We start from the raw sequence: 71,509 nt of genomic DNA, 5'->3' as shown, positions 1-71,509 counted from the left end.
TTATTGATGTTGAGATTAAAACTTTTGTTCCCCAAATTGTATAATTCCATTAATAAAATAAATTAATAAATTTACCTTGCTAAAAAAACACTTCTCAACAATTGGGTTCTAAGCACTTAGATATGTAGTTGATTCTAAACCCCCCCGGCACTGTTCCCGTTCTTATAGTTTAACCCAAAATCAACTTTGGGCTAACTTCTGATTACCCAATCCACCAAATGGGCTCACTGTATTATTCATGATCTTACCAACAAAATTTGTTTTATCAGCCGAATAACAGATAAGGTCATAAGAAACCAAGATTTATGTTTACTTTTCTATGTTCCTATGCGGGTCGACCCTTCGTTCTCAAAGTAAAAAAAAAGAAAGGGAAAACTGCCTTCTAGTCCTCCAATTGTTGATAAATTATTATTATTATTATCTAATTATAAAAAAATACAAAATGGTCACCTTATTATTTGAATTTCTTTTTTGTTGGTAACTATCTGTCAAATGATTATGTAAATATGACGTAATAGCTTTTAAAATTGATAAAATAATAATTTTAACCTTTAATATTTATTTATCGTATCAATTTAGTCTTAATTCTAAAAGTTTAACTCTCAATATTTACTCGTGTAATTTGATATGTATTTTTTTCAACTTTACTTTTCTTTGACATCCTTTCATCTGAAAAACTAAAAATAAAATAAAAATCTATCAACTTAATTTCGATTGAAAATATATTAAAAATGAAAACGCATAAAAATTCAATATAATAATTTTATCTTTTCTACTTTTTTTAAATTAAGCCTCAATGTTACAAATAAATAAAACTGAAAAAATAGATTAATTTAAACAATATGTAAATGTTGAGGGTTAATACAACTTTAAAAGTTATCAAGTTATCTTTTCGTTAGTAATTTAACGGCACATGATAAAAAAATTCAAATAATTGGGTGAAAAAACGAATAATTAATAATTATTTTGTAATTTTTCAGTGATAAAAAATTATTAATAATTTTGTGACCACTCTCTTCGTACCATTTCAACAAAAATATATTAGAATTCTTGTGCTGTAGTTTCTTCTTCAAGCTGAAGTAACGTTGGATACAAGTCACCTCCTCCTGCCATTATTATCCCAACATTTATTTAGGACTAAATATAATCTTTGTTGTCTCAATTTTTTTTCTAAAAACCTTTGAAATATATAATATTTTTAAAAAATTAACATAATCATAATATATATATATATATATATATATATATATGCTTAACAACTATTTAATTCAATATGGTAGGGAAAAGGAGAAGACTATGATAACCCATAATCAAAAAGTAAGGTGCAAATGCCAAGTTCCCCTCCCATGATCTAATTACTGCATATAAAACGACAACGTAAGGAGATGTTGACTAGATACATCTTGCTTCTAAGCTCAATTTCCATAAAGTGTGAGATTGGATGGGCGGTGCATTTACCTGCGGTTAGTGTAAAAATAGTGGTGGCGGCGAGATTAGATATTATAGCGTGAGACAAAAAATAAGCTAAACGCACCACACCGCACTGTCACCCCAAACAAAGCCAAAAGATGAATGCAGGATTCTGCTATAAAATGAAGCTTAGTTTTCCAATACTAAACAAACAGTTCTAGATGATGACTTTTACCATACGAGCCACTCCTTTTCTTTTAAAGACAAAATTAAAATATTTGAATTTTTTAACTTCAAGAGCTTAGCTCATTTATTCTTTTGATTTAATAATTGAAATTTAATTGATAACATTGTCAAAAGATTTCTATCAAATTGAGTAATGTAGCATAAAAAAATTGCTCATATAGCCAATATTATACACTTGATAGGCAAGAGCAAAGCTAGTACAATTTTTTAGGGGGGCCAAATGAAATTTTAATTTTTATAGTCTATATATTTATAATTTTTAAAGGATTAAATTAAATTTTTATAATTTTAAGGTGGCCAAAGTGTAATTTTACTTTTACTAATTTTAAAATTTAAAAAATTAAAAGAATTAAATAGTAATTTTCTATTTTTGGAGGGGACGGGGCCTATGCTAGCCCCTTTAAATTTGCCTTTATTAGTAGGCTAAATACGCAAACAAAATTATTAAACATAGAATTGTAATGTTGTTAAACATCATTTCAAAGTTGATTTATTTTTTTCTCAAATAACTTAAAGTTGGTTAAGTGAGCAATTTTTAACAATAAAAGGCCCCATGATTCAATGAAAGTGCTGCAATGATACTAGTAATTGGACTTTAATTATTAAATAAATAATAATTAGGAGATTAAATTTTAAATATACAAAAAGATAGAGACTAAAAGTGAAATTAGACCTTTAAAGATTATCCGTAGTAATATGACTCGTACATATCCCACCTGTTGTCCAAAGTTCAAACAAGGAGGGTTGCTTCCAGCCGAGTGATTTAGAGTTTATGTTTTTGCAAGTTTTATCGTATAATATTGAATGAAAAATTAAAAAAAAAAATCTCAAAAAATATCCTATTATCCAGTTATGGCGGTTGGCCCGACAAGTAGCTCATACAATACAATTATGTGCACGTTATCCGGTAGAAAGTAGAAAGGTCATCTCTTACAGCATACGAGGCCCTGGCCCTACATTGCCTCCATAATAAATTCTCATCCAATGAAGAAGCGACGAGAGGCAGCAACCAACTTCCATCGTTAAAACTTAAAAAGGGTTTTCTTTTCCTCTCAATGATTCCATCTAATCCCCTAAATCTTTATCGACTTTCATTTTCTTTTTAACCGTGCTTTCTCTTTAACCTGGAACCGTTTGATGCAGTTCATTTTCTGATCCGGTTTTTAATCTAGTTTTCATTCTTTTTCTTTTTTCGCATCAATTAAAGTGCACCCAAAGTTCTCGTCTTTCCAGAAAGGAATAATACCCATCGGAAAATAACCGGTCCATTTTGATAAGGTTTTTTTTTTTGGATCTCCTTTTGTATGGAATTTGATAGCATTGATTGTATGACATCTTCAGATGTGATTGATGATGATGATGAGATCCATCATCATAATCAGTTGTCTTCATTGTTGAAGTCCCATAGCAACAATGGGAGCAGCAACAGTATTGTGTCACCTGCGGTTCACTCAAGCACCACCAGTGTCCATGAACTTCTGGAATGTCCTGTTTGTACCAATTCTATGTACCCTCCCATCCATCAGGTCGGTCTTTAATTCCAATTTCTTTGATTCTTTTTTCCTTCTGGGGTCTTGAATGGTTTAATTTTGGTTTCTTTGTCTTTGTTTTTAAGATTAATTTATTGGCTTTGACTGTTTGTTTGAGGTTTACTCTCCTGTGTTGAATCTGTGCTCTTTTAGTGTTAGAATTAGGACTATAGATTGGAGAAAATTGGTTTGCAGGGATGCTATTTTGTGGTGACTTTTGTTGGATGTTGGGTTGTGTTGGGTTGTGTCGGAGATGCTGAAGTTGAAGGCCTTTTTGTGGGTTAGAGGAAGACGTGAGTCTAACGTTGCATCTTTTGGGATTTTGATTTTTGAAATTTCTGTAGTTTGGTTTTACTGTAGAATTACAGTACAGGACAAGAATCCTTTCCATATAATGATATAATCTATAGCAGCATTTCCATGAGTAGGACAGAGAAGCAAATATATATGTTCTTTTTTTTTGGGGGGTGGATTAGCAAATAGACGAAGATCATAGAGTAATCATACTGTAATGTTAGAAACCAACACTTCAATTTTTGTAGTTTATTCTTGTTGGTATTGTCTGTAGCCTTACCCTATACTCATGAGGATGTCTCTTATATTTGGGTCAGGCACAGTGAATTGTGGATTGTAAGGTGATATGTGCAGCTGTTTGTGCTATAAGAAGGATATTAGAAAAGTGTGTTTTAAACATTGGTTTTCATTTTATCTTAATCTGAAGTGGCTAAGAAGGGCAAAGTGCAAGGGAAACTAAAGAGCTTTTAAAACACTACCCGGTCATGCATATTTTGGGAACCAAGAAAATCAGAACCCGATATTTCTTTAAGTTGCATAAGTTCACAGAAAAAGCATTTGAATAGTGGCTTAAGCTACAGAATAAAAAATAATGCTGATAAGATTGTTTTCATAGCAATAGTAATTGAAGAGTGCCTTATGGTATATTATTTTTGTTCTCCTCACGAGAATGTATTCCCTACAGTGAAGACTTAAATTGAGATGGGTTGTCACTTGATATTAAGTAAATTTGTGTATTTTCCCCTTTTTCTTTCTTCATATGGGTTCATGCATGTATCTTTAGCCTCCACATGATCAGGTGGCTGGTTAAATGGTTGCTAACCAAAGCAAATTTGAATAGAGGATAGCTTTTTTTCTTCTTTTTCCTCCCTCTTTCTTTTGGGGTTTGGGGGATGAGGTTGCCATGTGTACGGTTTTGTCTAGACAAAATTTGATCTGCATGGTTTCTATGATTCTTTGTTGTGTGCTGATAAAACCATATATTTGTATGTTTTGCTCTGAAAGTGTTCCCAAAGTCATTTCTAGTTTCTGTAGTTCTACACGTCAAAGGCTAGATTCTATTTTCTGAGCCGTTGGTTTTAGTGGAATAGAAGTTTGCAATGCTTAGAATGCTAGTACAACTAGACTGGATTTCTCATACTGTTATGCTTAGTGAATCTTGCTGCTCCAAGTATTTTCTCACCTTATAATTGTTGTTTTAACGGTATGTTGTTTCGCAGTGTCACAATGGGCATACTCTCTGTTCGACCTGTAAAACAAGGGTACACAATCGGTGCCCCACTTGTAGACAGGAGCTTGGTGATATTAGGTGTCTAGCACTAGAGAAGGTAGCTGAATCACTTGAACTGCCTTGCAAATATACATCACTTGGATGCCCGGAGATCTTTCCTTACTACAGTAAACTCAAACATGAGGCCCTATGCAACTTCAGGCCATACAATTGCCCATATGCTGGATCAGAATGCACTGTTGTTGGTGGTATTCCATTCCTTGTTGCTCATCTAAGGGATGACCACAAGGTTGACATGCATTCTGGTTGCACATTTAACCATCGTTATGTGAAGTCCAATCCTCGGGAAGTAGAAAATGCCACATGGATGCTAACTGTAAGCACACTCTTCTTAAGCACCTTCATTCTGATTAGGAACTGAATTAATATATGATGGATAAGAATAAATGAGGTATGCTCCTTGACGGTAATTTATTTCATTCTTATATATGAAACACAGTCCTAACATAAGTTTAAGAAAATGAAAGACTGTCAAGTTCCTGTGACAATGCGTTGAGCTATCTATACGAACAAGGAGGTAGCCAAATCCTTTCATACAAGTGTGAGGAGTTGAATTAATATCCATGTTAAATAACCTATAGTGTTGATTTCTGTCATCTATGTTAGGTATTCCACTAAATGGTTTGTATCTTTTCATCTATAATAGGTATTCCACTGTTATGGCCAGTACTTCTGTCTCCATTTTGAAGCCTTCCAGCTTGGGATGGCCCCTGTTTATATGGCATTCCTTCGTTTCATGGGTGATGAGGTTGAATCCCGCAACTACAGTTATAGCCTAGAAGTTGGGGGCAATGGCAGGAAACTCATTTGGGAAGGCACTCCAAGAAGCATAAGAGATAGCCACCGAAAGGTCAGGGATAGCCATGACGGCCTTATTATACAGCGTAACATGGCACTTTTCTTCTCTGGAGGAGATAGGAAAGAGTTGAAGCTGCGAGTAACCGGACGGATATGGAAAGAACAACAGAACCCAGAAGGTGGTGCCTGCATACCCAACCTCTGCAGTTAAAAAGAAAAGGCCTGTCGGATCCCTGATGGCACACCCCACAATACCATTTGCTGCATATTCTTGTAATATTCATAGTAGCCTGCTGTTAGTGTTGTGAGAATTCTTGAAATTCTGTATGAATATTGGAGGCCTAAGCCTTTTCTCAATTGTAAAAACAAAGTTATAAACAGTCTGCACTCTTGCATACTATGCTGTAAAATAGTGAGAAATACAATCGAAATGTGTTTGTCAATTTCCTTTCCCACCCCAAGAAATTTGTGTGGTAATCAACTACAACAATGGATTTTGTCAACTTGAAGCATTAGTTATGCCTTCCTACCTTACTGATTAAAGGTGAGGCGACTGTCAAACGTAGGCAGCATTTTTCAAAAGAAACGGCGTCGTTTACAACTCCAAAGGGGTTTTAGCATTTTCTCAGAGGTTCCAGTGTTTCACACAAAACCTCTCATCACTCTTGAAAGCACTGTTCGTCCTCTCATGTTATCAGCAGAAATCAGAAAATTCTCAACCTATTTTCTTTTAGTTCTTCAAGGTCGAAACATTTGCTTAATGTTTTGATGGAGCTTCTCAATCCTCCAATCTCTAAAACCCCACAGCTTTTCTCAAGCTTCTCATCTTTCACTCCCCGACTTTCCATCAAAACTTCCAACAAAAAGCCCCTTCATAGATTACACATAATACCCTCATTTCCTCTCGGTTTACCGTCACGAGGGACCAACGTTTTTCGTGTTTCAGCTCATTTTAGTCGGAAAACGAGCCGCCGCAACTCTCTGAGGAAAAAACTCCTCGATCATCAAAAGGTGCGTGAAAATCCCATTCCTTTAAATCCAAGTCCTGATTTTCAGAACCCAAATGACAGTTCGGAAAATTTTGAGCAATTTAATTCTGGTGGCACCAAACATACTGAAATAGATAACGATACATTAAAATCAAAGCGTTTAGGTGAATCTGTTTTGTTGAGTAAATTAGAGAATTGGGTTGACCAGTACAAAAAAGATGCTGAGTTTTGGGGTATTGGGTCGAGTCCTGTTTTCACGGTTTTGCAAGATTTGGAAGGGAACGTAAAAGGGGTTACAGTTCATGAGGATGAGATTTTGAAAAGGCTTGAATTTGAAGACATGGAGAGAGTAAATTCTAAAGTTTTGTATGCAAGAAATTTAGCTAGAGAGATGGAAAGAGGTGAAAATGTGATTCCGAGGACTAGTTCGGTAGCCAAGTTTGTGGTTTCCGGTGAGGAGTCTGGTTTCATAAGTGGAATTCGCGGGGTTATTCTTCGTCCTGGGTTTATCCCAAAACTCTCAAGCTTTGGAACTTTGGTGCTTGGCGGTTTGATTTTACTTTGGGCGGTGAAGTTGTTTGCTCTCGGAAAAAAGGTGGTGGAATACACAGCATTGGAGAAAGAAATGATGAGGAGAAAGATAAGGTCTAGGAAAGGAAAAGACATATTGGAGAAGGGTAGTGTTGAAGTTGTTCAAGCATTTGAAGAACCGCTGAGTTCGTCTTTTCAAAGGCCACAGCTGGATAAGCAAGAACTTATGAATAATATACTAAAAGCAAAGGCTGCAAAGGATAAATTGGCATTGCCAGATTCTTCAGGCTCTCAAAGTAGCAAATCTGGGGATTTTGAGGGTGAAATCCAGGAGGTCAAATTGATGGCCAATGAAGCCCGGGGGATTGAGGGTAGAGAGCAATTTATTGTTGCTAAGGATGAAAGAGAAGTCCAGGCTGCAAACAAGGAATTTTCTGATGAGATGCAGCCAACCAAAGAGGGTAGGAAAGATGGGGCGAGTTTCTTGAGTAACCTTTCTACTGAAGATGATTCAGAACAAGGTGAAGCTAGCTACAAAGCAGTGGAGCCAATTTCTTCAAATGAACCAAAAGATGATGGTGTTAAATTTCTCAATGGAGTAGCTTCTTTAGATAGTAGAGTTAGGCTAGTCACTGATGCTTCAAGTGTACAGTTACCAAAAGACGAGCAAAACACTAATGAGAATTTAAAAAATACGGGGAGTACTTTACCTTTATTAGTCAAAGAATGTAACCAATCCCCTGTTATTACTGATAATGAATCATATTCTGCAAAGAGCAATTCTTTTGGAAAGAAACCTCGGGTCATACTGTCAGTGAAGGAAGCTAGAGAGTTCCTTTCCACAAAATCCAACAAAGAAAAACTTAACCAAGAACCTGTAATGGAAGCTGTGCAAAAGAGTACTCCTGATTTAATCCTACTGAGTGATAAAAGATCAGGTACAAGTACAAAGCAGATAATAGATGCAAAGGACAAAATGTTCCCGTATGGCATGTCCCGTGGAGATTCAGAGTCTACAGCTTCTGAAAATGCTTGTCAAAGTGCTGTTCAGGGGGACAAGGAATCTATGCTTAAGAAGGAAAATGGTGAAGAAAATTCTGATGAGGAATGCAGAGAAGAGGCTCATCAACAACCTCTATCTTCTTCTCAAGAAAGCATAGGTATGAGTAGAGAACAAGGGCAGTCAGTAATGAGGGAAAATTGGATTGAGAATAATTTTCATGAGGTTGAGCCTGTACTTAAAAAGATTGGAGATGGATTTAGAGAAAATTACATGGTTGCTAGGGAGAAAGTTGGTGAACAATTAAATGTGCAAGCAGAGATTAAACAACTTGGCTCTATTGAAGATGAAAACGAACTCGAGTGGATGAAAGATGATAGACTTAGAAACATTGTTTTTCAGGTCCGAGAAAATGAATTGGCTGGCCGAGATCCCTTTTATTTGATGGATGCGGAAGAGAAACTTGCATTCTTCCAAGGTCTGGAGAAGAAAGTTGAGAATGAAAATGAAAAACTATCTCACCTCCATGAGTGGCTTCATTCAAATATTGAAAACCTTGATTACGGAGCAGGTACTTGTTCTAAACTCATAATTATTTCATTATTTCTACCCTCTGAAGCAGAAATATTGCACCATATAATTAAATCTTTGTTTATAGCAGCACTAGTTTATGACTTAAACACTTCATAAATCTAGAATCCTTCTTCAGGCATGTCCTTTCCGTACTTGTATCTTCTAAGTAGAACAGCTCCAAAATTGTTTTGATTTACTGATTCTTAGTTACTTGGTGTCTTTAGACTTAGAAGTTAATGACACAATGATGCTAATAAGATCTTTGGCTTTTGTTCTAGATGGTATCAGCCTGCATGATCCACCAGAAAAAATTATACCACGCTGGAAGGGGCCCCCATTAGAGAAAAGTCCTGAGTTCCTCAGCAACTTCCAAGAACAGCGTAAAGCACTTTTTACCGGAAAAGTTGGTATGACATATCCAGCAAAAAGAGATGGGCAAAGTTTCCTTCAGAAACCCACAGAATCCCCCATTAATGAAGATTTAGCTATTTCCTCATCAGAATCAGATTTGACTAGGAAAGTTCATGATACTGATACAAAGGATCCCAAGATAGTTATTGAAAGCAGTGATGGCTCTGTCAAACCTGGTAAAAAATCCGGAAAGGAGTATTGGCAGCACACAAAGAAATGGTCCCGTGGGTTCTTGGAATGTTATAATGCAGAAACTGACCCTGAAGTCAAATCCATTATGAAGGATATGGGGAAGGATTTGGACCGATGGATCACTGAAAAAGAGGTACAAGAAGCGGCAGATCTTATGAAGAAACTTCCTGAAAGAAACAAAAAGTTCATGGAAAAGAAACTCAACAAGCTTAAAAGAGAAATGGAATTATTTGGACCACAAGCTGTTGTTAGCAAGTATCAAGAGTATGCAGAGGAGAAGGAAGAAGATTATTTGTGGTGGTTAGATCTTCCACATGTACTGGTAAGTGTTTTGAGTATGTATATTTATTCTCTGCTATGGTTTTTGCTTTCATTCAGAATACTTTCAAGTTCTTTTTCCCTAAACCCTAATGCATGAGTTGTATGGTTCCCGAAGATTGTGATATGTTTCTAAAAATGCACTTTTGGCATGTACCATGCCTATTTGCCCATGGTACTGGTTATTGAACACACTGTAATCTTCTGTTTATATCGCAGTGTATTGAATTATACACATTTGAAAATGAGGGGCAGAGGATAGGATTTTATGCACTGGAGATGGCAGCAGATCTTGAACTTGAGCCAAAACCACACCATGTGATTGCTTTTGAAGATACTGGTGATTGCAAAAGCTTTTGTTACATCATGCAGGCTCACTTGGATATGCTAGGAAACGGCAGGGCCTTTATTGTTCCACAGCCACCTAAGGTAAAATTTTGATTGGTTCTACAATGAAATAGTGTCAATCATATTGTCTTATGCTTTTAGAAAAAATGAACTTCGAGTGTCAAAGGATTGCCTGAGAAAACCAATGACATGTTAAATTTATCCAACTATAAAGTGAACATACTTGTCGCATGCAGACGATCAACTAAATTTTGTTGTTCTGATGTTCCTAGCAGTTTAAGAATGTAATCAATCTCCTGAGCTGATACTGAAAATTGACCGAAAAGGACAGCTCTGGTCAAACCCTTTATCTCTTTAGTATTTACAAATAAAGAATGACTGGTCAGTCACCTCTTGATAATGTAGTCCTTAATCCCTTCTCAAAAAGCATGAAGAGTTGATGGTGATCATATTTTCTTTTCATTTTCCTTTGTTCCTCTTGAGGTTGGAATGCTGTCTAATTGTTCGTAACGTTCAACAATTCATACTAGGATGCTTTTCGGGAAGCCAAAGCAAACGGTTTTGGCGTAACTGTGATCAAGAAAGGGGAGCTACAGCTGAATGTGGATCAAACTTTAGAAGAGGTGGAAGAGCAAATATGTGAGATTGGGAGCAAGATGTACCATGATAAGATCATGCGTGAACGCTCTGTGGATATAAGCTCATTGATGAAGGGCATGCTTGGTGTTGGTGATAAACCCAGGAGGAGGTAATTTCTTATATTCCCAAGTGTTTTTACAAATTAATGCAGCGGGAGACGGTATTCACCATAGATGACTTGTTATTTGTCTGCAATATGATATGACTACTTTTTTTTTTTCCCTCCAGAAGGTCAAAGAAGAAGCTCAAAAAGCCTTCCAAGAAATGAATTGAGGACCAATTGACTACTTGAGAAGTGCCGGGTCACTGAGGTTCGAAATTAATTTCTTTTCCTTGGTCTCTACTTGTAATTCAAACATTACAGCTTTCATAAAAAAAATCATAAGTGCCTGCAATTTTGTACAAATATGTACGGCCGCCTAGCAGTTTTATATTCTCCAAGTATTGCCATTGAAGCTACGTCAGTGTCAATGAGCCAACCTAATCGAGACCTACAACATTCCATGAACTTAATTTATAGTACAATGAAAAACTTTATAATGAACCAAAAATAACAGTAAAAGAAACAATAATCTGTTGTCTTCAATTAATTGAGTTAAGCGCCACTTAAAATAGAGAAGAATAAACCATACAACCAATCTGCCTAGCAATTTAAGGTCCTACCATCTGGCAATGCCTGTACAGTATGAAGAGATATGTATGACTGCATAACTATCGACTATGAACCAGTATCCTTTACAGATGTTCAGCACTCAATCTCGTCAAGACGGCGATCCATGATATCAGATAGTGTTTCAAGAAATGCAGCTTCACTTGTGCCTGGCAGCACAGAATCCTCTGCCTCTTGGACAATTTCCTCAATCACAGATTTCACCTTAATGTTCTCTCTGCACAATATACTTCCAATAGCAAAGGGAGTGAGCCCTCTCTCTGCACCTTTTTTGAGGAGCATGGTGGAGACGCGGAAAGTACGTGCACATTTAGGCGACATATCCCATCCAAGAAATTTCAAAAGAGCAATATCTTCTTCAGCGTCAAGGGATTTTATATAATCAATTATCTCAGAAGAGTAAGACTGGCGAGATTGAGGCCAATACAGCCATTCAAATGTGCAATCTTCAAACTACAGAAATAGAAAATATAAAGAATGATTAGGCTTTAATATATAAAAAGCGATCAATCTTTAAATACGGAAAAAGACAATGAAAAATATAATAAATATAACTGAAAAGACCAAAAACAAATTCAATGTTGTGAAAGAAAAAAGGACAAGGGTAGTGACACTCTCATAAGCACTGCCTAAGACAACAACAACCCAGAAAAAACTCTAAGGCAGGCGGCACCACTCAGCTTGCTAGACAGTTTAAATTAACTGTATCAATTAATCATGAAAGTTTTAGCAGTGTATTAGAGTCTCTTGATTCAATAGGACCTAATACAAGTTCATTAACCTTCTAATCGTGATTGTATATGTTAAGTTCACAATTGGAATTCAAATCACCCTAAGCGTGATGTTTAGCATTTATAACCAAATGGACGAACCTAGATAAAAATAACAAGAGTTAGGTTAAGTAAAATATAACAGAACATAAAATGCTACAATGAAGTTGCAGTAAACTAAGAGATCAGTACTCACACTTTCAGGCAAACAATAGCCGTGATCAATCGGAATCAATAATATCTGCCCATCTTCATCCTTGTTCAATAAAATGTTCCCAGCATGCCGATCTACATTAGCCAATCTTATATCCAAAACAGAGATTTTGTGTACTTGGTCAACAGGGAAAGACCCAGGACCAATATCCTCACAACTTCCAGTATTCTCCACAAACAACTGCAATGAACCAATCTTAACTGTTGTTAAATCATCAGGATTGTTAAAGCAGCTATGCAAACATTTGATCATAGCAGTAGGAGGAACTCCAGAAAAACCCTTCTCATCACCATATATCTTGCCCTGTTCATTCTTATAAAGATCCAAAATATAAGCTGCAACTTCCCTGAATGCTCCTTCTCCAACTCTTGTACCTTTCTTCAACCCTACACCATCGGTTGAAACTGGTAAGTTTCGAGGATTGTTAACAGCTAAAGGCTCCTCATCAATTGGTTTAAAAACAGAAACAAATTTTTGACCCAAAGAATCTTGCATGAAATAAGCTCCTCCAGTACCCTCCACAGATCTAATTGGAATTTTACCATTATCCAATCCATCAAAGGTCAAATTAATCATATCCACTATGACTGAAGATAATTCAACCTTGGGATTAACAATAACTGGTTCGAGTAAAAAATCCCTATCAAGAGGCTTTTTTGGTACCTCCTCTCTACCAACATCATAGCCACTCCAACTCTCTTCGCCACCAAGATCATATTGTTTACTGTTTTCCTTCTTACCTGCATCAAAATCTTGTTTGTCTTTCAATTCTGGTGCCACAACAGACAACTCAAAATTCTTAGCAATGGGCTTAGCCCTAACTTTGGCAGACTTTCGAACTAATAAATGCAATACTGCATCATTGTGCTTACATATATCATCAATACGCCTCTGATCCTCCAAACACTCCCCATCACAAACAACTTCTTGCTCATCAAGATCAGTAAACCCTTTCTCTCTCCTAGCAATCTGCTGTTTCACGTAACTAACATCCCGTCCTCGTTCCACATGAAATGTAAATTCTTTGCCAGAAGTAGTCTTAACAGTAATGACCTGAAGATCAGAAAGCCTAAGAACCAAATGCAGAACATTCCCATCATTGACTCCATAGTCACGAATAAGGGAATTACTCCGAGCCAGCTCCCGGCCACTACAAACCAACTTCTGATTCTTTACAACAAACCCTTTACAGGTTTGAATTCGTAGCTTCAAGGACTCAATAGAATCTGATTCCAAAACCCGCATTGGAATCATCGATCCACAAAGGGCCAAATATATCCAAATTGATTCGTTTTCACAAAAACCCAATTCAGGATTCATGTGATCAGGAGGAACCAAAGGTTCATTTCGAATAGTAACGACGGCAAGACCAGCAGACGACATTTTTGACAGTGGGACTTTGAAGAACAAAGTGTTTTCAACCCTCTAAAACAAGAAATCTAAAAATTTAAGCTGACCTGTACAAATTCACAATAATATCCCATCCTTTTTACAATTTAACAGTTCTATACAACCAAAAAGAAATCCCACTCCAGACCTAAAGACAAAACCTCTAGGCCGGAGAAACCGAAACCCTAGGAAGCACAGGAAAAAGTATTTACGAACCACATAGCTCAATCATCTTGATTTGTAAGACTAAGGTTTAAGATTGACTGTAAGGAAATTATTAACTATTAAAAAAGAAAAAGGAGAATATTATGAAAGGGAGGATTCTTATCAGAAGATAGAACCGAGGAGAGGGGAAGCAAGTATTTGAAGCTTAAAAAAAGACAAAGGAATTAACACTTTTGCTCCATTCTTCTCTTTCTGGGATGGTGGTTACTTAGGTTGCGGAAGGAAAGACGGAAAAGGATGAGAGAAGAGTAAGACGTTTGCATACGTCGCCGTTTAGAAGGGTATTGACTCGATGACTTTTAGGCAATTTTTGTATACCTTGTACAAATATTTTAGCGCAAGAAAGGCAATGTAGGCAAATGCTTTTTGGTATTTCTTAGGCTCCACGTCTATAAATTCTTTTCCCAATTCAGTTTAATTTCCGCATTAAAAAGAGTCGAAAAATATTATGTTTAATTCTAAATAATATATTAAAAAAATAAATATAATCAGAATCTATAATAAAATTATTAAAATTTTATAATTTTTATATGAATAAAATATTGTGATGCTAATTCATATTTAAAATAATAATTAATTATTATTGTAGTGAATGAAATTCCATAAAAATATTTTTTAACAAAATATAAATAAATAGCAGTAGGTTTTCAAAAGAAAAGTATCCAAGCCCTATAAAAAATTCATTCACTCAAAAACACCGGCTTATCCCTACTTTATTTATTAATGAATTTACTCCATTTAAATTAATTGTAAATAAAAGACAAACTAATTCCCACAACTTTAACTTGCCATTAAGCTACTTCATTGCCTTAATTTTTTAAAAGATGATAATTATATTTTCTTTTATTCTTTAGTATTTTTTACGATTACATATAAAATTTTTAAAATTTTTATTTCATCTTATGAATTCTTTTTCTAGTTTTTTTACTTTTACATTTTAATCAATTTATTTTTTATTAGAATCCTTTAAATTATGATAATGAATTAATTTTACACAAAAATAATTTAATGAATATATAAATTAATTAAATATTTAATTTTAATTGAAGTCAAATAAAATTTAATAATTAAAAATATAAATATAAATATTAATTTTTATACAATATCTACTTCTAGTACTAACTCTAAGCTTTTAAATTATGTGTTCTTCTTATAATTGCAATAATGATGGTATCGATTGAGAATAAATAATAATAGTATACATATATTTTTTTTAACTGATAAATAAATGTTAGAGGGTTTATGATATTTTTCCAATCGAAAAGGATAAACGGATATGGTTGAACTTTGAGTATAAATGAGATATCAGTGTTCTCAATCTACTCGAGTTTGACTCGAAAAAATTCAAACTCAATTCGATAATTATTGAGCCGAGCTCAAGTGTTCGATTGAGCTAAATTCAAACTTAGTAATACTTGACTCAAACGATTTACGAGCCTTATCGAGCTTTTTATATTTTATATTATTAAATTATGTCATTTATATTAATATATATTATTAAACTTAAACTTAATTATTAAGTTAAACTCAAATTTAGATACAAAAATTGATAAACGAACTTAATCGAGTTTGAATAATTCAATTATATATCTAACTGAATTAGAGCTTAAAAATATATATTTGATGGAATAGGAACCAATTATCGTTAAACTCGAAGTCCAGCAATTTGTGTTGGGCACGATTGATTACACCCTAATTGAAGCATAGGAATTTACTAAATCTAAGGAAATAAAGGTGATTTATTATCAAGCATAGGTGTGTTGTGTACTTTTTAGAGGTGTTTGTAGTGGGAATATTCGATTTTTATGAAGGCATAACTAAGAAGTTAAAAGTTTATTTATTTATGGGTAAACTACTTAATTGATAATTCAACTTTTTGAATGCTTATATTTTAGTCACCTAAAAAAAAGTATTTACAATTAATCATTATTGAGAGAAAAAAATTTATTTTATTCACCCAAAAATTAAATCCATGAGTACACATCCTACATCAACTTAAATTTTCATGCAAGAAAGGGAAAAGGCTATATATTTTATTAAACTACACACTAACACCCACGCTGACACTTTACGAACAATAATTTGTCATCTTCCATTAAACCCTCTAATTTTTTCACTATCTTCATTCCATTTCATTTTATTTGCTTTGCTTTCTACTATCTTCCATAAATCATTTTCTGTTTGTCAAAGCTTAAAAAGGATTGGCAACACTTACAACAGGGTTTTCTTTTTAACTATTCTCAACACATATAATTAGTGTGATTATATACATGTTAATATAGTACAAAAGAGCTAGCCTTATAATGGCCTCATAGCAGGACTTTGCGTTTATGGAGTATGCATATTTATACCGCTAAAAGATTTGGCTGAAACATGAAAAAGCATAGTTACGATAAACTATGACCATTGGGATTGCTGGCATGAACCTTCTTTTTGGTTTGGCTTTGGAAAGATAAGAAAGTTGTATGGCTAGTGAGGCACCAAGCTGGGGTGATCAGTGGGGTTTTGAAGGGATTGGTTCCATGGAAGATGAGGATGCTGCTACTGCGAAGAAAGAGATGGCAGCAAGAAATCCCAAGGAAATTGTGGGCTTCATGAAGCCAAAACAACGGCATTCATGGAAGCCAAGAAACTCAAGCTTGGGGCATCCAAACCCATAACATGGGTCAAGAATAAATCCCAAAAAAGAAACTCCAAATGCCACCGTAACATAGTTTTTCTTTTATTAGAAAACAACAGCGATGGTGGAGGCCTGTAACGACGCGCCTAGATGGGGCTATGCTAGGAGGATCAGAGATGGGGTGGAAAAGCAGTTTCGCAATTATCTGTTGGGTATTGGATGGAGCAAGGGATGGTCAGAACTCAGAAGGAAGAAAGTCCGTGCAATAAACAAGGATTTTGATGGTGACGAAGGATTTTGATTGGTGGACAAAAGTGTTTTACTTAGGTCAAAGGGAAAAGTTGACCAAAAAATATGTTAAATTGAACTTCTTTTTTTAACTTGAGGAATTTAACGTTTAAAATGAAAATTTTCTTTAATAACAGTGATTAAATTACAAATATTTTTATTTAAAGGAATAAAATAAAAACACATGGAGGCTAGGTAGGTACCCTTTATGTATTTGCAAGGCGTTTAGTTTAAGGTACATGTGGTTGGTGCGAAATTGGCAAGGTACCTTTCCCCATCCCATCACGTCACTAATGACTTAAAATGAGGTGTCGACCTAGCAATTACTTTGTCCCCAGATTCTGCCACTATATTAAATAAAATTAGGTTTTGTTGAATCACCGGTTCTTTTTTTTTATTATCGAATCAAGTAGGCCTTTCATTAGAAGCTTTTTTTTTTTTTGGAACCAATCAATAGTTAACTCTAGTGATTTTTATTTATATAAAAATTATAAATTTAATATTAAATTAAAAAGAAATTATTATTTAATATTATATTTTCTCCCTCCCTCTCCCCCTTCTCTCATCATCTTCTTCCTTTCTAATTCTCCATTTTCATATGATATTAGCGGTTGAAGGGCATTGTTCCAAAACAACGTGATAGCCATCTCCGACGTGATCCATTCCCAGGGTCAAGAGTTGCCAAAACAGCCCACCAGCACATGATCCCCTACCGCTAGCGCTGCCGTAGATGGAGGTGTAAATCCGCCGGAAATAGTTATTTCTCTTCTCTAAGCTGTACCCAGGCAACTTGGAAGTCTTGCCAAACTCCGCTATCTATGAGAAGTTTTTCAGTACTGAATTGGAATCGAAAATATGGGCTTGGACCCATATGTCAACAAAAGCAAGCTGGCACTCATTACTTAAGTTTGTTGATGGTAATCTGTTGTTAGATTAGTGAAAGATGAAAACCAATTTCCTCTACTAAGGCTTCATGTCAGGTCTAATTATAGTTTTAGTCCCTAAAGTTTAGGATTTAATTTCTCTATCTTCATTTAATATATTTTGGTAGTTCGAAATTATTAACCGGTTGATAAAAAAAATTTACTCTTATTGGATCACACAATCAGAGAAGATGTAACCAACAATAAATTTACCATATTATTATTTAGAGGATTGAACTGAATGGTGACAGTACATGTCAATATTTGCTTGGTTTTATGAACCAGCAAGGTTTGATAGTGTTGTGGTTTTAAAAACATTTATAAAAATGGCTCAATGTTTTCCATTCTCTGAACAAACTTGTCACACAAGCGGTATCTTAGTGCCGCCTTGATCGCCCGTAATTAATCATGTTGGAACACCCTTGCTTTTTGGCTGCTGCCGCCCTTAATTTGTTTAAGGACCGATTGTTGATGATTATTCAATACGTAATACAGGTGTTCAAGACAAGTGAGGAAATAGTGATTGAGGCCACCAATAAGGGGAATATTGCTCGTTCATTAATGTCTCCTCCCCTGCAGGGAGAAAAACAGAATAGGATGGGTGAGTGTTTGTAGATACAAGATTTGGGTTTGAGGGTCTTGGGAGGGTGGAAATTGCATGATTGAGGAGTCTCGAAAGTGTGGTCAAAATGATGAATAAACTTTTTAACTTCTTGGAGAAGGAGATAGATCTCCGACAACTCCATGAGGTCAACAAAGATGGGGTTTTCCCGTAAAGAGATTTTTATTCTTATACCTTCAAAAATGTAAATAAAAGAGATGTTTGGTAAACCCACCTTAAGGTGACTAAGAGATAAGATATTTATGTATGCCATTGTTACTTATGTCTCTTTATATGCTGAAAAATAACATTCCTTTTGCAATGTGTCTGCTGGGGATGAGCTAACCTAAGATGAGAGGCAGATACTTCTTATTGCTAATACCAGTGTCTGCTGGGGAATGGGGATGAGCTAACCTAAGATTTCATTGTGGATTCCTCTTTTCTCACTCCTAGTTGGGTTGATATAAATATGCATGTCTGAAAGATACGACTATTTGTTTAATTCGGATGAGTGCGATGAATTTAGAATTCCTTGCCTATGTAAAGCTCCCAAATGTTGAAAATATATGAATTAAGGTCGATACTCTATACTCCCATTTATTTATAGAAGAACCACTAGAAAGCTATTAACTAAAACAAACGAGAAATCTCAACATCCACCATAGGGCATGTAATTCTTTCGTTTTTACCTCGTGATTTTTTTAAAGAAAATATATATTATACTTTCTGATTCTCTTTCAAAATTCACCTTTTTACCTTATTTGGAATTGCTCATTTTTAGTTCCAACATTTAATCATTTTCCAATAACCTGAATACATGGCTTCATCTCTATTAACACATCAATGTTTTTAATGATTGGACAATTACATGTTGGAATACTGATATGTCACATAATTTTAATTAAATAACATTAAAAGAAAACCAAAGAAACCTTCGACGGAAAAGAGAATAAAAAAAGAACTTACTTCTGCATACGGTAACCGATTAAAACCCTTTCAATCAACCCATCAATTTTCTGTCGCCGGTGTTGGTTTTTTTAGTTGCATGAACGACATTCTCTTCTCTTCTCTACTCTACTCTACTGCAATCCCTATTACTGGGTTATCAAAAAGAGAAATTTCTTTGAAAATTAAAACTTAATTTAGTAAAGAAACATGGAACAGGTGTAACCCCAGAAGCTAAAATTACATGAATTGGATGAAATTTGAAGGTAAAAGTGTCTAACCTTCAGTGATTTTAGAAATGGGTATTTGATTAGACATTCCCATGAAATTAAATTTGACGGAAATTATTCAACTTCTTTATCAAAAACAAGCAAACAAGATACTATAGATGAGGCATAGACAGAAATTAAGCAAAGGAAAAGGTTGAAAAATTACGAAAAAGACAGCATTTGGGGTTTTTTTTTTAGATTAGGGGTTTTATTTGATTTTTTTTACCAATGTTATTTAATTGAAATTACGTGAAATCTCAACTGTTGAATAAACCTCTAGTCACTAAAAAAAATATTAGATGCAATGATAAAATATATCGCACTCTTAAGAAGAGAATGTAAGTTCAAACTTTAAATTTATTAAAAATCACAAAAAGTGTTAAGCTTGAGAATAAAAAAATGAATAATCCTAATTCATTCCATTTTCAGAACGGAAGCTCAATCATTTGCCTCATCACAAAGTCAAGTAGGATGGGAAAATATCGCAGTGATTTCCTCATCATACATAGAAACAAAAGATTAGCAACAAATGGTCCTCAGATTCTTCAAATAACAATAAGGTCTCATACCCACAATCTGAAAAGTTACAACTAAGCAGTTGGCTGCTTTCCCGTTTTCTCGACTGCTATTTGATTGATCACAAGTTAAAAATTACACTGCTTAGATGTTGAAATATGTTAACAATTCAAATTTCAAAATGCCTACTAAATAGATGTCAAATCTTGTTCTTATTCCTAACAATTTCAAGAAGGGACGTTACTAACCTTTATCTAGGATTTATCTTCATCAGACGGAGAGCACGGCTGTTCGGGGACAGAATCAACAAAAAATTCCTCCACTGAAACAAGTTAAATACATCAGTGAATTATCAAACCCACATTAACATACCGAATAAATCCCAATGGGGAAATGTCAGCAACCAAAGTGTTTCAAAATGTAACATTGATGCCATTTTGTGGATTTGGCCACCTATTACTAGAATTCCAAACCCTTGACATGAATATCAATTCAAGGGATAAATCCCAACATTTCACAAACTTTAATTGAATTTGCAACATGATATGGAACACCGATTTAATGCAATTGTATACATGAATTCAAGGGATAAATCCCAACATTTCACTAACTTTAATTGAATTTGCAACATGATATGGAACACCGATTTAATGCAATTATATACATGAAATTTTTATTTTCATTCAATTATACTTATGAAACTATAAAGGGAAAGGCCTCAAACACTCATTCAGTAATGAATGCCTCGATATTCTTTTTTTTTTTAATTTTCACTAAGAGCAAGATGAAGCATTATTAAACAAAGAAATTAGAAAGCATTATTATATAAATTTAAACCTGAACAAACACCAACACATTTAAATAAATAAATTTTCAATTATTTTCATTTTAAATAAATATAATTGTTTGTGTAAGCAATAATTAAACACATATACGAGCCATGTAGATAATATTGTTGATGGTAGGTGAAAATTGATCAAATCAAAGCCTCGTGCATACGGTAGCACTTGCACCAATCAAAGTATCCTTATTGCATTGCCCATTAGATTCATGTTCATGTATAATTTTGAGATTTAACTAACTCAACCATTACTGAGTGCACGAAAGGTCTGGTAAAATCCTACCGATGTCAGTTAAAGCATCCCACTTCAGTTAATACATCAAATCAGCATCATAATGTTTTGATCTAAGCTACATCAACATCCTCTAATGATTCAAAATAGACATCAAGGTAAACATTAGCATGCAACCTTATTACCTATATTCTCTTGCTCCGAAGAATCAAGCAAAATTTCTGAATCAGAGGGAAGAAAAGGAGAACCAGGGTAATTCCCAAGGGCACCTAGATCTGTAACGATTCCACTTTGTGAGAACAAGATCAATTAAGAAACACATCAAATAGAATAAACATGGTTGATTCCTGGAGTGATGGTTCCCAAGGAGAACCATAAAGCATGCACAAATTATTAAGAGCAAAAAACAATTACAAAAGCACAAGTCTTCAGATATATGTGTGTGTGTGTGTGTGTGTAAGAGAGAGAGATGATAAACAATTTAAATACAAAATTTTAACTGGATATCTTAGCATAGGCATCATAGCCACAGCTTACCTCCCAAGTTTGACAAGTCTGCAGTCAGATCTGTGAGACTGAAATTCCACTGAATCTGATCAAGTGGTCTAAAGGAATCTCTAGAATTCCCAGTTTCATTATCCTGTCCCAGCTGCAATCCTACTGAACTTGCCACATCTGTTGTGAAGGCTGAATCAAGTGCCGATGTGTCTACCCCCATCCCTGACATATCTGATGCACTGAAGGGAAAACTCCCACTGGATGCCACTGATGTACAGCTCAAAGGCATCTCTGACATGGATGACATGGCAGTGGTTGGTGGAACTGAAGGTATTACATCACTGGCATTGCTGTCCATCACCATGCTAGAATAAGAAAATTAGTCATCATTAAAATAATCATTAAACATAATTTTGGTTTATAAAATTACGAAAATCTAGAAATTATGTGACAAGGAATTAATATCTAAACATTTAAGAATGCAGTAGCAGTAAAAGTTATTCATGAAGCTAACATAAAACAGTTCAGGATTACAGTTTAATAGAACAGATTTGGTGCAATATAACCTTAATTCAATCATGCATATTTTGCAAATTTGATCAAGTAGTTCCTGAACATCTCAAACAGAAAAAGGCTAAAGAAAGAACACATAATAATCAAATCATAAATTTCATTTTCTTTTTTAAAGATCAAATCATAAATTATGCAAGTTATTTTTAAAGCAGCTGCATAATTTATAATATGAGATCATGAAAGTAAACACCTTCACATTTACCACCAAGTAAATATTTGTATATCTAGTAGCCAATTAATAGTGTAGATAAAAAAAAATACTGTTAAGTTCTCACTCATTCCCAGAATTCATCCGCATAGGTTGAAAGTTGCTGGTAGCAGGGACTCCGTTGACAACATGACAGCTTGATATACCCATGGAGTCCATATGAGGTTGCCCTGCAGCTGGAAATTGAGGTTGTTGCAGCACAGGGTATCCCATTGGTAAATTGTTAACTGCACTGCAAAAAATGGCGTTGAATAACCACAACAGTGACATAAAACATGACCAAATAATCAGAACTCCTACAATCATTGTTACTTTGACTCTCTTCATTGAGGTACCAGTGTCAGGCACACAATCGGACATGGATGCGAGGATATGACCCCCAAAAGATCCTCCAAATACATAGAAAAACTTGGAAAAAAAAATTAAACATACACAAATACAACACACCTTATCCAGGAAAGATAGCTTCTAATAAATTTTCTGCCTCAAAACATATTTCGAGACAGATCCCAAATGAAATTTGTGATAAGGTTTTAGTTATCCATCCCTCTCACAGTTGTTTCTCTTCTTCCAGTTGAGAAAAGAACTGAAACTTGCTATGTTGAAAACAGTCAAGCAAACAGCTAACAGACCCCATATCAAGTAAGAAGTTACAAACCACGATTAAAAATATTTGAAACATGGGGAACCCTGTCAAAAGTGTAACACTGGATCCTTTTCCTTATGTTGTAAATTTGAAAAGGGGAATGTGATCACTAGTTTCGAAATTGTCAGTATCAAGTCAAAACCACAATACAGTCCCAGAAATTTTGTCATGTCTAAAGAAAATCCTATAGCAATACTGATACTCTTTAAATTTATTAACCATCTATGGCTATTCCAAGCCAATCTTGATTCTATGATTCAGTAAGTAAGACCAGCAGCACCATGTCTAACTTAAAATCGTGATCACTTTAGAATATAACTAAAATAATCAAGGCTTGCATCCATTTTTATTTAGTCAGAACCTACCGGGCATGGGATGGATCCCATTTTGTATTGGAGCCATAGGAACCTTTGGAGGCACAGGATATTTCATCATGTGATATTGATGCTCAAGCAAATGGTTGAATAAAAGGATTTGCTTCTTTAACTTCAGCCTTATATAATAAGCCCTGAAAAAGTCAGCATTTTCCTCTTCCAGCTTCTGCCATACTGAATAAACAAGAATAGCAAAGAGAAGAGAGTGAGGATCCCAACTCTAACACAGTTGAACAAGAAACATACTTGATTGGTGGGTTAAACTTCACAAGTTCAAAGATATTATTAAAGCAGACTGGTTTTCATTTCCCTTTTATGACATCTACTTTATCACATGCATATGCAATGCACTCTATTGAAACTCCAGATAACAGAAACACATATTTGGACTAACAAAACAATTTCAGGAAGCATACCTAAAGTTGTGAATCCAGGGTCTATCCTCGCTCGAGTCAAGAGGGTTTTGACAACCTCATCTCTGTTCATATAGAGTTGTAAACATCGTTCAATTAAATTCTGGACCTGGACAACCAGTTTATATAAACTGTGAATCGCTAACTTAAAAAGCAGATAGATAGAAGTCCCTTGACCAAAAAGAAAAGGGGATAAATGAGTGACATATAAAAGGAACAGGTTCTTACAAGTTCTATATCTTGGCGTGAAACTTTTTTGCCATCATTGCTTGAAGTAGATAAAGAGCCAGAATCTGCTAAGGGACCATCTGCTATTTGACTGTTTTGTGGTTCTGTTTTTGGTTCATGTGAAGCTTGAGTTGAGGGTTTTTTATCTTGTGTGCTCTGTAATCAAATAAAATCAATCATCAAGGTAGTGTAAAGGAAGAAATGATAAGAAAGTTCAAGCCAAAAAACAAACAACAAGCCAGTAAAGAATGAACAGTTATTTTATATGTTAACTTGGGAGTAATGACCACTTGCAACTTGACACAGTGGCTACTTAGCTGACACCAAAGAGAGCAATTATATATACATATAATTACTTATTAAAAGAGGGAAACACCTGTATGTTCTTCATTACTACTAAAAGCCAACTGCCTGCATCTATTTGCTCAGCGCAGAGCCTCACACTCTCCACCGACGGTCACATAATTCACCAACATCAAATGCTAGCATCTGACAGTATCATATCCTACCTGGGAACAAATTTACAAACAGAAGGCTGTGAGCCAAGCGCCATAGAGAGAAGAACGGCTCTTGATTAAATGTTTTAAGTATAAATCAAGCTTTAGCAGAGAAAAGCCAAAACTTATGTTAAAAAATGGAACAGGAATATACCCCATTGGGCACTTACTGGCATTAGAATCTTTTACCAAAACAAAGAAATATACCATGTTTAGCTATTCACAAGTTCTCCAACTAAGTTCCCAACATTAAACAAGTTCATCTATTCTCAAATCCAAGCAATCACGTTGGTCAAATCAATTGTTATATTACATAAGAATTAATTCCAAAAGCATCTTACTAACTACTTCCAAACCACAAAGCAAAGACACCAAAAATGAAAAGAACCAATCAGATTTTCATTACTTAAGTATCATTATTAATAATTAAAACTCTTTGCTTCTTCTTGATTTTTCTCGCGATTCTCGAATGCAAAGTATGCAACAAGCAGAATCAATTCCACATTTTACTAAAACAAGAAAAGGGATTTCAGCCTTTAATATAATCAAACAGATCTAAGAATAATTACATAAACTGAGCAAAGCTGGAATCTGCACATTCAATCTATTTGATTATTCTAAGAAGAAAGGCCTTGCTGGATATCAATTTGAAAGTACTTCACAGCATTTTCAAATCAAACCTTCCTTTTAGCTAACAAATAGCTAGTAAAATACAGTCAATTTCAGCAAATAAAGCAAAATCTCTGGAAATTTTAATGACAATAAACTACAATTAACAAGTATAATTATGAAGACAAACCAGAAATTTTAATTTAGCAGAAGCTGTAGGACTAAAATTTACCTTACAACCAAAGTTGCCAACTCTTGAAAACACGGCAAAACAAAGAAAATCAAATTTTTTATTTCAACAAACTCAGAGATCCAATTGACGATTTAAGAAATACAGAAGGAAAAAAACTTTGCAAAAATTTACTGTATAAGTTGAGAAGAGTTACATAAACAGTAACTTTAAGGATTATAAAAGAGAATATTCTCGATTGAAACTGAAATGTAAAGATATTTACAGAAAAATAAAATGAAAAAAATGAAGAATTCTCTTTTTAAATTTATAAAAATAATAATACTAATAAAGGCTGGAGAAGAAGTGAAGTTCTAAGGAAGATTTGAGTGGAGATTTTTAGGGTTTATCATGACTATTATGATTATTGTTAGTGAACTGATGATGAGAGCTAAAGCGGAACGGAGAAAAAAGCAGAGAAAAACCAGAGGGAAATAAAAATGGGGGGAATCTCACCCAACTTTGGCATTTTATAGTTTTGATTTTTCTGATATTAAAAAACGTCAAATTTGAGAGAAAATCAGAAAATGACGGTTGGGACAAAAATAAAAAAAGGAAAAATTACTTATTTATAGGATTTGGTGAAAAAAAAGGGTAACTTTTGTAATTCTGACACGGCTTCAACGGCTCAAGCCTCGGCTTAGGCAGAGGATCTTTAGTAATCACGGTTCACGAGGCTGCCGTGATATAAGTATCTGAACCACAAACCCTTCTTTTTTGTTTTCTTTTTAGTGATTGTAAAATGTTTTAGCTCTTTTGTTTTTTGTTCTTTACCTATCTTCCTTTAACTAATTACAACTTAAAACTTTGAAGTAAATATAATTTCTTTCAATTATGAAATGAATTTTATGACATTAAAAATAAAACTTTTTATGTAAATTTGTACTCATTATTTATGTACTTTTGGTGATAGAGTGGGATAATGATTGTTGTTGTTTTATAGAATTAAAATCTCTTATAAGATAAGTAATAGTGTGTTTAAATGGACGGTGCGTTTATCTGCCGTCAGTATAAAAATAATGGTGATAATAAAATTAAATACTGTAACGATATTATAATGTGAGACAAAAAAATGAGATAAACACATCACATTGTTCATCTAAACTCACGCTAAATTAAAAATAATTTTAGAATTTTTGTATCTGAATTTATTTTATTTATACATATTGATGTGAAAAATTAAATGATTTAGGAAAAGATATATGAGGTTAGGAAACGTATGATTTATATAACACTCTTAAGACAATTTAATAACTTTGCAACAAATAAATAAGTAAAACAAAGTTGCGAGAAAAAATAAAACGGGACAAGCATATCTTCCGTTCTATTATACATGATCCAAAGATTGCTCCCTTATTTGTTATTGGTTTGCAAGTCTAACATAATAATTAGTTTTGTCCTCAATTTGATGCTTGTCAATTAACGTTTTATATTTTCCTTATTAGAGAATAAATTATATTAGAATAATCTTAAAAATATAATTTTTAAACACTTACGTCATTAAATTTTAAAGATAACACAATATTATTATACATTTATTTATATCTACTATATTCTCTAACTTAATTTAAATTTAATTTAATTACTTAAAATAATTAATTTTTAAAATTATAAACAAACATATTTTCTTCTTTTACAATCTTTAATTATTTTTTCATAAATTAATATCTTTTATTATTATGAACCAATTTAAAAAAAAAAAAGCTTCTAGACAGTGAATTTTTGCTTTTTACCATTTTAAATTATTTTTTATTATATTTTAAAATTAAAAATTATATTGCGTTGAACCTTCAGTAGTAAGAATGGTGTAAATTTTAAAGTTTTTATGTTATATGAATATTTTTAATTTTAATTACTTATGTTTTAAAAATATTAGAGTTGGAGAGTTAGTTGAATATGGATGAATATATGATAATAATTTTATATCTGATAATGTGATAATTTTATTGATAGCTAAACCTTAATTTTGTATAGGAGAAAATACATGGTTTAACGTGGAAGATACAGAGAGCATTCGAGCGTCTAGATGTTTTTTATTTAGCTTTGAGGCTGCTAAAAGAGCTACCCAGCATTGTGATTGATTACTCCTAAGGTGGTTTTAGAATAAAAATATTATAAATATTCATCAGATTTAGAACTAGAGATAATAACCAAAATGAGAAAAACGTGTGGCAAAGTAAAATAGCTTGAAAGTAATTACCTTTGTATTTTGCAATTCAATCATTGTACCAAAACTGAAATAGTACTAGACCGAGACACTGAGTTCACTAGAGCAGAATATGAAGTCTAAGAACATGAATATCATCAAAGCTAAAAAAATTTATTATATGATTTTAAAATTATTCATACCTTAATATCTTTAAATCAAAAATAATATACATTTAGATGTTCTTAATCCTACATTAACTTAAGTATTACAACAACAATAGCACCAACTATAACTCAATCAATGAATATAACATATCATATATGTATATATATCATTCATATTTTTTTACCTATATTTAATTTTTTATTTTCTTAAAGATAATTAAATAGATAATTTATTTATATAAATTAAATTTAATGGATAAATTAACTTTTCAAATTTTGGTTTATTTAATTAACAATTTATCTTAAAAATAAGAATATTTCAAAATTTCAAAATTTCAAAAATATGAAAAGATAATAAATCTAAAACTTTGAAAAATCATTTTGTTTTGTAATTTTATTTCCAAATATTATATGTTTTGAATATTCTTTTAGAAATCTTAACTCTTAAGTAACTTTTACAATTTATTAATTAATTTTAATTTTCTATTCAAGAGATGCTCAGGTTGGCAATTTTTTTAAATATATAATTTTATATTATTTATTGAATAATTTAAATTATAATGATAACTTTTATATATTAAAATTAATAGATTGTCTCTTTAATATATAAAATAAAATATACTTTCTTTTACAATGGAATTTATTATGGAAATTTAACAATTATATTAAAAGTTACATAAAATTAATATATAAAATATTACACAATTTCTAATTATTATCTCTTGAATGATTAAATACATGATGATATTTATTTTTTAAAATCCAATGATAATAATTTATTTATCTCTATAAATGCCATGACAAAAGTGATAAATATAAATTACACATCAACAAAGTTAAAAAGAATAATCTGTTTTAAAAGAAAAGAGAATTACAATGAGATATAAATTTTATATAAATTTAATATATATTAAATGTTATTATATTTATTTAAAACTTTCATTTGAAAATAAAATTTTAAAATTAATTATCACTGCTTTTAAAATAATTAGCTTTTCAACTTAACAGTTTATCTATTAATTAAAATTTAATATTATTCTCAAATCACTTCACAATAATTATTATATTTTAAAAAATTATTGTTACGATTTTTCAAAGAATTAAATTCTGAATTAAATAATTTATCTGTTGATTAGATTTTAATATTAAATTCAAATCACTTCACAATAATTCTTATATACTTTCACTATCTTAAATAATATTATCCAAAGAAAATATGAATATATAAAAATATCATTATTAATTTTGAATTGTTATTATAAAAAATTGTTATCCAATAATTAAATATTAAAATCATACCTTTCAATTATTAAATTTTTAAAAATGGTGTGAAAGAGAAATAAATCAACTAATTAAAAGACCTAGTCAATCTCCAACCAATCATTTTTCTTGTACCATTCTAGCTATATTGTGTGCATCATGATTACCTTGTCTAGAGATATGCCATGTACTCTAATGTATAATTATTATTTTAACTTCCTTATAGCATGTATATACTTTCTACAATTTTAAATTATTTATATTTGCATATGCTTAAATAAAAATTAATTTTTTAAAAAATTAAAATGATCTAATATATTAAACTTTATTTTCAAAACTTAAACTAAAATTTTCACTAGAAAATTATGTTAATTGAAAAATATTTTCTATAACCAAATGCATGAATTTAAATTTTAATCCAAATAACACAAAAATAAAATAAAAACTGATAATTATCTTTGATGTGAACTCAAAATTTTAATTTTAATTTTTATTTAAATGATTAAGAATAACATAAAATTTATAAAATATTTCTAATATTTATGCATGTACCATATTATTTGTTGATTTCCAATGAAGTCACTAACCAATGTTACAACTCCATAAGATATCAGGTGAACCGCTAACTAACATTATCATACTTATTTTTGAAAGAGTGATTGGACTTTCTATTATGCACAAACCCCCTTGATGTGATTATTTTAATTTCTTGTAGAGGCTTCGTATATATACACGTCGAATATGTTGATTTCGACTTCATGCATGTTTAATTTGTTTTTTAAATTAATTGTTGTTATTTATTGGATCTTAAATGTTATTAAAAATAGAATTAATATTCTATTTATTGCTAATAGAATAAGAAAAATCACAAACAGAATTTAATTATTTAATTATATTTTAATAAATTATAAAACATATATCATAATCCACTAACACAATTAACAGAAGAATTACCCAAAAACTAGGAGATGGCTCACGAGCCAAGCGTGTCGATGCACCCTATTACATGTGATATTATAAATTAAATGGAAGGGAAATGGTGAATGGATTCGGCAAAGCAAATGAATCATTACTCTTTGTTTACTCAGAATTATTAAAAAAGAGGAGTAGCATTTTTGAATAATTATAAGATCTAAGAGAAAGAGAGCAATAGAAAAGCGACACATGTGACAGGTTTTGTTTTCTTATACACACCAACCAATACGAGTGCGTCACACATATCCTGACTCCTTGTAAACTTGTCAGACCAACGACCAGCCAGGCTCAATTAATTTATTACACGTGTCGACAGAAGAGAGGTAGACCGTGGAGAGCGTGTGGCCGTTTATTGCGTTGGGATTTGATTTGAGGTGATTTAAAAAGGTGATTCAAAATTCCCCCTAACGGCAAAGGTCGTTGTCTTGACATTTGGCGCCATTATCTTGACTACAAATTTGTTTCCGTTCCAACCAGTTTGGTCTCATTTGTAAATCTACTCAATTTGACGTGTATCCCAGCCAATTCATAATTTGAAATATATCCGATATCAAATTAAAATAATTTTCCACAGGCCCTGCTAACTACTTCAGTTACTTTTACATTTTATTCATAATCTTAGTGGGTTTAGATTCTACTCTATTATGGGCACATCATATTCTATTCCATCCAATATTTTAATAAAATATAATCATTTTTTTAAACGAAGTTAGAAACATACTAGGTATGATTCTAATTAATATACTATTCATACGATGTAAAATTATATGCGAAAATTTGATGTGGTTAAATGGTTGAAGCTCTATTTTATATGAAATTTACTTGGTTAATAATCAAGATTACTGGTAGCGTCAAACCTTTTATTATCCTAGAAAATAAATAAGTAAAATAAGTTAATCAAATAAATTATAAATTAACTAATTAAAATTTAATAAAATATAAAGCATTAATAAAATTTTGCATCTTGCTATCTATCATCTCGAAGAATAAATTTGATCTTCAATCATCGATTGAATAAATTTGATTAGACACTAATAAAAGGTTTTTATGAATTTCTTAGTAAATTTGTTCTAAAAGCCTGAAGTAGTTGAGTGGTTGAAGGTAATGATAACTTTAAAGAAACACAAGTTCATTTTTAACTTTCTCTTAGATGGTAATCTGTTTCATAGATTTCTTGACACAAAATATAGTAGTATTTGGGTGGCCAAGTGGTTAAAAGATGAACTTTAAATCACATATATTTACATATCAATAATTATGAGATTGCCCCTTTCATTCTAAGGGTGACAATGGGACTGTACCATTCGACTCTTTCTTTCATGCTTCAAGCTTTGATTCGAATTGTAACACCCCCTAACCCTATTCCGTAGTAGGAACAAGATTACAAAGTATTACCGGTCACTACAGTTCGGTTACAATTAATAGAGAAATAAATGAACTATAATTCAGTTTACAAAATATCTTATCGTCCCTTAATGGGCTATCGAGACTTATAATGTATGTTCGAACCAAACCAGAACTCAATTGGAAGCTTATAAACTTTTTCGTACAATTCTTAGAATTTCCTTTAATGAACAGTACCACATGCCCGTGTGGCCTAGGAGACACACCCGTGTTGTCACCACGTGTGACACACACGGTTTAGACACGTCCGTGTCCTTTACCGTATACAACGCTGACTTATTATTCATAAACAAACTAGTTTCACACGGCTAAGTCACACGCCCGTGTGCTCAGCCCATGTGGTATTCTATTTTACAAAGTTTAGGTGCAGGGGACACACAGCCTATCAACATACCCGTGTGTAAGCCGTGTGTCTCACACGGTCTGATCACATGCTCGTGTGACATGCCGTATGGACTCAAAATGAACCTTATAATTCAAAATTACCAACCCTGCAAACCTTGAATAACAAGCAATTTAAAAATCCAATCTCTTAATCAGTCCAAACATAATTAGACACATCTAATACACATTTATTCTACTAGTATAACAATCTCACACATGTACTCAATGATCATTAAACAAAGCTACTTTAAAATTTGTACTTAATTACCATTCAAAACAATTCAAAATGGATTATATTATAACATACACTTTACATTTATTAACTAACCATTAATATTCTTCACTAATATCACTTATAAACAAATTAACATAAAAATAACCTAGGTACATGCCATTCCTTGGATGCTGAGACGCTAGTTACTATTGTACCTAACCTGTGCACGGAAACAAACCGTACACTGAGTATACACTCAGTGATATTTTTATAAACCAAAACTTATTATGCATTTAAATCATAATCATGAATTCTAACATCAAAGACTCTAAAAATTTCATTCAATTATCTTTATATCATAGTAACATTTATCAATAGAATCATATTCAGTAAGAAATTACAGTTTCAATCAGTATATTTCAGTGTTCATTACAGTAGTTTCCCCTATTAACATAACTCGAACCTATACGGATATACGGATCCAACCTACACACCGGAATAGTATACAGTAGTTTCATCGGCCGAAGCCGAAATACACCGAAATAGTAACAGTAACAGAAGCGGTACACAGATTATCTCATCGAAATGAATCCGGAACAGTAACAGTAGTTGGCACTCATAGTGCCTCAACGACACAAAGGCAGAATATTCCTAAACACTTCCAATCCTATGACATGCCAATTATATCCGACTAGCTTGACACTGTTAATAGGGATTTCAATTTCCTTTAAATTTAAATGTTCACATTTCAAACAGTACAGTAAGTTAACAATACCTACCTCAACTTTTCATACAATTTAAATAATAAATACATTAAACAATTATTAAGCTCAGTTTATAGAAATACAAACTGTAATTCCCGAGTTTATTCGTTATCTTCGTTCACTTTCTCTTTTTCCTCCTTTGATGATGTTTCCGGTGCTACGTTAGCTACGGAAAAATTAACATTTAAAATCATCAATACTACACTATTCTATTTTCCATGTAACTTTTACATAAATTCTAATTTAATCCTTCCACCATGACCATTATTTCTCTTCAAATATGTAACGCCCCCTTTACTCGAGACCGTCGCCGGAGTCGAGCACGAGGCATTACTAAACTTATTTGAGCACTTAAACAAATTCAAACAATTTATATCACACTTTCCAGACAAGCTGTCCAACTGCGTTACAGATGAAAAAAAATCATATCTCAAGTTACAAAACTCGAAATCCAAATCCGTAAATTTTCCCAAAATCTAGGCTCATATATCTACTTACTAAATTTTTTCTAGAATTTTTGGTTGGGCCAATTAGTAAAGTTTATTAGTTGAAGTCTCCCCTGTTTCAGGGTTCAGCTGCTCTGACCCCTGTTCACTACGAACCAAATTTCTCCATGTACAGAATTCAAATAACCAAGCCGTTTATTTTTCTTAAAATAGACTCAATAAGGAATCCATACATATATCGTATGACTCTAATTAATTTTTAAAATTTTAATGATTTTTACAAATCAGAACAGGGAGTTCAAAATCACTCGACCTTGTCTCACGAAATTCAAATATCTCCGATATGAAAGCCTTTTGCTTACACCGTTTCTTCTATGTGAAACTAGATTCAATAAGATTTAATTTCATATTTTATTCAACCTCTAATTAGATTTTCATGATTTATGGTAAATTTTCAAACTCAAACTACTGCTACTATCCAAAAACTGTTTTAGTACAAAATGTTGTTAACTAGTTTATAACATCTTTACTTCATTTCATTTAAACTCTATACATGCCATATAAATCTTCAAACATAAAACAAAAGCTACCGAATTGATCTGGATAGTGTGCTTTGTTGTGTTGATCCGATCTACCCACTTCACTTCAAGTCAATCTACATAAAATATTAAACACACACAAGTAAGCTTATTGAAGCTTAGTAAGTTCATAGGTTAAAAGTAATGCTTACCAAACATAATATTTCCAAACAATACCAAAACATTTACTAAAGTTTCCTGCGATTCACAACCATTGTTATAATAATTCACATAGTTGAGCTCAACAGAACAACTATTCAATCTCTTTCATTTGGATCACTTCTCTTTATTTCTTATAATCAAATTAGGAAGCGGCTTACGAAATTGAGTACGTCGTTGCTCAATGCCACGATTCACAACTCAGTATGGTTTTCCTCATTGAAATACCATACCTACATTTTTCAACTCGGTATGGGAAATGCCATACCTACATTTCTTAACTCAAGATGGATTTGATAATACCATACCTACATTTCACATTTCAAGATGGATAATACCATACCTACATTTCACAACTCAAGATGGATGATACCATACCTACATTTCACACTTTGCCATGGAACAACCATGGTCTTATCCGTCAATTCATCACACGTCACGATCTGAACGTACTCAATCCTGCGTTTTCCTAATTTGCATTTCCACATTTATTCTTTCATTAACAAAATCTACACAATCCCACAACAATTTCAGTATATAATAACACATTATAAACTTCAATCATTCACAAATAAACATCTAAATTCAACCATATGAACTTACCGGGCTAATTTGTAGAAGATATTGAAATTTAGGGACTATTCCGCAACTTTTCTTTTCCTCGTTCTTCTTTGGATTCTTGATCTATAATATAAAATATTTCTACTCATTAGCATTTATTTGATTTCTATTTCACTTCACAATTTATGCTGTTCAAATTTCAAAATTGCACTTTTACCCCAAAATTTACAATTTTCACAATTTAGTCCTGCTCAATTCACCCATCAATTGAACTAATTTTTCTCAATTAACACTTTATTTTATCATTATAAACTATTTCAAAACCTTTTATATTCTTAATTTCAACAGCAACCTTCAATTCACAACTTTTTCACAATTAGGTCCTAAATATCATTTCCTATCAAAATCACTTAATAAAACCACATTAATATGAAATTAGAACTTAAATTTCATAATAATTCATCATAAAATTCCTTATCCATCCAGGGTAACTTCCAATTTCACCCATAAAATCAAAAACTAATGAATTCTACAAGTGGACCTAATTGTAAAAGTCATAAAAACATAAAAATTATCAAGAAAAAGCAAGAATTAAACTCACATGATGTAAAAATATGAAAAACCAGCTTTCTCCAGACCTTCTATGGCGTTTTGGCTGAGAAAATATGAAGAAATGTCTAGATTTTTCAATTACATCATTATTTAACTATTAACTTTTATCTATTTCCAATTTTGCCCCTTGTTCACATTGTTTTCTTGCTTATTTCATACCCAAACCGTCCAGCCATTAACCTTTGGGTCTAATTGCTCTTTAAATCCATCTTTTTAAATACTTAAGCTATTTACTCACAATTCAACAAATTTTGTGCTATTTTCAATTTAGTCCTTTTTAATTAATTAGCCATCCAAGCGTTAAAATTTTCTAACTAAACTTTAATACTAACTCAATGACACTCCATAAATATTTATAAAAATATTTATAGCTCGATTTTCAACTTTGAGGTCTCGATACCTCATTTTTGACCCGTTGACCTAATAAATTCTTTTAATTCACTAATTTCACCATTTCACAAATTCTTCTAAATTCTTACTTGACTCATAAATATTAAATTACTATCTTGTTCAATCTTATTTGTCGAATTTAGTGATCTTAAATCACCATTTCCGACACCACTGAAAATTAGGCCGTTACAAAATAAATCTCATATTTTCATTTAATACCTACTTTAAACAAGTTTCAGCTTTTCATATTCAATATAAAACATCGATTCTAAATTTCTTTCAATTTAGTCCCTCAAATATAAAATTTGTATCACTTTTTACAATTCAATCATTCTCCCACTTCTAACTTGAATTTCTATCATTTTATCTCATAATTCATTCAATTGTTTAACTTAATCAACATCTAAAAAATCACTAAATTTTTTTAAATTTCAACATAATTCAAGTAGGGCTTTGTTCTATAATTTCAAAAACATAAAAATTACAAGAAAATGAACTAAATTGACTTACCACTAAAGCTTTAAATCCTTAAACCTAAATTCCCCTTTTCTTTTTCTTTCCCTTTCTTCCCTTCCTATTTCGTTTTCATTCTTTGATCTTTCTTTAAATTTGTTTCTTTTATTTTCTTTATTTACTTAATATATTATAATATTAATATAATTATAATATAATATTATTTACTTATCATATAAGTAAATACTAATAATTATCAATATATGTTTTATACGTACTCCACATTTATTTCACTATTACCACACACTTGGCACTCATGGTTTATTTACTAATTTAGTCCTTTGACTTTTCTTTATTCATCAATTCAACTTTTACCCTTTTATTCAATCTAATCCTTTCACTAAATTAGTTTTAATTCAAGCTAATTCACTTAACCAAAATCTAATTAACTACACTACTAGCTTTGTAAATATTGCTAATAAATATTTACGAATTTATTTTGCAAAAATAATGACCCAAAAATTTAATTTTTTGATACCCGTAAACTTTGAGTCGTTACACGAACGTTGGTTGCGTTATGGGATTTTCTTCTTAAATCTAAGTTAAATGGTTTTATATAATTCTTCGCATATAATAATAAAGTTTGTAGTTTAGGCGAGTGGTAAGAAAATAATGACAGAGGTTGTTTTGTAGGGCATTGGTTCGATGAGAGAAGGTAAATGTACAAAAAAAAAAAAATAATTATTGAGTTGATAATTTGTTGTGAAATAAAAGAATAAAGAGAATAAAAGAAAGAGACATAAGAGAGCAATAGCGAATATATGAATTTTATTGATCAATAGTAATAAATTATAATGCTTCTCTAAAATTTATATTTATAAATATAAAATTAAGAAATATATATATGATATAAAACTATTTTTAATGATTATTAGAGTCCTAAAATATATTAAACTTATATTGATATTGATAGATATTTATTTATTATAAAAATATATAAATATATAAAAACTAAAATTTATAAATTTATAAATGTATATGTATAAAAGAACTAAAAAACATCTACAATGAATTTGGATAAATAGTTGTCCAAATGTATTTAAATTTAGACAACCATCAATCTAGGTTTATTCTTGACGTAAATTTTTATAATTTTTATAATATATATTAATTCCAAAATAATAATAAAATAATTTGATATTTTGCGAAAAAACAAAAAAAATATGTAAATTTATAAAATATACATTTCAAATAAATCTAGATAAATAGGTATCCAAATTTAGATTATTTGGACAACCATTTGCCTAAATTTATTCTTGATATGAAAATATATATTTTTATTAATTTATATATTTTAAGTTTATTTTTTCGCATAACAGTTTTATCAAATGTATCAATATAAATTAATTGTGTTGGTGCGAATATAATAACCGAATAAAAATTTAAGTACGAATTGGATAAAAAAATTCTACAGCAAGTAAGTCAGATTACATGTCAGCTCGTTCCAAAACCAGCGGCACCCTATTTTCAGTGGAAATGTCCGCCCACAGGTAAGGGTCAATTTAAGTTGTATATAAAGCTAGTCGGCATGGGCCTTCTAATAGTCAACTTTGTATTATGTTTTGTTCCAATAATATTGAAATGCGTGAAGTACGTATGAATTCATGATACTCCTTTATTAAAAAAAAAAGAAAAAGATTTCTAGTTATGATTCCAGAATTTATCGTCCGTTGCTTTGTGTGGCTGTCCACAATACAACTCCCTCCACTGCCAAAAGGTTGCGATTATATGAAGTTATACGTTGATGGTAAATAATTGTAATATGATTTATTAATTGATTTTAATAATGAAAAGTTTGATACGTGTTAAATAAAATTTTAAGTTAGAATTTTATGTATAAAAAAAACCTCGTCAATAAATGAAAAAAAATATGGATTAATTAAATATTATTTGTAATTATTATAAATAAATATTAATAAATTGTGAGTTTAACATATTGAGTTTTAAGTTTAGGATTTTAAGTTTAAAATTTAAGATTTTTAACATTTATTTATAACGAATCATTATTTAATTATGCTTAAATAAAATGATTAATATTTATTTATAAGTTATCTATTATTTTATTATTTAATGATGGAGAGTCGTGTTATTATTTATTAATGATATATAAAACTTATCAATTTAAAATTTTAATATATCTGTATTTCAAATTTTATTAGTCTAAGTATCAAAAATATCAAGAAAAAGAAAATAGTAATGATTTGAAGAGTTGAAGTGTCCCTAGTCCCTACAATCATGAGTTTTATATATTTTTGAAAAAAGAAAATATATAGCAACATCAATGTCAATTTAAGGTGTTTCTTGATTGTGCTGGTAACTCTATACTTTGCATGCTGTTAAACCCCTACACTTGGATGAAATGGAATATTACATTTTGGCTTTTTCCCAACTCAATCAGTTCCATTAATAAATCCTATCGCCATTACTTCCCCTTACTACTTCAACCTCTGCGACATCTATGAACCAGTTTAACATCGTGGTAACGATAAAAACCAACGAGATATGTTTAGTGCCGATGTCGGTGGCTGTGAAATAATTCATAAATAGGAGGAAACAGGCAGGCAAAACTCAAAAGCTTTGTCATGTCCAAACCGACTAATCACTCCAACATTTACCTAACAAGTTTGGGCCACAACTATTAGATTCTTTTAGTCACACATTCTGGTTGATGATGATGGGTTTTGAGATAAATTGAGCAAGGATATTATTTGATTCAAATTAGTAGAAATTTAGTCAAAAGAAATTTGTCTTTAACTTCCATGGCCATCAAAAGGGTAAAAGGTTAACAACAGTGTGCCGCGTGCAGCATCGATACGTACGTTACCCCCCCCCCCCCCCCAATCAAAGGCCTTTTCATAGCAACCTTTTTGTTCTGTCAAAGAGCACGAAACGAGAAAAAGATATATGGACCCACGAGACCCTGGTTTACATATCTGACAAAACCACACAAATCTCCTTTGCCCCACTCTTGATTATTGCATTACATTGCACTTGCCATGACATATATAATTTTGGTATTATTAGAATCTTAGGTATAACTTTCAATTTTATTTTGATAATATATCCATTTTAATAAACTTCGATTCAGATTCATGAGAAAAATAATATATCCATTTTAATAAACTTCGACTCAGATTCATGAAAAAAATACAGTTTCGTACATAATAAAATAAATAATGTATTTGTGGCTAAGTCACAGTTTGATTCATATCTTTTTATTGAAAAGGTTATGAAAGCAAATAAAATGTAAACAAAGTGAGTAATGAAACTAAACATGCATGGAAGGAGCTAAGGATTTGGTTTTGTAGATTCTCGTATTTTATTATTAACACTACTGTCAATAGTAGAGTCAGTTCTTTATAAAATCACTTTATATTGAGAAAATTGTGGAGCTAAGCTTAAGAAATTAGCAATATTCTTAGGTTTGTCTTAGTGTTGGATATCTTGAAAAGTAGGGGTGTGCAAATTTCGGGTAAAATCGAATTAATTCAGTTAATTGATCGAATTCGGTTAATCGGTCGGTTAACCGAATTAATTTGGTCGGGGTTCAGTTAATAATTTTTTGAAAGTTCGGTTAACGGTTAATTTGATTCGAAATTAGTGGTTAACTAAATTAACCGAATTTAATAAATAATATTATAATATATAAGTATTTGGTCGGTTCGGTTAAATTTTTGGAAATATAAATTAATCGGTCGATTAAGTCTAGAGGTGTTCATGGGCCGGCCTACCCGGCCTGGCCCGAAGACTCGCCTGAAATATGTGAGGGTTTAGGAAAAAATATATGCCTGAAAAATGAGCTTGGACAAAAAAATAAGGCCCGCTTAAAAAATGGGCCGGGCCTCAAGTAAGGTATTTTTAACCCGGGCCCACCTCGGCCCGGCCTGAATTCACTAAAGGAAAAAAAAATCTGCATTTTTTTTTTGATGTTATTTTCTTATAGTTTTCCCCTATTTTGCTACTATTTTACTATTATGTTGTTATTATTTTGTTGTTATTGTTTGGATATTGTATAAAACTTATTTTATTGTTAATTTTGTTATTATTTTAAAGGCATTTGTTAATTTTTTATTATTTTGAGGCATTTGCTTGTTAAGTTACATATATCTTAGTGTTATTTAAGTCTACATATTTTTAAAATTTATTTTCAATTTGTTGGGAAATATTTATTTTGATGTTTTAGTATTTTGATGTATTATATATATTTAAAATTATATAAAAATTAATAAGGCGGGCCAAGTTTTATTATTTTTATTCGGGTTAGGATTGGGCAAAATTTTAGGCTTATTTTTTAGGTCCTATCTGCCTGCCCAATAAATGGGCATGATTTTTTAGTTGAGCCCAACCCGAACCCGGCCTGGCCCTGCCCATGAACACCTCTAGCTAAGTCGGTTAATTTTTGATATGTTTTATACTTGTTTTAACCAAAAATAAAAAAATATAAATTTCAATTAATTTAGTTAACCAATAGGATTAACCGAAAAAGTTCGGTTCGGCTAATTTTTTTGAAAAAATTTCAGTTCGGTTAATGATTAAAGGTTTAAAAGGGTCGATTAATTCAGTTATTGGTAGTTCGGGTCAGTTAACCGATTGAACACCCCTATTATAAAGTATAGTTTGGAGACTCAAATACAAATACTATTAAGAATTTTACTTAATTTTCTTTGGAGTACAAGTGTTCCTTTTCTCTTCCTCTCATCGCACTTGCATTTAAGTTTGCAAATAGCATTCCCCTAAAAAAAAAAAAAAAGAGTTACATGAGTGTAATTTCTACAAAACTATCATTATATTTATAATTTTTCTCCTATTACACACTACAAGTAACATGAGCATGATTTTATTCACTTCATAACACATTATTGTGAATTAACCTATATCTCTTCCACGTCCTATAAAACTATATGACTTGTTTCGTAATCATTCTTCTAGTATAACTAATTTGGTAAGACTATAAATAAAATATCCAAATATTCATTTAGGAGACTTTTTGAATTATTGACAAACTTAGCATTCTAAAATTCTCAACTTTCTTTTCCATCATCACTATCTACCATCACACTTATTTTTCAAAATTTACTTCAATTTTCCTCTCTCCATAATATCTCATTTTACTAAATTATAATAATTTTTCAACTTACCGAAACAACCTTTAGAGTTTTAAAATCATTATGAAATTATATGGAAGGAGTAGTAGCAGGATCGCTTTCTATCCGCTAATTTCTTCTTTCTTGCATTTGTCCACACTTACAAATTAAAAAGACAGTTTGGTAATTATGAACCTCTAAAAGTCGTATCCACACAAGGGACAGAGAAAAGCTCAGCAAGCATCTCTATATATAAAGCCTTTGCTTTGCCGGTTGTCCTTTATTTTCTTCCAAATTCTTATTCGATCAACGATGTGACGCTGTTGTTTTTGCCTTATTATTATTATTATTATTATTATTATTTGCTCCTTTCTGGTATCCAACGGCTCTAGGAAAACTTCACGGGATTTTTTTAGAATATCTCATCTTTTATTAGTATCTAGAAGTGTTCTTTGGTAGAGTCAAAGTCCAAGTAGGAGTTAAACATGATATCAATATATACCTAAACATGACATCTAATATATTTTATATTTATTTAAGTCAAGTTCAGCTTGAAATATGAGTTTAAAATTTTACTCAAACTTGTCTATTTTTACAAAATACTAACTCAAGTTTAGTTTAGTCCCACCCATATCATTTGTATTTTTAAAAATATTTATATTATATTATATTAATATTTAATAATTTTATATATTTTTTATTTATTGAATTTTTTATATAGTTATCTTAACATTATTTTAATGTTTACATTAGAGTAGTATTGTATATTTTGTATAAGTTTATATTTTTAATGTGTTTTAAATTACATAATATATAAAGTATTATAGATTTAAAACGGATTAGGCCGGGCTGGGCTCGAGCCTTGAATGTTCAAGTTTGTACCCAACCTATATTTTAAACAGGCCTAATTTTTTTACCCAAACTCATTTTTTGAGCCTAATGTTTTTACCTAAACCCTCCTAAATTTCGGACAGATCTTCAAGCCTGGATAGATAACCCGACCCATGAATAGGTACATTGATACCGACAAAATGAAAATATAACTTTTTTTAAACATTTATCACTGCATGAACATTTTATTAACAGAGTACTATTTTTAAGAATTAAATCTTAAAATTATACATGAGCTATGATTTAATGTATAATTTGATACATAAATTTTGATTTGGTGCAATCATAAATATAAAATTTTGATTTTGATTCAGTCATACACATAAAATTATTTGTGTATGCAATGTACAAATATAAATGGTGCAATATCAATAATTGTATTAATAATTTGTGAGAATTTGATTAAATAAAAATTTATATATAAATTGCATAAAATCAAAATTCATGTATAATTTTGATATATTTTTTTATTATAGTGAATATACTCATTTAAAGTTTAAAAGCATTCAACATTCAACAATATTTAATTCTTACAAGATCTATGGATGGTTGATTAAGAAAAGTCTTGTTTAAGTGTTAAAATGTCTATTATGTAACTTGTAATACCCTGAAAATTTCTATAGTAAGATATTATCCTTGATATAGAAAAATAAGGAAATAAGTGATAAAAAGGGAAATTTTGAGTTATGACAACATTGGGAAGTAAATTATGATATCCTGATTCAGGAAATGACTAAATTGTAAAAGTGTGAAAAGTTTTGTTATACAAGAGTAAATACTCAATACTTGTGGGGTTAAAATGTAAATATGAAAAAGTTTAAGGACCAATAGTGCAAATATTTGAAGAGTGGAATGATCTAGAAATTAAGGAAAATGCATGAATTAGGACCAAATTGAATAAGTGAAAAAATATGAGGCACTAAATTGTAATTTTACCAAATTAAATGATAACTCAACGATGGAATTTTAAAAGATCATCAAGGGTAATATGGTAATTAGAAGGAGAGAGAAATCTAAAGACAATGATGATGTTAGAGATATTTTAGATAAATTAAATAAATATTAGTTTATTAATACTTTAAATTGATTTTAAATGATATTTTATTATTTTATTTAATATATATATATATATATATAAGGAAAGAAAGAGGAGGATGTACATTTTTCCCATACACTAACGTGAGAGAAAGAGAAAAAGAAAGAAAGTTTTGCTTTCTTTACAATTTGGTCCTTCTATAAAAAATTCACCATTTTCACCCGAAAATCAAAACAATTTCCATAGCTACCAATAGATAAAAATGTTAAGGAGACTATGGGAAGTTAGAATAACAAGTTGGATTCAAGAAATGGAAGCTGAAGGAGAGAGAAAATCAAGATGAAGATTGAAATCAATAGAACAAGGTAAGAACATCATGGTTTCAATATATTTTTAAGTTTGATATTATTGAAAAAGTATGGGATTAATGTTAATGTAGAGTTTCCTTACATATGGTCCTATGTTCTTAATATGTTAGTGAAGAGAAAATAAGAGAAAGTGATGAGAAATAGTGTAGAAAAAGAAAATAAGGGTGTTATAAACATGGTAATTAATATCTTGCACTAAAGCAGTAGTTTAACTTTGAAAAATCAGAAAAAATTTTAGAAATCGAATTATAGGGTGAATAAAATATGAAATTAAAGCTTATTGAGTCTAGTTTCTTATAGAAGAAATTATGTAAGCAATAGAATTGTAAATCGTAAGATATAATAAATTTTGTGAGACAAGGTCAGAATGATCAAATTCCCTTGTTCTGACTTTGGAAAATCATCAAAAATTAGAAAAAAATAATTATGGGATTAAATTTATATTTTTAGAATCTTGAATGAGTTTATTTTCAAGATAAATAAACGGGAACATCATTAGAATTCTGTACGAGGAGATAATTAATTTTTAGTGAAGAAGGGTCAGGACTATCAGACAGCAAAACAGGAGTAACTTTAAAGAATAAACTGTACTTATTTGCTAAACCAAAAATTCTGAAAATTTTATTGTAAGAAGATATATATGAGTTTATTTTTAGATTAAATTAGAGGAAATTAATTTGGAGTTCTATAGCTCCAGATATAAATAATTTAGTGACTATGACACAGATGGACAACTTGAATATTCGTAAAAGTAAATAATAAAAATTTTAGATAATGTTACTTACAAGTGTGTTATATACATTAAGGATGTGGAATGGAGAGGAGAGGGAGGAAAATATATATGAATATTCAGCTAGTATAGTTAATTTGCATGTTTTAGGCTCAAGGACTAAATTGAATAAAAGTAAAACTTTAGGGGGCAATTTTGTAAAAATGTCAAAATGGCCAAATTGGAGGGAATGATTTGTTTTGTTATCTAAATTAATAAATTGAATGAAATTATTAATTTAAGATCGGGTGAAAATTAGGAAAATGATAAATTACCAAAATGCCCTTAAATCTTAATATTTCTGCAATTTAGTCAGGTAGGTTTGTATAACTTGAATGAGCATATAAATATGTTAATTTAAATATTATATTGTATTTTATATGATGTTTGAATTGAATATATGAAATGTATGGATGTTGAAATGAAAGAAATAATACATGTTCTGAAACTACTTGAAGGGATAAAATCTGTTTGAATATTAGGTTCCGGATGGATATAGGTGATTTCCCAAATGAAAGAGTTCCTGCAACGGTTAATCTGAAAAAAGCCTTCTCGAGAATATAAAGTGGATAGGATTCGTTCCTGATTCACTATAATACCTCAAAGTGGATAGGATTCGTTCCTGATTCACTATGGTAATTTAAAGTGAATAGGATTTATTCCTGATTCAGTATGGTAACTTAAGGTGGATAGGATTTGACCTGAAAAGGTAATCCTGATTCGCTACAGTTACATGATATATGATTCATTATGGTAACTTAAGGTGGATAGGATTTGACCTGAAAAGGTAATCCTGATTCACTACAGTTACATGATATATGATTCATTATGGTAACCTAAGGTGGATAGGATTTGACCTGAAAAGGTAATCTTGAATCACTATAGTTACATGAGATGTGACTCGAGAGAGTGCTTGATGATTAAACGTCCTAAGGGTTATTTCTGAATATGAATTGATGGAATATGGAAATGTACGCTTTGAGTGTACTGTTGAAAAATCCATCAGAACTCCAATGATTCAACGGATAGAATATTTGATATGATACGAGAATTATAATATAAAAAGGATGTTACATGAAACATGAAAATGAATGCTAAATGATATAAATTAGTTGAAATTATTTTGAAAATTTCGGTAATGCCTCATATCCTATACCGGTCTCGAGTACGGGTATGGGGTATTACATAACCAACAAGTGTTGGGTGCAATATTAAGGCACATTCTACTTTCAATAGGAGAATGTGGTTCGAACCTTAAAGAGGACATTGTTAGGAGGGATGGCCACAATCTTATCCTTCTTATCAACCCAATCAATCACCTTGTTGGCTGAAAATATTAAGGTGAAACTACACTATTAGTCACTAAACTATGAATAAGTTTTTGTTTTGATCATTTAATTAAAAAAATACAATCTAGTTGTTGAATTATTCAAAAAAAATTATTTAAGTTACTGGGCTATTAAGTTTTTTTTTTTTAAATAGATCCACCACGAGCTCTAGGTGATCGATTCAACAACTAGTACGATGGATTAGTACCCATCAACAAGTAGGACATGCATTAGATTCAAGTTGATTTGGTGGTCAATGTCAGAGGTCAGAGAAAAAAATTGTTTGAATTTTGGTCGCAGATTCATGATATCCGAAGTTGTTTCATAAAAAAATGAACTATAAAAGAGGAGGGGAAAGAGAGCTTTTGATTAGTACAAACAATGTAAACAGAGAAAACCATGTCACATTGATTTTAAGAGCCCAATAACTTATATGAAAACTTTTGAATAGTTTAATGACTAAATTGTAACTATTTTTAATTAAGTGACAAAAATAAAAATTTATCCATAATTTAACAACTAATTATGTAATTTACCCAATTATTAAAAGCAATCATTCAATATTTGTCTACAATATCAATGTTTGATATATACATATTATGTATCGTAATAAAGTCCTATTAATTGACTTTAAATAAAAAAAACCTAATTTGATAATTTAAATCAGGCAAATTCGATTTAATCATCGATGGTCAACCATTCGTATTAATATTATCTAAATCCAAAATTCACTAAAACAATAATCTTGAAATGATCCCTACTTTAATTAAGAATAACGTCTAAAAACAATTCAATAAAAACAATACTTATGACTTAAATTATCATCTTGTTTTATTTTATAATTTATAAACTGTAAATTAGAGATAATAATAGAATAACACGGAAGTAGATATTGTCAAATTCATCATCAATTCATAATAAACACGTTTTGTCCCACCATCCATGTACTCTATTATACATGTGTAATCCTTAAAATTACTATCACTTTTATAGATGTTCATTATATTTATCTTATCTTGCCCTTCCATTCATTCTCAATTTGATTTTTATCAATTGTTTTAATATTTCCAAGACAAACAAATATTTAAATATAATTTTAAAAATATTTTAACATAAAATATAATTAAAAAAGTAAAAGAATTTGAATTTTTTAGCTTTTTTAGCCATTTTACATTTTACCCATTTAATAATTATTGGAAATTATATCACACGTGTACGGATAGTTTTTCTTTCAATTTTATAATTTTTTATCAAGCACACTTGTGGAGAGAATTATATTTTTCATTTTTCTGTTTTTCTACCTTTTCAAATTTTCATATTTTCAATTTATTCCCATCTTACTAAGAGCTAATGTAGCATTGCTTTTGAAAAATACTTTTTAAAATTTGGTTTAATATTTAAGTGTTTAGTATTGTCGTTAAAAGGACTTTTGAGAAATAAAATATTCATTTTAGATTCGATGGAGTAAAAAAAAGAAAAAAAACTCATTTAAACAATGTTTAAATTCATTAATATTACAATATTTCAATATAATATAAAAATAATTTATCATTACTTATTATTAATATTTTGATGTATGAAATACAAAATTTGAATATTTTAAACTACTAATATTGATTATTTGTAAAATTCAATTGAAATATATCAACTATATTTTTATATATTAAATAACCATTACAAATTTAAATATTATATATATGAATAGGAAAATAAATTTATATTTAATATAAATAATAATAAAATATATTAAATTATAAATAAGATTAAAATGTCATTTAACTCCAAAAATATTTTTTTCCAAAAGCAAAAGCTAGAAAAAAAAAGTGATTTTGTGTTTGAGTTCAAAAATGAGTTCAAAAATACTTTTGACTCAAAAATAGTCTATTTAACATTACTTATGTTCCAAAAATGCTTTTGACATAAAAAATATTTTTAAAAAGCAATGCTAAAAGAGACCCATGCAAATTCTAAGGGAATGATACGTGGTAACTTAAACTCGAAATGACATGAATTGAAGGAAAAAAATTATCAAACTTGTGTGAATCGAATTGAAAGCTAACTCGACTCGAAATAACTCAAAAGGTTTAATAATCAAATTAATCCGATTTAGATTAACTCTATTCAAAGCTAAGGTATTCAATATTGTATCGATGGATATACAGTTTTTTTATTGGTATTGGTACGTATTGATACCGATGAATTTATTTATCGTTACTTTAAAAAAAATTAATATATGTATATAAAATATGTTTATAAATATTGAGTGTGAATAATTATGTATATTAAATAAATCTAATATCTTGAAGGTAAAGGACACTACTACTAATGTTGGGCCGCAAAAGGATTTTATAGCAATGGGCAAAACTTAGTTGTTGGATTCGTTTTCTTCAGACCGGATAAGTCAGATATTGGGTCTACGGTCCAGGTTCAGTCAGAAAATTATTAAACGACATCGTCTAGTGCATTCTTTTTCTTCGTTCGCGAAAGCTAAAACCCTATCCCCGTTTCATTCAAATCTTTTTAAACCCTCAAAAAACGACTACCACGCCATTCTTCTCAGCCCTGAATTTTGTGCAAGCAAATGGTTATAAAGTTTATTCCTCATCTTCGTGTTCTCAGCCCTTCTCTACCGGTCACTGGTTTTCCCAGCATGAAACCTGGGCGAACCATTTGCTTTAATGGGTCCATACCTGTTTTAAATCGTGTTTTCCCTTTTAAACTCAAGTTCCTTGGCTTATCGCCTTACTTTAATGGGAAACTCATTACGCGGAGCCTTTCCACCAGGCCGTCTCGACCTAGGTCGAGGACAAGCTCCGAGTTCACTCCTAAAATCAGAGGAGATGTTCGTGTCTCGAAGAGTCTGATCGAGGACGAGGCCGAACTCAGTGACTGGGTCGGCGAGTTGAGAACCGATTCGTTCCGTGGCCGACTCACTAGCGAAGATGAGGAATTAGACGCAGATAGACAACGCAATAGAGTTAGGAGTAGTGATAGAAAGAGAAATGGCGTTTCTGTGAAGTGGAGAAGAGAGAGTGAGTTCGACAATTTTCGTGAGTCGAGCAAGAGGGAAACACGGGGCAACTTCGGCGATTCTATTTCGAGGAAGTCCCGGTTCAGTAAACGGTTTGATAGTGAATTAGAAGATGAAGACAGCGATGACGATGGCGAGGAGGATGACGAATCGTATTCGAGTAGAAAATCTCGCGGCGTGAAAAGAGAGAAGACAAAAATGGATTCACGGAGAGGAAAGAGAAATGAGAGGGGTTTGGGTTCAAGAAATGCGGGGAGTGGAAGAAGAATGGGTTTGGGAAGAAAATCAAACTTTCATGAAGAGGAAGATACTGATGCTAGTGAAGAGGAAAAAGGTCGGGAAATGAAAGGATTGGAGAATTTTCTTAGTGAGGAAGATAGTGATATTAATGCCGCTGCTGAGGATGATTATATAATTTTAAGAAAGAAAGCGAGTTCTGCACTCGGATTAGAGAAGGATGCTGACCAAACAGTGACTCCTGGAAGTTCACAAGGGAAATCTGAGTCATATTTGAGTGAAACAAGGTCTAAATTTATCAACTTTTATGAGAAATGGTTCATGCGTCTTAGGCTTTTGTAAATGTCTGATCTTTTGTTTTGCTTGTAGATTTGATCAAATTTCAATATCTCCCCTATCATTGAAGGGAATTAAGGATGCTGGTTATGAGAAGATGACCGTTGTACAGGAGGCAACTCTTCCAGTAATACTCAAAGGTTCGTTTGGGATCTTTCAACAAACTATACATTGTTATTTTACTATGGAACGCTTTCATTGTTTATGGCAAGGAAGTCAAAAGTACTGCAAGTATGAATGCAACTGTATGGCAGTTTTAAAATTTCCTTTGTTTAAGTATCTTCTAAAGAATTACCTATAGAATGGTTAAAAGGTAGCCTGAGCCTCAAATGGTTATCTGTGTGGTTTACATTTCTTCAGCTTGATATTAGCCTAACTACAATGCTGGCTTGAGCTGTACCTTTAGGCTGCTAATCAGTTGATGTTCTGAAATGATGTTGCCTGTAATTTTGTTCTTTGCATATTGTTTTCCTGTTATGCATATTTTTGGATCCCGACAGCTAATCACAATTTTTTTTATAATTCAGGCAAGGATGTACTAGCCAAGGCCAAAACAGGCACTGGAAAGACAGTAGCATTTTTGGTAAGCTGCTGCTTTTGTAGGTTTGAGTTCACCCCATCTGTTAGTTGGGGGTTAATATCTGCCATATGACCCCTTTTTCTCTCATGACCTCTACATGTTTTGCACCATCAAAACTATAAAAGGTTTTGAGTTTCTTTTCATAAGACTTAAATGACCATTTGCTTTTTCAGTGAGGAAAAAGAGAAGTAAATATATACCCAGGAAAACAAGTTCTTTTTCTTGCAATCTCCTGTTCTTAACTTTGTTGTCTATTGTAGGAAGAGATATTACTTATAGGCATCATGATATTCTGTAAAATCCTTCTAGTTTCTAATTATTATGAGCAGCAATTGCAATTGTGAATGTGTTGCATTTGTTTCTCTTTCCTTATTCTCTGTTCTTTATTTTCAGCTTCCGTCAATTGAAATTGTTTCAAAACTGCCTCCTGTTGATCGTGATGTTAAGCGGCCACCGATTCATGTACTTGTAATATGCCCAACTCGAGAGCTTGCGATTCAGGCTGCTTCAGAAGCTAAGAAGTTGCTGAAGTATCACCCATCTATCGGTGTTCAGGTTGTGATTGGAGGTACAAGACTTGCCCTAGAGCAAAAAAACCTGCAAGCAAACCCTTGCCAGGTTAGTTTGTTATCATGAACTGAGATATATGTCTTGATCCTTATTTACATTGTTAAACCGTTGAAGTGTCATGGACTGGAATGAGACTGGGGGAATTGACATGGATAAAACTTTAGATTGTATTAATCAATCAAATAGACGGAGCATTACTTCTCTGTCAACTAGTCTCTGGGTCTTCACTGTGGTTAATACTGCATTTACTGTCAAGGCCATGTTATGGTAGGATGATGTTACATTTTACTTCCATTTTAACTTGCAGATTCTTGTTGCTACACCTGGAAGGCTCAGAGACCATCTTGAGAATACTGCAGGGTTTGCAACTAAGCTGATGGGTGTGAAGGTCCTTGTACTTGATGAAGCAGATCGTTTACTAGCCATGGGTTTTCGTAAAGACATAGAAAGGATAATTGCTGCTGTTCCAAAACATAGACAGACACTTCTATTTTCTGCAACAGTTCCTGATGAGGTTTCTTTCTTTAACCTCAGTGTGTATTGCATATTGATGTTTCACAAATTTGAAAAAAAAAAAAATCTAAACTGCTATTGGGGTGAAGGTCCATCAAATCTGCCACATTGCATTGAGAAGAGATCATGAATTCATCAATACGGTTCAAGAAGGCACTGAGGATACACATTCACTGGTAGATTTTGCAGTCTGCTATGTTCTTTTTTGTGTAAAATGGAATTTCATTTTAATTGTTAAATTTTGGATATTTCAGGTCCGACAAGTGCACATGGTTGCTCCACTAGATAAGCAGTTTTCCCTACTGTATGTTCTTCTGAAAGAACATATTGCAGATGATGTTGACTATAAGGTGTAACTTTACTTACAGTCCTTTACTTAAGCTTATTAGCTACGGTTAGAAAAATTTTATTTTTGTTAGTCTCCAAAGCCTTTGCTACTATAAAAGTGTTGTTTGCCCCAATCCTCAAGTGTTGGTACTGGAACTTCAAAGCTGATGTGTTTTTCTCCTAAATGTTGCTTATGCTCATCATTTTCTTGATCCTTAAACAAACCATGTAATCTAGCAATCTAATTCTGCAGGTTCTCGTATTCTGCACTACTGCTATGGTAACGAAGTTGGTAGCAGATGTTCTTCGTGAAATGAACCTGAATGTTAGAGAGATCCATTCAAGAAAATCACAGAGTTACAGAACAAGGGTATCTGATGAATTCCGGAAGTCAAAAGGACTTATTCTTGTAACATCAGATGTATCTGCTCGTGGGGTTGATTATCCTGATGTTACACTTGTCCTCCAGGTAAGCATTATTTTTCTAATTAGAGTTTAGGTCCCACCTTTTTATTTCATGGTTCTATTAAAATACTGATACGATTCAAACCTGTACTGAGAAATCCTACTCTGTATCCAAGTGCATGGCTTTTTTTAAATTACCATGAGCTTCCTATATTCTGTTCAATTTTCTGAAGAAGAATAAATTCCTTCTTCATCGCAAACTTTTCTTCAATGTATACTTTGCAAAGTTTTCATTTACTGTTGATATTATATTTTACATATTTTTCTTTTAAACCATCACAGGTGGGCATGCCATCTGATAGAGAACAGTATATACATCGGCTAGGTAGAACCGGGCGTAAGGGTAAAGAAGGGCAAGGAATACTCTTACTAGCACCATGGGAGGAAAATTTTCTGTCTTGCGTCAAGGATTTGCCAATAACAAAGGCTCCATTGCCTTCTTTGGACCCAGAAACAAAGAAAAAGGTAAGCGTAGTAGAATGTGCCTTGGGCATTTTATTCCTCATCCTTGCATAACTGCGAGGAAGAACTCTTGATCTTTTTTTTACAAATTGGGTAGTATTCATTTTTTTATTGGCCAAAGGGTTGTATTCATTTTAATGGTGTTAAAATATGGTTGAACAGGTGGGACGGGCACTTTCCAACGTAGAGATGAAGACCAAAGAATCAGCTTATCAGGCATGGCTTGGTTATTACAATTCTGATAAGAACATAGGCAGGGATAAATACAGGCTGGTGGAGCTCGCAAATGAGTTCAGCAGAAGCATGGGTCTTGACAACCCTCCTGCAATTCCCAAGCTCGTACTTTCAAAGATGGGCCTAAGGAATATCCCTGGACTTCGTGTCAGATAAAGGCTCCTGGAGCTGAACCAGTGATTCAGGCATCTCCAATTATCAACATACCCCTTGAATATTTTAAATATTCAAAAAAAAAATTTATTTTTATTTTTGCATATCATCAGATATTTAAGTAATTGTTATCATCTTTCATCCTCCTATCCCTCTTTGTACAGAGTTCAGCCTGCTTATAAGCTTTTCCTCCTGAAATGGATGAAGTGGCATTGCAGCACCGACATGGACGTGATTTATTAATACATTGCAATGCTTTGGAAAAACCAATCATCTTGGTATTCTTCACCTCGGCATCACATCACATCTTATCTAGGAGGATCAAGTTAACTGAAGTACCTCAGAAGAGAGATTTTGAACATTGAACGCAACGTACCATAAAGGCTCTTTATTATTTATTTTTTCTGAAATATTGGTTATTTCTCTATTTTTTTTTTCTTACCGTGAAAACATACTGGTACAATGAAAGCTAGTAATGAAATTATGGAATCAAAAAATGATCGAATCCTATTACATTTGTGGGAAGGGAAATCCTAGTAATTGCAATTTATAAAAATGACTGAATTCTAAGGAGCAGCTATTTGAGTTACAATGTGTCGAAACCTAAATTTTAACTATCCTATGAGTCCTGCATATAAGTCTTTCTCATTGTTACTCTGTTGTCTTAAAAAAAAAAAAATAGAGCACCTTCAGCAAGAGATTTTCCATCGTTCATGGTATATGTATAGAAGGCACGAGACAAGAAACATGGGTGACCCATTTTCCGAGAAAACCATTGGGAATCAATGAATCAGAAAAAACACTTGTTGCTTTCATGAGTGATATAGAGAACAAAATAAAGCGTGTTAAGGACGGGTTTCCTCTTTAAAGGGTTCCTCCACCATCAAATTCTTCCCGCAAATGTTGAAGCAAGAGAGTGGGGGGAATCCCCAGCTTCTGGGCCGCTGATCTGGCAATAGAATCGAATCCCCTGCTAAGATAAATAAATCATATTCAAAATAAAATCAGAATATTAAATGTATAGACTTGAAGGGATGGGTAATCAATTATTATCCAATTTGAATTCAATTCAGTCCTGCAATATATGTCAAGTCCTAGACCGAGAGACAACCACACAGCTCATTGAGTTGGCCATAGAAATTACTACACCAAAAAACCTATAGCTAGACCTGCAAAGGCAGTTGGACAAATAGGTGCAGGGTACTGGAAGCTTTCAATAATAAACTAACTTAGACAAACCAGAAGACAATTTACCTTTGGAGGTGGGGAGAAGAAGGCTGGTCTGGTTAAAATTGTTGAGCAGAGGTACCATGAAATATTTGCTTGTCAAATACTCCACCAGAGCTCCTTCCATTGCTTAGCTGTGACACTTCATTCATGCCTGAGAAACCCATCGTTCCAAGAGAGCCATTGTCTAGCGGTTCAGCAGGGGAACCACAAGCAGAATTATGATCATAAGGATACAGCATCACAACAGATGGAATAGGAGGTCCATTAGACGACACCCCATTGAGGTTCATAGCTGGCAGCGGGCACATGCCATATGGCAGGCTAGCAGAACTACTTGGTGAAGAGTTTTGAGTGGACTGATCCATTGTGAGACTGGTATGATGTAAATGAATCATGTCTACGTGAGCAACAAGGCCTCTCAGTTCTGCTTTCACCACCAACAGCTGCCAATTGGTCAAATGAGAACTTCGATTTTTCATTCTGATTGCGACTTTCGCTACGCCCAGCAGCTCGGTACTTTGAATTGCCATTCCAGTTCCCTTCTCTATCACCCTGCTGTCCATTTCTGTCATAATTATGTTTTCCCCTCCTTGAATTTGCAGAATGACGTTCTCTCACTGAAGCTTTCTGAAGTAGAAAAATAATTGCATAAAACTTTTATTGAAGGGTGTAGTTCTTAAGGTTAAAAGTCACAGAAATGTGAGCCAAGAAACATTAAGACCACTTCAAATATCTGATGAAAATAAATAATGACGTTGGCATCTTATGACCAATATAAGATTTGCATTTCCGATGATTCCACTCTGAGAGCACATAACCACTTAATGGAGAACCAAAAGAAATAGGACCATGCGACCACCATTATTCTCCAATAAACGCAATTTTCAAGGGCAAAAAAGTTTAAGTTAATAAAGCTAATTACAGATTGTCAATGTCACTTACGGGATTTGGCAGGTATGTCCTAGTACCACTACGATATCTTGGCATCTCATCAAAATACCATTGGTATAGATTCGCAGGTCTACTTGAGACAGATTGGAAAGAAGCAACAGGGAAAATACGAGGTCCATAATTCATAAGTTGAGAAAGACTCAGATTAGATGGAAGAGGTCTCCCAGGACCATCTAACGGGAAATGACCTTGTAAATAAAGGGGTGGCACCACAACAGGTGAAGGATAAATCATGGGTGGAGAAAATCGTGAACTTTGGCAAAACCATCCATACTGCAAGTTTTGCCAATGGCTAGCAATGTCACCATTAAGAATGTCAGATTTATGCTCCGCTGGCTCAAGAGACATGACCTTTCTCATAGAACTAGAAGTACTTAACATAGATTTATGCTCCGCTGGCTCGAGGGACATGACCTTTCTCATAGAACTAGAAGTACTTAACACCTCAGACTGATCAAGTCTCTCAGATGATTCGAAATTTAGACCAGAATCAGTGTTGTCTGAACCTTCATCCCAACTAACATGGCTTTTAGATGCATCTGGAGTTCCTGTGTCTGCTGGAATGTTGTGAAAAGGGCAAAACAAAAATGGAAGCGGTGGCCCTGTTATTGTGAAGGCTAAGGTAGACAGTCCAGAATTATCTGTAGTTCTTTTCCCTGAACCTAGACCTAAGGGGAATGGAGCAACAGGTATTAGTGGATCTGAACCATTTGTCTGAGCTGCCTCAGATCCAGACATTTGATGCTTTGTAACGGGTAAAGAACCAACCAGCTGAGGTCCAGTAGTTCTTTCAGCCATTTCAGTTCCAGGTATTGATGGTGAATTCCAGTCTCTGCCATCATCTGCCTGAGAGGAATGCTCAGATACAATCTTACCTTTCCTACCTGCAGCAGAAGGAAGCACAGAAGCAGCTGTTTTCCTACCCCGTTTCTCCTTAGATGGCTTAGGGATCTTAGCTGATGACCCTTCCCAATAACTTTCTGATGAGGTTTTACTTCTGTATGAACTAGCATGTGAAACAGCTAAGTGTCTAGAACTTACAATTCTTTCTTCAAAGTAAACATTTCCCCCTCTATTATCTTGATATTGGCAAACATCTATATGATCTTCCCTACTTGATCCTTGAATATCTTCAGAAAACTTGTGTTGTACTTTAGTAGAATTATCTGAGCTGCCTACCCTAGGTGAAGTAGAAAGTTGCTTATCATCTGACTGAAGTATTTCAAAACTTCCATTATCAAGATCAAAACCACCACTGGGGCCCCTGTCTTGTTCATGCCGTAACTCATGTTCTACTTCACGAGGTGGATCCTCAGAATTTGAGGGTAATTCAATGCCAGAAAAATAATTGGCAAAAGGACAAGAGATCAATCCTTGGGGAAACATTTCTATATTTGTAGGAACAAGTCTGCCCAAAATTCTCTGATCATATCCCATTGATAGAGAATGGATAGGAAAAGGTAAGTCACCTGCAGCTAAATTTAATGGAAAAGGAACCTGACCATTAAAGCCATGAACTGCAGAAGATGGCATCATGTTCACTAGATCTTGCTTTTCTTGATGCATTCCTTGTGCCCCCAGAATTGAAGAGAAGTCCTGACCAGTGCTTCCCAAGCCTGAATCATTTTGGCAACCATTTAGAAAACTGTTTGGCTCAGCAGCAGTATCAATGCTTTGACGGGTTGAAGTGCACCTAACAGACGAAGAAGTATCCCCTGCTGATTTAATGTTATAGCTTGCCACCGTATCAGAATCCATATTCTTCCTCCGATCCTTATCTGTCCTCACGGAAGCAATCTGGGTTTTCCCACTCTCTGGCACTCCGTTCTGTCTTCCTTGAGAAGTAAATTCCCGACATGTTTCAGTAAGCTCAGGACTAGATCTTGTCCTTGCAAAAAGATATCTTTCTTGAGCATCAGTCACCAATGTCTCTGCTTTAGAAATATTCTGACCTGTACTACTATGGACATTCTGATTGGAATTAGAAACCCATCTAACCTGATCAGAGGTCTTTGAGTTGCAAATGCTACCATAACCCTTTTGGCTCTGAGCACAAGACACAGTAGATATTTCATTTACCTTAGTAGTGCTTTCAGATGGATGAATAACATGCTGTGAGGAAACACTACATGATCCTTGAGTTTGAAGCCTTGAGGAAATATCATTTACTTTGCTGATTGAATTGTTCCGGACATTCTTAGATTCTTGAGTTTGGTCAGCCTTCGATAATCTCAAGCACCAGAGATCATTCCTTGGCGCGTCAGGGCGTTGGCCGCTGCCATGCCTTTCCCATGTATTCATAAAGAATTGATTTACTTCATGAAAGAGGTCCTCTTTGGGACAATCAAGTAATCTTGCCAACTTTTTAACCCCAAAGGCAAATGCACTGCGTATCCTAAAGAAATTGCCTGGGGAATAGTATATTATTTTTATGCACAAAAAAAAACCTACTATTAGCAGTGCATGCAGCCAACCAGAAAGTTGTCAACTAAACCATTCCAAAAGCATCAAAACTATAAAAAAGGAAGCAAGCAAAACTAAGATTCAAAGTGTTCAGTATCACTTGTCTTCCTGCCAATAATAGTCTCTTTACCTTGCTTTCTACCAATTTATATTCAAAATTTCAAAAGTGCTTAGCATGTGGCTCTCTTAATCATATAAGTTTCCAGTAACTGCCAAAACTGTGCAGAGGTAAACAAAACTACTATTCCAACCATGTACTGCCACATTTCTTTCCTCCAATAACAATCTCTTCACCTTGCTTTCTACCAACTTAAATTCAATATTTTCAAAAGTTCTTAGCATTTGCGATCTATCAAAGGACTTTCCGTAGGTTCACAGAGGAATAAGACAAGAAAAAAGGACATATTAATACATCAAATGGTTATGTGCAGGATAGAAACTTACGACCAACACAAGCAAGCAGCATAGCACTTGAAGCAGAAGTTTGGAACAAGGGAGAAAAAATAAGTCACAAATCACAAAATAGAGAGAAACCACAAAAAGGTACAAGGAATAACCACTGAACAGAAATAGATGTAACTACCTTTACTAACACTACGTCCAAGGTTGTTATTTATACGCAAAGGATCGATCACATTGAAATGTTTAGAAACAAATGGTTGGCCCTGATTTTCTTGACAAACAGCATATCTTGAACTACAAGTATGAAGAAAATATTTGCTAAGTAACAACTCTCCACCATCCTTTCGAGGAAGTTCTGCTGCAAAAAGTATTTTGAACAATGTAATTAAAGCAAACACTAGAATTTGCACGTAGAGGGTAACTGTTCAAAGCTTAGCATTAGATGTCAAAGAAATGTAATACCTGTTATTTCTGGAAGTGAGCTGATTGGAACCGGACCCCAGAGGCTAACACAGAAATTTTCCCAATCAAACTTGCTAAAGAACTCAAGAAAACGATACAGGACCTACGTATGAAAAAAGGAAATCAGATAAATTTACATACAAAGGAAAAAGGCATAAAAAAAAGAAAAGAAAGGTAAACATAGCCACCTCAAGAGGTCCAGAAAAGGACTTGTTGAAAACATGGAATATGTAAAGAACCAAGGTTTCCAAGGCATAAGTAGAGACGAGTCCATGATGAGCACCCAAAATACGACTCTCATAATAACACCAAGCTTTTATCAGTATGATGCTACGCTTGAACAAATGGTTCTGATTTATCAAAATATCAACCTATATACATGGACATTAGGTTAGATTAAAGCTTACACAAATTCCTAAATAGTCTATCATTCCAAAGATGAATATGCAAGCTTGAAGCATCAGACTTTGCAATACTAACCTCTTCAAGGAAACAAAGGCTACATAATCCACCAAGCTGATTAAATGAAATGTCTACCACAATATTTTCTACAAGACACTTAATTATCTTCACCTGGAAGTGTATGAGAATGAAAAGAAAATATCAAAATGAATTATTGTATTAAGATAACACCATTAAGCAAATGCGTGAAAGAATTCTAAGCTAGTTATATGCAAGAACTTTCAGGAAAAAATGTGAAAAAGAAAAGCAACAATCAACTTCCCAGAAAATAAGCAATTCTTAGAAATGTGCAACTTTTACTCAAAGAAATCAGGCAAAGAAAAGGTACCAAAACATAGAATGGTAAAGAATAGATTTTAAGAAGAAAAGACAAGAATGCAAGATAATGTAGGAACTGTGAAGAACAGGCATTTCATTATAACATTACCTCGGCCTGAATGTACTGAACTTCTTTTACTCGGAATTCAGCATTCTCATTCTTTTCTTCATTTTCCAGCATATCACGAACCTGATGAGCCCACATATCCTTCAAATTTTGATTCTTACTGAACGCCATTAAGTCAATATCCCCATCAGGCAAGTAGGTCTTAAGGGGCACAGACCCAAAAGTAAACACCTGTCAACAACAAACATCTAACTGGTCATTAAAATTGATTTATAAACTCACTAAACTAGACATGAACAGTTAAAAACTACATATAATATGAGTTACATTCGCCCCTCCACTCAACCACCCGAACATGAAATGTAAAGATTATAGCTTCTTTATCCTGCATATGAATGCCACTTATCCATCTTTGATATTTTCAATAAAATACATAGAAACCAAAAAAAGAAGAAGAAAGAAGTAGACATTATAGATGGAATGGCATTTGACCTGACAAGGGAAGCATTTGGTGATGAGGCGCTGTACGTAATCAGCAACGTCATTACGGCGACCTGCAGAGGGTGCATCGGGCTGAATGCAGGCAATGAGGTCGGCGGTTCTTTCCTCAGCCTTCATCCATCGTTCCGGGTCAAGCATCTGAATCACGGAGGCTGCTTCGTTCGGTAACAAACCGTTTGGCAATAGACCGTTTGGTGGTTGCAGCGCTGCCCACCCTTCATGCTCTCCCATGCAATCCTAAACCACTTTTCTTCCCTAGCAACTTTCTAAACCCTCCCAAACGCCACGCCACGCCACAATGCAACCAATCCAAAAACAATTTTTTTTTTTATTCTTTAAAAAAAGAAAACAATTCCATCTGGGGAAAGAACTGGATTGTGTTTTAATAGTCCTGGAGAATCTCTGATTTTAAAATGAAAAGGTAGAAACTTCGAAGTTACTTTAAGTTTCTTTGTTCTTTTAATTAATCAAGGGACTGTACTAGATTGTATTAACATTTCTGAAGTAAGAAAATGAAAACTTCAGCAAATACTGCCAAAAAGAAGGGGATATTCCAATGAAATTTCAAGGTAAAACGACAACAAGATGTAAGTATTTTGCTTTCTTTCTTTCTACTCGATTAGGAACATCTACAAAACCTGGATAAAAGGCCCTGGAAATTAGGAAAAAAAATTTGAAACAGGAAAAGGAAAAAGGGGGGAAGGAAACCCTAGAGAGTAACAAAAGAAAAACAATGGTGGCGGTGGGATGATCAAAAAACCTAAATAGAAACTGCACCAATCCTGGAAATTGGGAAGTGCGGGCAAATAAAAAAGAAAGAAAGGTGAGCAACAAGGAAGAAATAGAAGAAATGCAAATGGAAAAAGAAATAGTTTGGGAGGGGAGTTTCGAAATAGTTGGGGAAAAACTGAGATAAGGGGTATATAGGATAAAAAAAAAAAATTCTTTAGGCGATTGTGGTAAAGTGCTAGAGAAATGAAACAGAAGGGCAGCATTTGGTTACAAGAACATGCGGAGGTGTGATAGAGATAGGGAAGGAGCGCATTTGAGGGTTTGTTTTAATGGAAATTTAATTGAGAGGAAGAATACGATAGAATCTCTGCCAGAGAGAAAAAAAAAGCGAAGCAGAAAATAAAGAGGAAGAAGAAGAAACAAAATAATAATAATAATAATAATAATAATAATAATAATAAAAAAAGGAAAATTGAGACTTAAAAAAAATGTTATTTTAGTATTTTTCTTTAGTTAGACAGGGCTTTTAAGAAATAATTTGGCCTTTTAATTTTGATGGGTAAGGCCTCCTTAGGTAAATAATGGGCTCAGCTAGCAAGGAAATCTGTAATGCGAATTAAATTGTATTTAATGATATTCTAGTTTCTATTATATCTGTTGATTTGACACAATATTTAAAATTATTCAAATTTACAAATAAAATAAATAATGCGTTTCAGTACAGTTAAATTCATATTTTCCTGCATTAATAATAATATTCTTACTAATCAAACTAAGACTCAATTAGTAGATTATTATTATTTTTAAAAATGTAACTGTCTTGGTTGTTTTTAAACTACAATGAAAATTTATCATATCAGTTAGTTCATTTTATTCAAAAATCAATTAGTTTTTATTGCCAATATGTCAATTAAAAACACAATGATCAAATTAAAAATAAGTGTGTACCTATTAAAATTTTGGATTTGACATATTAAAATTTTGTGTTTCTTTAATTTAAGATGTTCATACAGTAGGTACATATGTGTTTACAATTTAATTTATGTGTTTTAAAAATATTCCGCATAATGTATTAACTAACATTTAACATTTAAATTGTCGATTAAGTCTTAACTCGATTAGTACCAGCATTATTGCCAATGCAGAGGATGTGGGTTTGAGTACGCTGAAACGTATTATCCCCCTATTTAAGGATTGATGAGTGACTATAGGTAGTTCCAAGGATATTATCAAAAAAGAGCAAATATGATAATAAGCTATAATGAGATTAATGTTTAAAAAAATCTAAATTGAGGGCTAAGCTGATGGAATGATATAATTGATACAATAATTATACTTTAAGGATTTAATTAAAATTTTATAAAATTTAAAGACCAATTTAGAACAAAGGTGATAGTTTGAGGAGATTTGGTAAATTAACCCCTTTCTTTTTTCTAAACTTTAAAACCAGGTTGTATGAGATTAGGATATTTATGTACCCAAATCTAGTTTATATACATTGCATAAAACGAGAAAAGCATAGCGGCATTGGGATGTTATTTTGTGTATGGTCAGGCTGCTCTGTTGTGTTGTTAGCGGAGATAAAATCTTGGCAATAGAAGTTTAGAATATGTATAAAGAAAAGAGAGCTTTGTGTTGAATGCTAAAACATTAACAATCTATTAATACTAAACGGTATTAGGCTATTAGCCCATTATATGACATTAGACCCAGCAAAAGTCACCAAGTTCAGTGCATGTACAAGGGTTGTTTTGTTTCTCCTTCCTTTATGTGTGTTGCCATAACATTATGGTGAAAACAAAAGAAGAAGAAGAAGAAAAAGTCAAACCATAGAGAGAAGGATTGAGAGTTTTCACACCCCGCTCATTATCTCTTTATTTGATAGAAGGATGTTCTCTAAACTTCTATCATGACTCCATGAGTGAGGAGATGGTGAATTAAGCAGTGGCCATAATAAGCTTGTATCCATCCTCGAACACCGGTTGGCCATCTTTTGTAGCCTTAGGACCCCATTAACTGCTTTCAAGTAGTTGCTGGAGTCATGGTCTCTTAAAATAGTACCGTCCGAGCCATATGCCGTAAGATCACCGAGGGTGTCCAGTGGATGTGGACAATTAAGGAAGGCCATAAGTGCCTGCATGGAGTATTCGGAATGTGTTTTGTCCAAAGCATAAAGAGCATTTCCCGGTGGGATTAGAGGGTGTGGAGGAGATGACTTCACACTTGGTTGGAGAATGAATTGTTTCCCAAGTGGAGTATACAAAAGTTTCTGCAATAAAACCAAAACAAGCAAATCAATGCATGAGTTAGGCTGCAACTTCGGCTGATTGTTATTCGATAATAAGTGCTTACATTTTTAAGCAAACAGGGGTGAGACCGGAGGGAACCAGGCAAACGCTTGAGGACGACCGCCACATGGTTCGGATACTTGCAGGAAAAGGCTCTAGGGACAATGTCTCGGTGCATCATTACACAATGAACATGGTTGTCATCTAGCCCCAGTTCATCTAGAATCCTTTGGCCCCCACAAAACACAAACGGTGAACCAAAAGTGACAACAGGTCGAAGAGCAGATGGCTTGACAACCTTCCTAGCCAACAACATCAAGTTAACTAAAAGAGAAAGACTACCCCCAAGAGAGTGACCGGTAAATTGAAGCTTCGCACGGTGTCCATGCCTCTTCAGATGGTCCATAATTTCTGGAATGAATTGTTCATATATCCCCTTTGCAGCTTCATAAATTCCTCTATGAACTAGCACACCAGTTCCCTATGAGAGAACAATAGAATTACATTTATAGTCAACTCTGCTAAATCTCCTGTTTATAATTGATACAATCATACTAAGCTCACCTCAAATTCAGTAGGCTCAAATAAAAGGTTCGCCTGCCATGACGCTAGAGAGTCTGACCCCTGCAATTCAAGTTCCGTTAGATCCTATGGATGCAAATATAAACCAGTAATCTACATGATGTCAAGATTCACTAATCTGGTCTTCCCTCATGTGAATTTATGTCTTAGAACAAAATGACTGCCCTGAAATATAGTGGCATAACCTATCAACAGAAATGAAATGAATGACGAAAGAATCGAACTATTTACCTGAATTACAAAACAGCGGGTGTATGTGTTTAAGTCGTCACAAACAAACCATTCGCAAGGCGATGAGTGTAATGACTGTAGATCCTTTGCTGTCTCTTGCTTTTCCTTTTCCCCGGCTCTAACCACAGCGGTCATTGCTTCTGCCGCCATGAGAGCAGCCACCTCTGAGTTATATACTCGAGGAGGTGAATTCTCTCCCTCAATTTCTGGCTGCTCTGAAATTCTACACGAATTCATGTCATCCTCCTCCTCCTGTGACTTAGAGCCAGGGGACAAAAGGCCCTTTGCCTGTGACTGAACATAGCATGCAGCTGAAGCAGCAATCTCATACACAACAGATATGCGGATTGGGTGCTTCCATTCTTTACTCTCAACTTTCTTTGACTCGGATTCAGAAGTTTCAGCGATAGGTACACGAGTAGAATCCTGGTCCAATTTTGCTTTGATTTTAGCTGCTTTTGCTTTCTTTTCTAGGGACGATGTTACGAACCGTAGACCATAATATTTTCTTAAATCCTTTTCCTGCATGTATTTTACTAGAATGGGATTAACTAATCCTTGATAGCATGAACTCATTTAATTTGTAACATCAATTTACTGATGGACATAATTGCCAGGTTTAAAGCATACCTTAATTGACGGTATCACATAAGCCATGTTGCACAAGAAGGCCAGCTGAGAAATCACCTTGGTATCAGACCATGGCACGTGAACCAATAATTTGGAGAAAGAATCACGGTCATATTTCACTTCACCGCCTTCATCTTCAGAATCGTAGTTCACTTCACAGCCACCATCATCTCCATTTTCATTCTCATCATATATTCCAGCTCCTTCCACACCCTCTTCTACTTGTTTATGTTTAAAGCTACTTTGAATCTCCAGCAACCTATTCAACCAATTCGCTCTCTTTATTTCCTTCTCTTCATCATCGTTTCCCTTCGAGTTCCCATCAATAACATTCACATCCTTTCCCACCCCACTCAAATCCTTACTCGTCTCCGGATCGAACAAAAATGATCTAACGGAGTTTGGGATCATGGAACCAGATATTCGAAATGGTAACGGTGGGAGAATTCCGAAAGAACGGCTAGTCTTGAGGGTTGATTTTGTTGACGCAGCAACTATCCTATTGGTATAGTAACAAAGGTGGTTATCCGAATAAGACCTTTGAATGCCAACTCGCTTATGAAGATTAACGCCCGAATTTGATCGACGGAGCCCATCAATCTCTTCTTTACATCCATCTTTTTTGGCCACTGCAGTAGCGTGAGAGGTAGGGACAACCATTGATGTGCAGGCCATAGCTTGGTAGGAGATGTTTGACGTACAACTAATGCCGGTAAACTGTAGGTTTATAGTGGCCTGAAACAATAACTTAGCGTTATTAGAGAAGAAATCTATGCCATCAGAAGATTGTGAGCTGAAAACCAGGGGTGTTGGTAGATTTCTTTGAAAGAAATTAGAACATGGTAAACAACATTATAAAGGCAGTGAGCTATGACAGCAAGATTCTAGGATGCATCAGTAGCCAAATTACCAAACTCAACTTTGTAATTGGACTTTACGAAAATGGGTGATGAAAGGTGTTTTTGGGTCTTTAACAATATGCCTAGTTATGTACGAGATTGTGTTCCGAGGCAGATGTTGGTCTATTTAAGACACTATGCTATTTTTGACTTTGCCCCCCAACAGTTGAACACGGTTAATCTTGTTTTTTGGGAGCCACCTACCGTAAGACATAAGCATCGATGAAACCTAATGTGTACTTATTAGTTTGAATCTCCCAACATCTCAAATAGGACAAAAAAAAACACATTCCTTTAGCTTTTTAACTTTTTGAAAATAGTTCCGAAAGTCAAATTCAAATACTTGGCTCCATTGACCAATTCTTTAGCTTGCTCCATTAAGAAGGGATATGCCATGAATTATGTAAAGTTGTAAATTAAGAAGAGTGTAAGGAAATTGGAATGTAGGAAAAGCTTAGGTTGTGAAACAAAAATAATGGAAATTTTGATGAAAAACAAGTATCCTCCGCTCTTGGAAATCCCCGTCCTCATTCGTAACATCGTTGCCGCAGTTCCAATGGAAAAGCCCCACACGCTAATAAAAATACTACCCTTTAATGCAATGTTAAGCTCTTCTTTGTTTAATGGAGTACATGAATATTATTACTTTTTTCCCAATAATACAAAAAGCATCTAAAACTCTAAATTAAAACCGGAAATACCTATGCTTCTACTATTATTTTAATTACTCAATATCGTGATATACACAAAGATGAGAACCATATAAATAATCTAATTTAACATATCTTCAGAAACCCAAGGTGTGTTGACCAATCTATATATACACCCATACTCCAAAATTCCTTCAAAATTTTGAAGGGTTTGAATATTTAGTCTTAAACAAAAAAAAAATTTAAATCTGCTTAAAATATGAATCAACTTTAAACTCAGAGATTTAAAGCTTAAACTCAACTCGACTTACTTTTTAAATTTGCAATATATTATATAAATATTTTAGGCCGAATCAAACTTAAACTATGTTAATATCATATCTAAGTAAAACTTCTAAACCGAACCTGACCTATCACATAATAGTTAATTAATATACTATCTTCTTAATTAATAGTTAATTAATATTCCTTTATCACGTAATAATTATTAATATATTATTAAATTGATTTTAATATCAAATTAGTAATAATATAATAAACAAATTATTTTTATACTTCATTTCTTCTTATTTTATTTAGATCCCGCTCATGGACGTGGAATACTTAAATTAAATTATTAAGAATAAAAATAAATAAATGATAATATTTTCGATTTTGCGTGCGGGTGAGCTGAGGTAGCATTTGGGGCTAAACCAACAGCAGAAATAAAAATTCGAACTCATGAGAATGTACCTTTGTTCACCTTTGACGGAAACCACGTATCTCTCGACAGAGGAGACGAGGCCACAAACCACAATGCGTGTGGAGAAATCGGACCGATGCAAGAGGTAAAAGAGAAAAGTGAAAACTTTAAAGCTTTTTAGAATGCATTCAAAAATGGAGGTCCATATGTGTTGGCAGCTGAACTCGGGCAAGAAACTTGAAACTGAAATATGGGAACATTTTACAGCGGATTTTGTTCTGAAAGATTGATGTTATATTACATATGTTTTGGAAAAAATAAACTATTTCTTGTCGGGAGAGCCAGAGCTGGTTTTGCTGCTGCTATTGACTGTGTAATGTTATAATATATATAGAGAGAGATAAAAGAGGCGATCGATGAATCAAAGAGTCCCAATCGATGAATCAAAAATTAATTTTTGTCATAAAAACATTATAAATTACTCTTCGAAATTGATCAATTTATTTAAAAAGGGTAGTTTAATGAATATTAAAGGGAGGTGAGAGAAGGTTGATGCTTTTGGTGGTGAGTAGAAACGTGAATGGCAGCAGAGCGGAGGGAAGGCCAAATGTGCGGTTGCATGAAGCAACCATTGGCAGTAGCCTCCACATTTCCTCCCTCTAGTTGGCTGTTTCTTCTTTCTGCTCATTACCTCTTTTTTCCCGCCCCCCTTTACAACCGCCCGTTACAGCGGGAGGAAGCATGCTTTGTTTCTTCAAAAAAGAAAATTCTGAGTGCTTTGAATAGATCCATCCTCATTGCTAGCCTCGGTAATCGCCACCTAGCTCTCCAGACAAAGATTCTTCTCCCTGCACCGAGATTGTAGAACCGCCACGAGTCATCTCAATAAGGGCTGTCAGCATTTGTATCTCGTGTTTTTCATGTTCATTATCATTTGTTCTTCAATTATTGCTTCTTTTTCAGAAAAAGAATCACAGAAGAGGAATTTGAACTAAGATATTAAGAGAAGTAGAAAATTTGGTAACAACGTTATTCTATAAAAGTGCACCAATTATTAGTCGATAATTTTTTATGTGATTTAATCTGTACAAATATATAATTTTACATCAAACTCATATAAATGAATGCTTAACATAATAGTATATAACTTTCCAATTATCAATATCATATAATTCTAAACTCATTTTCCTTTTCGTAATTTCTCAGAAAATAGAACATCAAGATTTGTCCATGTTCATGAATATTGCGGCACCGTTCACATAAAGTTCGGACATTGCTTGGACATGTTACACCTAGTGGTTCAAGAAATACGGTGGGTTGGATTTTGGACCGGGCCTGGTGTAAAACAACGGGTTCTCTACTTGTATACCTCCAGCAGACATGCAGTCCCATCTTTATTAGTGATCGTTCCTGATTGTTCAAACTCCAATCTTGGATGCCAATTGTGGTACCTTTTCTACTATAGTTTAAACTTTTAACCGACCGACATACATATATAGATGCAGGAAAAGCTTTAAAACTAGAACTCTTTATAGTACGTGTTATTTGTCTAGATTTAAAAGTTCACTCGAAATTTAAAAAAATTTGGGTAAATTCATTAAGTCATAAAAATGAGTTTGGACAAAAAATATAGCTTAACTCGTTTTAAGTTTATAATACTTTATATTATGTTATTTTTATATATTATGTAATTTAGAATACATTAAAAATAAAATCTATACTAAATATATAATACTACTCTAATGTAAACATTAAAATAATATTAAAATGATTATATAGAAATTTTTAATAAATAAAAATGTATAAATTTATTAAATATTAAAATAATATAATATAAATATTTTAAAAATTAAAAAATAATATGGACGGGTCTAAAATAGATTTGGGTTAATCTCTTACAAATATTGACAGATTTGGACAAAATTTTAAGCTTAAATTTCAGGTAGGACCAAATTTAGAAAAACACAAAATATGTTAGTATCATATTTAAATCCAACCTAAACTCGACCCAACTTGACCCGTCCATGAACACCTCCATTTAAACTCACACAATTTTTTTTTTATAATTAAGATTTTTTTATATCGAATTCATTGAAATTAATCATATTAAAATTTATGGCTATTTTTCTGCCATACTTTCCTGAATTATGTCAATCCTGAAGTTCAAACATAGTTTTTTTTTTTTTTTTTTGAAGTAGAACGTACTAATTGATAAACTACACAATCATTTCTATAGGCAGTTGAAATAAAGATAACGACAGGTGCATTCTTTTGGAATTTTAAATCATAATTATGCTGTTTATGTAATTGATTTTGAAATAAATATCTTAAAAGAAATCCAATTTTCAAATGCTTTTTGGACGGTGCGTCCTGCATTGAATCACTTAATCAACACTTTGACTTCCAACTTATAAGTATTAAACTTTTGGAAAGTTATCAATTGGTTCATACCAAACCCTATCTAAATTGATTTTAAAGTATCAAAAGTGGATATTTTAATTATAATTAATTTAATTTTAAGTTGGAGGATGTATTTTATATATACATATTTAATTTCGTGTTATCCACACACAATTAATTTCAGGTTAAATCGAAGCATGGGGGCTATTTCATTTATTGATGTTTGTTTGTTGGATGTTAGCTTAAGATTTTGATTAGCATTTATGCCCCGGTGGTCCAAAATTTCGTTGCACAACATAAATGCTTTGAAGGGATTTTTTTTTTTTTTTTTGGGGGGGTGGGATTGTAATGGCGGAGAATACGCCAGGTATGCGTCTTGGTCTTTTGATCAAATGGCAGAAAGTTTTTGACTAAATGAATAATTATTAAAAAAAACAATAATTCGATTTAATCTCTACTAAAACTTTATAATTTTATTTAGATCTCAAAAATAAATAATTTAGCTTCACTCTTATGAATATGTGCATGGCAAATGAATGCATTAAGGATATAAAGTTGTGGTGGATATTAAGGAGTCAACTTTACTTACGTTTGGTTGGAAAGAAAAGTTGGTGAAAAATAGAGTAAATGAGGGTCTTGCTTTCAAACATTCATTGCTTTACACAGTTGAACATAAAATTGGAAGTTACTACAATTATGGAATACTCGGCTTTTTGTTTGAAAGGCCAAAGTTTTGGATAATAACGCTCTAAACATCCAATCAAAATAAAGTAGGCTTGTAGATAAACTCATGCTACTAAAGCAAAGCAAAGGTCCAAAGTTTCCTATTTTCTTTCCCTCTTTATTACCTTTTTATGTTTATCATTCGTGGTTGTAAATTGAAAACAATTTACACAATCAAGGTTTTTTTTTATTATTTGAAACAATTTTCAGTATTCATTCTAATTTAGGATTTAGGGTTAATATTTGTTAAATTATAAATTCTATACGTTAACTTGATTATGAATTTGGATTAGAAATGAATTTAAAAGTTAATGCGAGTCTAAAGGCATCAAATTTTGTGTTTTAAGACGTTGTTTGATATTTAAGTTTACTTAAATATTTTGTAAAAAAAATGCAAATTGGAAAAGAAAATATTCATATGAAAAAGGAAAGAAACCAACTGTGAAGGGATAATACCTATTCTTATCTATCTTTTATTGTTGAGTGCAAAATGACTTGTGAACTTGTTTTTATACCAACATATCGTTAAACTAAAGTAATTTAGGGTTATGATTTAGAGTTATTAATTTTTTAATATAAAAAATTTATTAAATTATTAATCATGTTTAATTGGTAGGTCGGAAGTGCTAAATGAATAATATTCAATATACTACGTAGATTTTTTTAGTTTTAACGAAAGAGAATGTAAACTTGGCATTTGTTACTATCGAAATTATTTAATCATTCCAAAATAATTATCCTGATTTCGATGGCGTGATAATCAAAGAACTCAGCAGCACAATACAACTTAACATTCATAGGTGTGACTGTGAAGATAGTATTAAAAAAGTCCTTAAATCATAACTTATGATATTTACTCATAAAAAAAGAAAATTGAATTTTAAGCTTTTATCTTAATTTTATTGATGCAAAAGGAATTATATAACTTTAATATTAATATAAAATTTAAAAGAGTAATTAGAATTTTAAAAAAAAAGTAATTAAGCGCATTACGTATACAAATACTTTTAAAAATTTTAAATTATTATTTTATTTTTATTTAATAAATTATTCTCATCAAATTCATATCAATATTATGTTTTAGATTGTCCTTTCATAAACTGAAAATGAAATGAAAGTTCAACACTTGCCTCAAACTCATTCCTCAATTTTTAAAAAGCCTAATGATTTTTTTTATAAAAAGTTTATTTTATTTTTATTTAAATTTTCGTCTTTTCTATTTAATTATACATATAAGTTGTCATGTGTATGTTACGGTTGTAATTATATAAAATTTTTAAAAGTTAAAAATAATATTTTTAAATCAATTAATTACTAATGTAGTATTCACATAATAATCTATATGTTTACAATATCAACAAAATTAACAAACGTTAAATTTTTTATTTAATTTTAAGTGATTTGACAGATAATATAATTTAAAAAAGAATAGACAAATAAAAATTAAATAATTTCTTTTTATAAAATTGGAGGAAAAATGGATATGACTTTTTAAAGTAGAGTACGAGAAACGAAAATAACAAAGTGGATGGCAAATTAAACAAACCATCAATGGTTCATAAGGAAAAAAGAAACTTTTGTTAATTGCTTTGAAACGTGTCATGTCACCCTAGAATTGCTGTATGTACCTTGTTAGCTATCCAATAATATTGTAGTAATTCAAGGAGAGAGAAATTCATGAAGTTCTATAGGCTAAATTTAACGAATATGCCAAAAATAAAAAATAAAAATTTACTTTTTAGGATATTTAAATAAATATATCGAATTTGAAGAGAGAAAGTAAAAATATATCTTACAAAGTGTGCTTTTAGCTTCAGTCACATCAAATGAAAGCGTGTCTTGTAGGATATATTTTCTGACTTTTTTAACATATCGTTAAATGTTAGTTATTTTGCCCTTTGAGTTTTTGGTTTGATTTCTTTGTTACTCGTATTTGTATTTTTTTATTTCATGTTGTTTTAAGTTTTTTTTTCTACTTTTAATTAATGTTTTTAACGCATTAGTTCTTCTCGTTAAATGGTTCAATAATTGTGATTTCATACTTAAGTATCGTGTTTAATTTATCTTCTAAATATATTTGCATTTTTATTTCATAAAAAGTTGTTTCAAGTTTTTTTAATTAATAACTATTTATTTATAAAATCAAATAATTATTGCTAATATCATTGTTTTTAGTAAATATAATTTTTATATGTGTAATATTTATTTTTCAATTCATATAATGAGTGTAGTAAATTTTAGTATTATATATTTTTGTATGTGTATTTAAAATATTTCATAAATAAACATAATAATATTTGAAATAATTATTTGAAATATTTTACATATAAAAATAATAATTGTATTTAAAATAATTATTTTATTTTATAATATTAGAAATCACCATACTCATAATATAGGTGAAGAAGATAAATATCGACATATAAATATTATATATAAAGAAAAATATATCAAAATTTAGTAGATGTTTATGTTATATATAAATGAATTATTAATTTCAAATATTTTTAACATAACGATATATGTATAAAT

General features: G+C 32.4%; 7 protein-coding genes across 16 annotated transcripts; 3 read left to right on the top strand and 4 right to left on the bottom strand.

Moving 5' to 3' along the window:
* The first annotated feature begins 2,568 nt into the window (after positions 1–2,568).
* On the top strand, positions 2,569–6,011 carry LOC108473357 (E3 ubiquitin-protein ligase SINAT5-like). The gene is made up of 3 exons (XM_017774867.2): positions 2,569–3,182; positions 4,700–5,086; positions 5,417–6,011. The coding sequence occupies exons 1-3, from the start codon at positions 2,961–2,963 to the stop codon at positions 5,777–5,779; spliced, it is 972 nt and encodes a 323-aa protein (XP_017630356.1). The 5' UTR covers positions 2,569–2,960; the 3' UTR covers positions 5,780–6,011.
* Positions 6,012–6,120: 109 nt separating this feature from the next.
* LOC108473355 (uncharacterized) lies at positions 6,121–10,975 on the top strand. Of its 2 annotated transcripts, none has more exons than XM_017774864.2 (5): positions 6,121–8,659; positions 8,940–9,586; positions 9,802–10,011; positions 10,461–10,678; positions 10,801–10,975. In XM_017774864.2, exons 1-5 carry the CDS (start codon positions 6,337–6,339, stop codon positions 10,835–10,837), a joined length of 3,435 nt encoding a protein of 1,144 aa, XP_017630353.1. In that variant the 5' UTR covers positions 6,121–6,336; the 3' UTR covers positions 10,838–10,975. The 2 variants fall into 2 exon arrangements, with proteins under 2 accessions (XP_017630353.1, XP_017630352.1); XM_017774863.2 differs by having other exon boundaries at positions 10,798–10,975.
* A 107-nt stretch (positions 10,976–11,082) lies between these two features.
* On the bottom strand, positions 11,083–14,150 carry LOC108473356 (phosphatidylinositol 4-kinase gamma 4-like). Its single transcript, XM_017774866.2, has 2 exons — positions 12,206–14,150; positions 11,083–11,692 (listed from the first exon to the last, which is right to left on the bottom strand). The coding sequence occupies exons 1-2, from the start codon at positions 13,604–13,606 to the stop codon at positions 11,315–11,317; spliced, it is 1,779 nt and encodes a 592-aa protein (XP_017630355.1). The 5' UTR covers positions 13,607–14,150; the 3' UTR covers positions 11,083–11,314.
* Positions 14,151–17,843: 3,693 nt separating this feature from the next.
* LOC108473656 (uncharacterized) lies at positions 17,844–25,888 on the bottom strand. Of its 8 annotated transcripts, XR_008274479.1 has the most exons (11): positions 25,351–25,793; positions 24,389–24,521; positions 24,013–24,168; positions 23,788–23,893; positions 23,363–23,545; positions 22,419–22,578; positions 21,610–21,935; positions 21,258–21,347; positions 20,248–20,321; positions 19,236–19,366; positions 17,844–18,241 (listed from the first exon to the last, which is right to left on the bottom strand). XR_008274479.1 is itself a non-coding variant. In XM_017775340.2 (10 exons), the coding sequence occupies exons 2-9, from the start codon at positions 24,401–24,403 to the stop codon at positions 20,254–20,256; spliced, it is 1,104 nt and encodes a 367-aa protein (XP_017630829.1). In that variant the 5' UTR covers positions 24,404–24,521; positions 25,351–25,793; the 3' UTR covers positions 19,067–19,366; positions 20,248–20,253. The 8 variants fall into 8 exon arrangements, 7 of the variants coding, with proteins under 7 accessions (XP_017630829.1, XP_017630826.1, XP_052877787.1 ...); XM_017775340.2 differs by lacking the exon at positions 17,844–18,241 and having other exon boundaries at positions 19,067–19,366; XM_017775337.2 differs by lacking the exons at positions 17,844–18,241; positions 19,236–19,366 and adding an exon at positions 19,823–20,139 and having other exon boundaries at positions 25,351–25,888.
* A 21,987-nt stretch (positions 25,889–47,875) lies between these two features.
* LOC108473442 (DEAD-box ATP-dependent RNA helicase 31) lies at positions 47,876–52,570 on the top strand. Of its 2 annotated transcripts, XM_017774999.2 has the most exons (11): positions 47,876–48,951; positions 49,034–49,140; positions 49,528–49,583; positions 49,974–50,198; positions 50,458–50,664; positions 50,753–50,839; positions 50,918–51,013; positions 51,244–51,459; positions 51,738–51,920; positions 52,080–52,336; positions 52,469–52,570. In XM_017774999.2, the coding sequence occupies exons 1-10, from the start codon at positions 47,978–47,980 to the stop codon at positions 52,305–52,307; spliced, it is 2,379 nt and encodes a 792-aa protein (XP_017630488.1). In that variant the 5' UTR covers positions 47,876–47,977; the 3' UTR covers positions 52,308–52,336; positions 52,469–52,570. The 2 variants fall into 2 exon arrangements, with proteins under 2 accessions (XP_017630488.1, XP_017630487.1); XM_017774998.2 differs by having other exon boundaries at positions 52,080–52,570.
* Positions 52,571–52,627: 57 nt separating this feature from the next.
* On the bottom strand, positions 52,628–60,293 carry LOC108473441 (uncharacterized). Its single transcript, XM_017774996.2, is given in 10 exon segments — positions 52,628–53,274; positions 53,559–53,891; positions 53,893–54,161; positions 54,477–56,893; positions 57,532–57,708; positions 57,813–57,915; positions 58,001–58,183; positions 58,293–58,385; positions 58,702–58,890; positions 59,152–60,293. Coding segments are annotated over 9 exon segments (3,972 nt in total). The 5' UTR covers positions 59,392–60,293; the 3' UTR covers positions 52,628–53,274; positions 53,559–53,590.
* A 1,240-nt stretch (positions 60,294–61,533) lies between these two features.
* Positions 61,534–66,211, bottom strand: LOC108472507 (phospholipase A1 PLIP1, chloroplastic-like). Its single transcript, XM_017774044.2, has 6 exons — positions 65,905–66,211; positions 63,624–64,358; positions 62,994–63,515; positions 62,745–62,804; positions 62,245–62,661; positions 61,534–62,161 (listed from the first exon to the last, which is right to left on the bottom strand). The coding sequence occupies exons 2-6, from the start codon at positions 64,296–64,298 to the stop codon at positions 61,745–61,747; spliced, it is 2,091 nt and encodes a 696-aa protein (XP_017629533.1). The 5' UTR covers positions 64,299–64,358; positions 65,905–66,211; the 3' UTR covers positions 61,534–61,744.
* Between the last annotated feature and the right edge of the window lie 5,298 nt (positions 66,212–71,509).

This window comes from Gossypium arboreum, chromosome 11 (genome assembly GCF_025698485.1).
Source record: "Gossypium arboreum isolate Shixiya-1 chromosome 11, ASM2569848v2, whole genome shotgun sequence".
In the NCBI taxonomy this organism is placed as follows: Eukaryota; Viridiplantae; Streptophyta; class Magnoliopsida; order Malvales; family Malvaceae; genus Gossypium; species Gossypium arboreum.
Note: the sequence above shows the minus strand (reverse complement) of the source record. Positions and strands in the feature narration are given on the sequence as shown.

Coding starts and splice junctions, on each gene's coding strand:
- LOC108472507 (XM_017774044.2), bottom strand. CDS start 64,298: ATGGCCTGCACATCAATGGTTGTCCCTACCTCTCACGCTACTGCAGTG. Junction 63,516..63,623: donor ATGTGATACCGTCAATTAAG/GTATGCTTTAAA, acceptor AAATACATGCAG/GAAAAGGATTTAAGAAAATA. Junction 62,805..62,993: donor CCCGCTGTTTTGTAATTCAG/GTAAATAGTTCG, acceptor CTTGAATTGCAG/GGGTCAGACTCTCTAGCGTC.
- LOC108473356 (XM_017774866.2), bottom strand. CDS start 13,606: ATGTCGTCTGCTGGTCTTGCCGTCGTTACTATTCGAAATGAACCTTTG. Junction 11,693..12,205: donor GCTATTGTTTGCCTGAAAGT/GTGAGTACTGAT, acceptor CTATTTCTGTAG/TTTGAAGATTGCACATTTGA.
- LOC108473442 (XM_017774999.2), top strand. CDS start 47,978: ATGGTTATAAAGTTTATTCCTCATCTTCGTGTTCTCAGCCCTTCTCTA. Junction 49,141..49,527: donor TCTTCCAGTAATACTCAAAG/GTTCGTTTGGGA, acceptor TTTATAATTCAG/GCAAGGATGTACTAGCCAAG. Junction 50,665..50,752: donor CTGCAACAGTTCCTGATGAG/GTTTCTTTCTTT, acceptor ATTGGGGTGAAG/GTCCATCAAATCTGCCACAT.
- LOC108473355 (XM_017774863.2), top strand. CDS start 6,337: ATGGAGCTTCTCAATCCTCCAATCTCTAAAACCCCACAGCTTTTCTCA. Junction 8,660..8,939: donor AAACCTTGATTACGGAGCAG/GTACTTGTTCTA, acceptor CTTTTGTTCTAG/ATGGTATCAGCCTGCATGAT. Junction 10,012..10,460: donor TTGTTCCACAGCCACCTAAG/GTAAAATTTTGA, acceptor AATTCATACTAG/GATGCTTTTCGGGAAGCCAA.
- LOC108473656 (XM_017775337.2), bottom strand. Junction 23,894..24,012: donor CACGCCAAGATATAGAACTT/GTAAGAACCTGT, acceptor CTGGTTGTCCAG/GTCCAGAATTTAATTGAACG. Junction 20,322..21,257: donor TTCGGAGCAAGAGAATATAG/GTAATAAGGTTG, acceptor AACTTGTTTCAG/TGGAGGAATTTTTTGTTGAT.
- LOC108473357 (XM_017774867.2), top strand. CDS start 2,961: ATGGAATTTGATAGCATTGATTGTATGACATCTTCAGATGTGATTGAT. Junction 3,183..4,699: donor TGTACCCTCCCATCCATCAG/GTCGGTCTTTAA, acceptor GTTGTTTCGCAG/TGTCACAATGGGCATACTCT. Junction 5,087..5,416: donor ATGCCACATGGATGCTAACT/GTAAGCACACTC, acceptor CATCTATAATAG/GTATTCCACTGTTATGGCCA.